Raw genomic sequence first — 67,772 nt, 5'->3', positions numbered from 1 at the left:
GACAACCAGCATGGTTTCAGGGAGGGAAAATCCTGTGTCACAAACCTATTAGAGTTTTATAACAAGGTGACAGAAGACAAGAGAGAGAGGGGTGGATCGACTGCATTTTTTTGGACTGTAAAAAGGCCTTCGACACAGTTCCTCACAAGAGGTTACTGAAAAAGCTAGAAGATCAGGCACACATAACAGGAAAGGCACTGCAATGGATCAGAGAATACCTGACAGGGAGGCAACAACGAGTCATGGTACGTGACGAGGTGTCAGAGTGGGCGCTTGTGACAAGCGGGGTTCCACAGGGGTCAGTCCTAGGACCTGTGCTGTTCTTGGTATATGTGAACGACGTAACGGAAGGGATAGACTCAGAAGTGTCCTTGTTTGCAGATGATGTGAAGTTAATGAGAAGAATCAAATCGGATGAGGATCAGGCAGGACTACAAAGAGACCTGGACAGGCTGCAAGCCTGGTCCAGCAACTGGCTCCTTGAGTTTAACCCTGCCAAATGCAAAGTCATGAAGATTGGGGAAGGGCAAAGAAGACCGCAGGCACAATATAGTTTAGATGGCCAAAGACTGCAAACCTCACTCAAGGAAAAATATCTGGGGGTGAGTATAACACCGAGCATATCTCCTGAGGCGCACATAAATCAGATAACTGCTGCAGCATACGGGCGCCTGGCAAACCTACGGATAGCGTTCCGATACCTCAGTAAGGAGTCGTTCAAGACCCTGTATACCATTTACGTCAGGCCCATACTGGAGTATGCAGCACCAGTTTGGAATCCACACCTAGTCAAGGACGTCAAGAAATTAGAGAAAGTGCAAAGGTTTGCAACAAGACTAGTCCCAGAGCTACGGGGATTGTCCTACGAAGAAAGGTTGAGGGAAATCGGCCTGACGACACTGGAGGCCAGGAGGGTCAGGGGAGACATGATAACGACATATAAAATACTGCGCGGAATAGACAAGGTGGACAAAGACAGGATGTTCCAGAGATGGGACACAGACACAAGAGGTCACAATTGGAAGTTGAAGACTCAGATGAATCGAAGGGATGTTAGGAAGTATTTCTTCAGTCATAGAGTAGTCAAGTCATGGAATAGTCTAGAAAGTGAAGTAGTGGAGGCGGGAACCATACATAGTTTTAAGGCGAGGTATGATAAAGCTCATGTAGCAGGGAGAGAGAGGACCTAGTAGCAATCAGTGAAGAGGCGGGGCCAGGAGCTATGACTCGACCCCTGCAACCACAAATAGGTGAGTACAAATAGGTGAGTACACACACACACACACCTACACACACACACACCTACACACACACACACCTACACACACACACACACACACCTACACCTACACACACACCTACACCTACACACACACCTACACCTACACACACACCTACACCTACACACACACCTACACCTACACACACACCTACACCTACACACACCTACACCTACACACACACCTACACACACACCTACACACACACACCTACACACACACACACACCTACACACACACACCTACACACACACACACACCTACACACACACACACACACACACCTACACACACACACACACACACACCTACACACACACACACACACCTACACACACACACACACACCTACACACACACACACACACACACACACACACACACACACACACACACACACACACACACACACACACACACACACACACACACACACACACACACACACACCTACACACACCTACACACACCTACACACACCTACACACACCTACACACACCTACACACACCTACACACACACACCACACTCACACACACCACACTCACACACACCACACTCACACACACCACACTCACACCACACACACACCACACTCCCACCACACTCACACACACCACACTCACACACACACCACACTCACACTCATCACACTCACACACACACACACCACACTCACACACACCACACTCACCCACCACACACACACCACACACACACACGCACCACACTCACACACACACACACACCACACTCACACACACCAGACTCACACACACCACACACACACACACACACACCAGACTCACACACAGCAGACTCACACACACCAGACTCACACACACCAGGCTCACACACCACACACACACACCACACTCACACACACCACACTCACACACACCACACTCACACACACCACACTCACACACACACCACACTCACACACACACCACACTCACACACACACCACACTCACACACACACCACACTCACACACACACCACACTCACACACACACCACACTCACACACACACCACACTCACACACACACCACACTCACACACACACCACACTCACACACACACCACACACACACTCACACACACACTCACACACACCACACTCACACACACCACACTCATGCACACCACACTCATGCACACCACACTCACACACACCACACTCACGCACACCACACTCACACACACCACACTCACACACCACACTCACACACCACACTCACACACCACTCACACACCACACTCACACACCACACACACACATACACACACACACACACACACACACACACACACACACACACACACACACACACACACACACACACACCACACTCACACACACCACACTCACACACACACACACACACACACACACACACACACACACACACACACACACACACACACACACACACACACACACACACACACACACACACTCGTGGCCAGGAGCTGTGACTCGACCCCTGCAACCACAAATAGGTGAGTACACACAGGAGCCAGGAGTTCAGATTCGACCCCCGCAACCTCAACTAGGTGAGAACATACACACACACACACACACGTTTTTTACCACGGCCGATTGCCACGGAGGCAGGGTGACCCAAAAAGAAATAGAAACCTTTTCATCATTCAACGCTTTCAGCATCACTCATACATTATCACCGTCTTTGTAGAGGCGCTCAGATACGACAGTTTGAATGTCCCTCCAAACTTCCATTATCCCAATTTCCTCCTTTAAAATGCAGGCTTTGTTTTTCCCATTTCCATGACTCAAGGATGGTTAACTGGTTCCCTGAATCCCGTCATGAACTATTACCCTGCCCACACTCCAACAGTTTGTCAGGTCCCAAGAACTATTCCTCTGCATTCACTTGTAACAGGCATGCACATGTTTGAAGTCCAAGCTCCTTGCCTGCAAAATCACTGTTTTCCTCTCCCGCTAATCTTTTAGGGGACGACCCCTTCCCCCCTTCATTCATTTACAGATTTATATGCGTTCCAATTCATTCTACTTTGTTCCATTATCTAAATGAGCAAACCAGCTCAATCCCTTTTCAGCCCTCTGACTAATGTGTTTAGTAACTTCACACCTCTTAATTTCCAAACTACGAATTCTCTGCATAATATTTACACACACAATTTGTGAATTTTATTTTGTCAATTTAAATCTAGTTATACTCTTGATCTTGTCAACAACCTATACCAGACCCTAGTGCAATTGCAAGTACCATTTCAATTTGTATTTTTATATTATAAGTTTATATTATAAGACCTACTCTAAGATTGTTTTCATATCTTAGTGACTATATTGTGTGTGCAATTAGTGTATATTTCAATTATATGATTGTTCAAGGCCCTTAACTATCTTTTGCTAACTAGTACCAACTACCTCGTATATTTTTTTTTTCTACTTTTTTTTTTATTCTTTTGCTACCTTAACTTGTATATTTTATCTTGTCAATTTAAATCTAGTTATACTCTAATTCTTGTAAACAACTTATATAACACCTTAGTGCAACTACAATTGAGAGTCTTGTGCCTTTTTTATATCATTAGATTAAACTCAGTTGTACTATAGCTCATTCTAGCTCAATACATAGTCAATACCAAATTCATTATATTAGACCATAGTGTAATTACTAGTGAGAGTCTGGTGCTATTTTTAATTTGTATTTTTATATTAGATTAAACCTAGTTGTACTATAGCTCATTCTAGCTCAATACATAGACTATACCAAAGTCATTACATTAGACCTTAGTGCAATTACAAGTGAGAGTCTTGTGCTATTTTTAATTTGTTTTTTATATTATTAGTTTATACCTAGTTGTACTTTAGCTCATTCCAGCACAATACATAGACAACACCAACTTCATTATGTGTATTAGTGACTATACTCTACATGACCAAAATGCTATAGCTATATACTTGTCCAAACTTCCCACCACTACAGATATCAGTACTAAAACTCAACACACAACTCAGGATATAAATAACCATAATTTAAACCTAGAAGATGATTGATCACGTTGACCCTGATCTAAACCTCCATAATCTGACACACAACCAAAACCTATTGGAAAGTAACTGCCTTTACTACACAGCATCACAAGCCAGCACTATCCTAAACAATGATAAAAGTCTATCAGTACTTAACTACAACATCAGGTCCTTAAGCAAACACTATGATGATCTCCTGGCACTCCTTGAATCACTAAAGACACCCTTCTCGTGCATTATTCTTACTGAGACCTTGGTTAAGCAGGACACAATAGATATCTACCCTCTACCAGGATACACAGCAATCCACAACTGCAGACCATACCAAGTTGGGGGGTGGTATTGCAATCTATTACTCTAACCAATTATCTTGTATTAGCACCACATGCTTTAGTGATGAATATGGAGAATACATTTTTGCTAATTTTACTGTAAAAAACCTTAAGACGCCTATAACAATCGGTGCCATTTACCGGATACCCCACACAAACATCCCAAATTTCAGTGAGAAATTAAAGGAACTAATAACAAACAGACAAATGAATAAGCACCACCTTCTCTTAGCTGGAGACTTCAATATCAACCTTGGCCTACTAGATGATCAGCCTGTAACTGATTTCATCAACAATATGAACAACACACTTCTCATACCAACAATAACTAAACCAACCAGGCTCACTGAAACAAGTGCAACCATAATAGACCACATATGGACCAATATATACTAGGCCCCCTTAAATCAGGGATAATCACAGATAGCACTACAGACCACTACCCTACCTTCCTCTTGACAAACATTAGTAAACCACCACTTGAATACAACAAAGTTTCATTTAGACTCCATGATGAGGCCTCAATAAGGAAGTTCACAGCTGACCTAGAGACTGTTGACTGGCCTACAGAATTCTCCAAGGCCAATATTATTGATGACTGGACAGACATTTTTCTTAACAAATTACTTAGACTATACAACAAACATTGTCCTATAAAAATGAAACGGATCACAAACAAACGGCTTGGTTGCCCATGGCTAACCAGCACCATTCTGAAATCCATTGATAAGAAACACCAATATGAAAAGCAATGTAGACAGGGCCTAATACACAAAGATATTCTTAAACACTATTCATCAGTCCTCACCAAAGTAATAAAGAAAGCCAAAGAACTATACTACTCCAGTAGATTCACTGACACAAGAGGAGATATAAAAAAGACCTGGAAAACACTCTCTCAGATTCTAGGGACCCACAAACTGAAAAAAACAAGAATATTGTAGTAACTAAACCTAATGAAACACCACTGCATCCCACTGACACAGCTAACAAAATAAACGACTTCTTCTCAACCATAGGTTCTAATCTCACCAATAAAATCCCACGTACCAATGCCCATGCCGGGGACTACCTAGATGGGAATTTCCCAAATTCCTTCTATCTTGCTCCAACTGAGCCCACGGAAGTCACCGAGATTATAAAGTCACTTAAAAATAACTCAGGGAATCTGTCTCATGTCCCACCATTATTGTACAAGAGAGCGGCCCATGTCCTCTCGCATGCTATCTCATTACTTTTTAACAAGTCACTAGAAACTAGCACCTTCCCGAAACTACTCAAGACGGCAAGGGTTACACCAATACATGAAGGTGGTGACCCTACAGATTTAAACAACTATAGGCCAATATTAAACTTACCATTGCTATCCAAAATCTTTGAGAAACTCGTGCACAGGAGACTATATTCATTTATAACGTCACAAAACATACTCAACCCCTGCCAATTTGGATTCAGGAAAAATAAAAGCACTAATGATGCAATCATAAAAATGCTAGATCTGCTTTACACAGCATTGGAAAATAAGGAATATCCACTAGGAATTTTTATTGACCTAAGAAGAGCTTTTGACACAGTAGACCACGGCATCCTACTCCACAAACTTGACCATTATGGTATAAGAGGCTATGCACTTGCATATTTCAAATTTTACCTTACTAATAGGTATCAGTATGTCACCATTAAAGACACAGCATCAACACCTGAACCCCATTTTCTTCGCTGACGACACGATTTGTGTCATCTCTCACCCTAAAATTGCCACCCTCAACACCATTGTTAATGAGGAGCTGATCAAAATATCGACTTGGATGACAGCCAATAAACTTACGCTTAACACTGACAAAACCTACTACATTATGTTTGGTAGCAGAGCAGGAGATGCGCAAATTAACATTAAGATCGACAACACTCTAATTGCCAGGCATAATGAGGGCAAATTCCTAGGCCTATACCTTGACAACAACCTGAACTTCAGCACCCATATCCAACACATAACCAAAAAAGTATCCGAAACGGTTGGGATCCTCTCCAAGATACGATACTACGTGCCGCAAACTGCCCTTCTCACACTATACCATTCACTTATATATCCATACCTCACCTATGCTATCTGTGCTTGGGGTTCAACTGCAGCAACACACCTAAAGCCAATAATAACTTAACAAAAAGCCGCAGTAAGAATAATCACTAAATCCCATCCCTGGCAACACACCCCCCCACTCTTCATAGATCTAAACTTACTCCCTGTTCAGTACATCCACACTTACTACTGTGCAATCTACATCTACAGGACCTTAAATTCCAATATTAACCTTGACCTAAAACGCTTTCTTGATAGTTGTGACAGAACCCACAGGCACAACACCAGACACAAACATCTCTGACATTCCCCGTGTCCGACTAAACCTTTACAAAAATACAATGTATATCAAAGGCCCTAAAATCTGGAACACCCTACCTGAAAATTCTAAAACTGCAGACATATTCATCACCTTCAAAACTACCATCAGAAAACATCTTATCTCCCTGATACACCCTGTCAACTAATTACACGAATACCACCTGGTGGTTAACACTTACACTCACTCACCCATTTGACCATAAACAGAAATATCAATCTCAGTCTCAAAATAATGAATCTTAACTAGTCATAAGTTGGCCTGTGATACTCCAATACTGAAACTATGTATAGTGCCAAAACAAAAGCATTCACATTGCTAAACTCACAAACTAGTATTTAGTCACTTAGCCATAATACCAACTTACCTCATAATTTTGTAATATTTTAAACTTAAGATTTAATTTAAGTCTGCCCGAAATGCCTAGCCATGCTAGGAGTTCTAGTGGTACACTCTGTAATTATTATTTTACTACATGTAAACCACACAATAACCAAATTCTGTAAACTCAGCATTGTAATCCTTATAGAGAATAAACTTTGAATTTGAATTTAGACATGACATCTCCACTGCTTCCAGCTTCCTCTGTGCTGCAGCCATAAACCCATCCGATGACAGGTCTACTTCCAAATATCTAAAGACATTCACCTCTTCCATACTCTCTCCCTCCAATGTGATATCCAGTTTTTCTTTACTTAATTTGTTTGATACCCTCATCACCTTACTCTTATCTATGTTCACTTTTAACTTTCTTCCTGTACACACCCTCCCAAAGGCATCCACTAAGTTTTGGAGCTTCTCTTTAGAATTTCGCAAAAGTACAGTATCATCAGCAAAAAGTAACTGTGTCAACTCTTATTTTGTATTTGATTCTCCATAATTTAATCCCACCTGTCTCCCCGAGACTCTAGCATTTACTTCTTTTACAGCCATAGTGGCATTACACATCCCTGTCTGAGGCCTATTTTTAGTGGAAAGTGATCACCCTCTCTCCTGCACACCCTTAACCTGAGCCTCACTATCCTCATAAAAACTCTTTACAGCATTTAGCAACTTACTACTAATTCCATACACTTGCAACGTCTGCCACATTGTTCCCCTATCCACCCTATCATGTGCTTTTTCTAAATCCATAAATGCAACAAAAACTTCCCTACCTTAATCTAAATATTGTTCACTTATATGCTTCAATATGAACACCTGATTTACACATTCCCTACCCACTCTATTGCCTCCTTGTTCATCTGTGATCCTGCTCTCTGTCTTACCTTTTAATTCTTTCAGTTGTATAACCCCACCGTACACTTTACCTGGTATACTCTGTAAACTTATTCCCCTAAAATTTTTACATTCTCTTCAGTCCCCCTTTTCTGTATAGAGGAACTATACATCCTCTCCCCCAATCCCTAGGTACCTTTCCCTCTTTAATAAATTTATTGAAGAAAAGTACCAATCACTGCAAAACTATATCCCCATCTGCTTTTAACATTTCTGTCATTATCCCATCAGTTCCAGCTGCTTTACCCCCTTTCATTCTACTCAATGTCTCATGCATGGACTGGGCCACGGGGATGTTGATCCGCGGAATACCCTCCAGGTAGACTTCAGGTAGGTAGATGCATCTCCCGCCACACTTGCATCTGGCTCCTCATCACTCCTAGAAGATGTTATAATAGAACTAGGCATTAAAAAAAAACAATAAAAATGTAAAATACACATACAGTACAGTGGTCAGAGAGCTGGTCATCAGTCCAAGCAGTTGTTAAACAGGTAGTAATGCAAATGTACCAGGTATACAGGCCTAGCTGACATCAGTGACATACTACTATATAGAAAGCCCCTTGTTATGCTGAGCATTTCGGGCAAATTAAGTTAGTTTTGTTCCTGGATGTGACCCAGACCAGTTGACTAACACCCAGGTACCCATTTTACTGATGGGTGAGCACAGACATCCGGTGTAAGGAAACATGTCCAGTGTTTCCTCCCCTTTGCTGGGAATCGAACCCGGACACTCACTATGTGAAGTGAGAGATTTTGCCACCAGGAGTACCTGTGTGTATGTGTGTGTGTGTGTGTGTTTATTTATTTAATATGTAATAATAAGAAAGACTTGGATAATAAAACTAATTACAGTACCAGGGTATTTGTGAAAATCTACAAATATTTTAGACAGTTGTATAAATACTCAGTGGTTCTGAGGGCACATAAATGACTCATTCAAGTCAGCCTAATTTATTTCCATTGGGTCCACAAGCATTCACCAGAGAAAAGCATTAGACATGACCCAAACCATTCATGAAGGGATGTTTTATTCTCCAAAATTTTTGACATGATGATGTGTTAAGAGTGGTGTCCAACATGGAATTTGTTAATAAATAGCATTAGTCTATTGAAACCATATTCTTAAACTAAAAAATCGTTCTACCTAAATTGAATATAATGTTTTCAGAAGAATGGAAGACTACTTGCGGATAGAGAAGCTTGGAGAAGGTACTTATGGAGTGGTATACAAAGCTAAGAACAAGAAGACAGGCAAGTTTGTGGCCATGAAAAAAATCAGATTAGAAAATGAGGAGGAAGGTGTTCCATCTACTGCTATTCGAGAAATATCCTTATTGAAAGAGCTTCAGCATCCCAACATTGTTTTGTAAGATATAATACAATATTAAAATTTTGCTTAAATGTACAGTATACATGTATAATGCATGTGCGTGTGTACATGCTTGAATGCAACATCTTGGCTTTCACTTATACAACCCCATCTATGAATGTTAAATAATCATCGTGACATCACACATCCCTGTCTAAAGCATACTTTTCCTGGAAAATAATCTCACTCTCTCCTACATGTTTATATTTATTTATTTATTAAAAATTTTTGTTAAAAGTTTTACTTGTCGAAAATTATTATTTTATTTTAATCTTTTCATTTATAGGTTGGAGGATGTTCTAATGCAAGAGAGTAAACTTTTCCTTGTATTTGAGTTCCTCAATATGGACCTAAAGAAGTATGTTGACTCTTTTGAGTCTGGCAAGTACCTGGACAGAAAACTTGTAAAATCTTACTGTTATCAGGTAAGGAGTAAATGCTTCATAACTTCTCAATGTCATATAACCCAAATATTTTGAAAAAAAAAAAAATGGAAAAACCTAACAATATTTTTTGGCCAATATTCGAGGCCATTTTCAGTAAAGTATGATAAGAAGGAAGTGGTTGCTTGTATTGTGGCAGTATTATTTTTGAATGTCAGAAAGGAGTCTGGTGACTGCCTCAGGGTAGGCTTGAGGTATTTAGTTACTGCAGAGCATAATCACTCAAGGTGTATGATGTTCAGTCCATCGGAAATGTTGAAGTTTGGAAATTTTTTAGATTTGATTAGTATATTGTATAACTACAGTTTTGGTTGCAAATGGGTGTAGAATTCTTTGGGTAAGTTTTGATATTCCTTTCTCCCTTCATTTGTTTAAATAGATAAGCATTCCCATCAACATCTGACTTATCTTTTTTGTTCCTTAATCCATTGTTCTCAGATTGATAGGCATTTGCTGTTATTCTTCACTTAAGTCAATTTAAAATTACCTTGGTTTTTTATCAAACAACACATCATGTCAGCAATAAATTTTCTTTGCAAAGAATTACTCAACTCCGTCTCTCGGGAATTTAACTACTAACAATACCTTCTAGCAATTTTTTTTTTTCACAGTTTACAACCAAAAGACTTACAAATCTCAAACACAGTGAACTTAATACAGATCACCACATACCAACATGGCTAACTTGGGTGATGTTCTTGAAGACCTAATCATGAAAAATACACTAAATAAGCATCAGATAATTGCTGGAGACTTAATAAAAACCTCATTCAATCAAGACCTGCTAATAGTTGGTTTCTAAAACATGTATAATTGCTTATCATTATCATGATTATTTACCAAGCTTACAAGAATTACTGAGAGCAGCATCTTCACTTGACCAAATCAAACAAATAAAATAGCTGTGCAAGAATGGTATATAATACCGACAAGATGAAATTAAGACACATGTGCAACATCTGGGTATCTTGCTTCTGATTCAGAATCTCCACAACTACGGTGCTCTTCGCACCTACTCCAAGGTTGAGGGACTGATTACCTCATCTTCTGTACATAGTCTTACTGTCTTCAAGTTATGTCCTAGAATTTGTATTGATAAAACTAATTGATGGCGAAACGTCTACAATAAAGATACCCAGATGTTGCACATGTGTCTTAATTTCATCTTGTTGGTATTATATACCATTCTTGCACAACTTGTCAGACACTGCAACATCATGGAATCTTGATTCTGAGGACATGTACATAACCTTCACGACTACGACAACTACTACTACAACTAACCCATCTCTTTGGGAAGGACCTACTTCCACTGGGGAATCCCGCCTACCAGTGACTATGCCTTCGTCTGCTACACCTGACGTTACTATATAAGCGCCAGGCTCCTTGCTTCTGATTCAGAATCTCCACGACTATGGTGCTCTTTGCACCTACTCCAAGGTTGAGGGACTGATTACCTCTTCTTCTGTACATAGTCTTACTGTCTTCAAGTTATGTCCTAGAATTTGATAAAGCCACTGGATGGCGAAACGTCTACAATAAAGACACCCAGATGTTGCACATGTGTCTTAATTTCAAATAAAATAGCTCCTCTGAAAGTAGGCATTATCATTGACAGTACTATCCTACCTTCCTGAAAGTCAGCACAAAATTACAACTTGAAGTATTAAAATCTAATTCTTGCTCTGTGCTCAGGCATACCTGGAGTGGGTTTCAGGGATCAGCTCCCCTGTGCCCCAGTACGTGACCAGGCTGTTAATGCTGGCCGCACGTAAACCAAAGTATGAACCATAGCCCAGTTGGTCAGGTAATGACTTTAGGTGCCTGTCCAGCTCCATGAAGACAGCCAGGGGTCTTTTGGTAATCCCCCTTATGTATGCTTCGAGGCAGCTGAACAGTCTTGAACCCCTGATATTTATCGTCTTGTCGCTTAGTGTACTCGTGGCTCCTGCTTTTCATTAGGGGGATGTTACACTGCCTGCCCAGTCTTTTGCTTTCGTAGGGAGTGATTTTCATGTGCAGATTTGGGGCTAGTCCATTTAGGATATTCCAAGTGTATTATTTTTATTATTTTTTTATTATCACACCGGCCGATTCCCACCAAGGCAGGGTGGCCCGAAAAAGAAAAACTTTCACCATCATTCACTCCATCACTGTCTTGCCAGAAGGGTGCTTTACACTACAGTTTTTAAACTGCAACATTAACACCCCTCCTTCAGAGTGCAGGCACTGTACTTCCCATCTCCAGGACTCAAGTCCGGCCTGCCGGTTTCCCTGAATCCCTTCATAAATGTTACTTTGCTCACACTCCAACAGCACGTCAAGTATTAAAAACCATTTGTCTCCATTCACTCCTATCAAACACGCTCAAGCATGCCTGCTGGAAGTCCAAGCCCCTCGCACACAAAACCTCCTTTACCCCCTCCCTCCAACCCTTCCTAGGCCGACCCCTACCCCGCCTTCCTTCCACTACAGACTGATACACTCTTGAAGTCATTCTGTTTCGCTCCATTCTCTCTACATGTCCGAACCACCTCAACAACCCTTCCTCAGCCCTCTGGACAACAGTTTTGGTAATCCCGCACCTCCTCCTAACTTCCAAACTACGAATTCTCTGCATTATATTCACACCACACATTGCCCTCAGACATGACATCTCCACTGCCTCCAGCCTTCTCCTCGCTGCAACATTCATCACCCACGCTTCACACCCATATAAGAGCGTTGGTAAAACTATACTCTCATACATTCCCCTCTTTGCCTCCAAGGACAAAGTTCTTTGTCTCCACAGACTCCTAAGTGCACCACTCACTCTTTTTCCCTCATCAATTCTATGATTCACCTCATCTTTCATAGACCCATCCGCTGACACGTCCACTCCCAAATATCTGAATACGTTCACCTCCTCCATACTCTCTCCCTCCAATCTGATATTCAATCTTTCATCACCTAATCTTTTTGTTATCCTCATAACCTTACTCTTTCCTGTATTCACCTTTAATTTTCTTCTTTTGCACACCCTACCAAATTCATCCACCAATCTCTGCAACTTCTCTTCAGAATCTCCCAAGAGCACAGTGTCATCAGCAAAGAGCAGCTGTGACAACTCCCACTTTGTGTGTGATTCTTTATCTTTTAACTCCACGCCTCTTGCCAAGACCCTCGCATTTACTTCTCTTACAACCCCATCTATAAATATATTAAACAACCACGGTGACATCACACATCCTTGTCTAAGGCCTACTTTTACTGGGAAAAAATTTCCCTCTTTCCTACATACTCTAACTTGAGCCTCACTATCCTCGTAAAAACTCTTCACTGCTTTCAGTAACCTACCTCCTACACCATACACTTGCAACATCTGCCACATTGCCCCCCTATCCACCCTGTCATACGCCTTTTCCAAATCCATAAATGCCACAAAGACCTCTTTAGCCTTATCTAAATACTGTTCACTTATATGTTTCACTGTAAACACCTGGTCCACACACCCCCTACCTTTCCTAAAGCCTCCTTGTTCATCTGCTATCCTATTCTCCGTCTTACTCTTAATTCTTTCAATTATAACTCTACCATACACTTTACCAGGTACACTCAACAGACTTATCCCCCTATAATTTTTGCACTCTCTTTTATCCCCTTTGCCTTTATACAAAGGAACTATGCATGCTCTCTGCCAATCCCTAGGTACCTTACCCTCTTCCATACATTTATTAAACAATTGCACCAACCACTCCAAAACTATATCCCCACCTGCTTTTAACATTTCTATCTTTATCCCATCAATCCCGGCTGCCTTACCCCCTTTCATTTTACCTACTGCCTCACGAACTTCCCCCACACTCACAACTGGCTCTTCCTCACTCCTACAAGATGTTATTCCTCCTTGCCCTATACACGAAATCACAGCTTCCCTATCTTCATCAACATTTAACAATTCCTCAAAATATTCCTTCCATCTTCCCAATACCTCTAACTCTCCATTTAATAACTCTCCTCTCATATTTTTAACTGACAAATCCATTTGTTCTCTAGGCTTTCTTAACTTGTTAATCTCACTCCAAAACTTTTTCTTATTTTCAACAAAATTTGTTGATAACATCTCACCCACTCTCTCATTTGCTCTCTTTTTACATTGCTTCACCACTCTCTTAACCTCTCTCTTTTTCTCCATATACTCTTCCCTCCTTGCATCACTTCTACTTTGTAAAAACTTCTCATATGCTAACTTTTTCTCCCTTACTACTCTCTTTACATCATCATTCCACCAATCGCTCCTCTTCCCTCCTGCACCCACTTTCCTGTAACCACAAACTTCTGCTGAACACTCTAACACTACATTTTTAAACCTACCCCATACCTCTTCGACCCCATTGCCTATGCTCTCATTAGCCCATCTATCCTCCAATAGCTGTTTATATCTTACCCTAACTGCCTCCTCTTTTAGTTTATAAACCTTCACCTCTCTCTTCCCTGATGCTTCTATTCTCCTTGTATCCCATCTACCTTTTACTCTCAGTGTAGCTACAACTAGAAAGTGATCTGATATATCTGTGGCCCCTCTATAAACATGTACATCCTGAAGTCTACTCAACAGTCTTTTATCTACCAATACATAATCCAACAAACTACTGTCATTTCGCCCTACATCATATCGTGTATACTTATTTATCCTCTTTTTCTTAAAATATGTATTACCTATAACTAAACCCCTTTCTATACAAAGTTCAATCAAAGGGCTCCCATTATCATTTACACCTGGCACCCCAAACTTACCTACCACACCCTCTCTAAAAGTTTCTCCTACTTTAGCATTCAAGTCCCCTACCACAATTACTCTCTCACTTGGTTCAAAGGCTCCTATACATTCACTTAACATCTCCCAAAATCTCTCTCTCTCCTCTGCATTCCTCTCTTCTCCAGGTGCATACACGCTTATTATGACCCACTTCTCGCATCCAACCTTTACTTTAATCCACATAATTCTTGAATTTACACATTCATATTCTCTTTTCTCCTTCCATAACTGATCATTTAACATTACTGCTACCCCTTCCTTTGCTCTAACTCTCTCAGATACTCCAGATTTAATCCCATTTATTTCCCCCCACTGAAACTCTCCTACCCCCTTCAGCTTTGTTTCGCTTAGGGCCAGGACATCCAACTTCTTTTCATTCATAACATCAGCAATCATCTGTTTCTTGTCATCCGCACTACATCCACGCACATTTAAGCAACCCAGTTTTATAAAGTTTTTCTTCTTCTCTTTTTTAGTAATTGTATACAGGAGAAGGGGTTACTAGCCCATTGCTCCCGGCATTTTAGTCGCCTCATACGACACGCATGTATTTTTCTCACCTGTATTCCAGGGAGTACAAATCAAGGGATTTCAACCGTTTCGAGTAATTTGGGTGCTTATACATGGCATGAAAGTTCTCTGTATGTTCTCAAGGTCTGCAATATTGCCTGCCTTGAAAGGGGCCATTAGTGTACAGCAGTATTCCAGCCGCCTAGAGAGAACAAGTAATTTGAAGTGAATTAGCATGGGCTTGGCATCTATAGTTTTGAGGGTTCTTGTTATCCATTCTATCATTTTCCTGGCAGATGTGGTAGAGACATTGTTGTGATCTTTGAAAGTGAGATTCTCTGACATTATCACTCCTAGGTCCTTCACATTAGTTTTTCGCTCTACTGCATAGTTAGAATTTGCTTTATATTCTGATCTAGTTTTTATTTCTTTGAGTTTTCCATAGCGGAGTACAGTGGACCCTCGACCAACGATATTAATCTGTTCCTGAGAGCTCATCATTAATCGAAATTATCGTTAGTCAAGTTAATTTTCCCCATAAGAAATAATGGAAATCAAATTAATCCGTACAAGACACCCAAAAGTATTGAAAAAAAAATTTTTACCACATGAAATATTAATTTTAATACACACAAACTGAAGAAGACATGTACAATTACATGACACTTTCCTTTATTGAAGATCTGGTGATGACTGATGGGATGGGAGGAGGGGAGACTGTGGATGGTGTTAGTGTTTAGAAGGGGAATCCCCTTCCATTAGGACTTCGAGTTGTCAAGTCCTTTCCGGGGTTACTTCCCTTCTTCTTTTAATGCCACTAGGACCAGCTTGAGTCACTGGACCTCTGTCGCACAACATATCTGTCCATAGAGGCCTGTACCTCCCGTTCCTTTATGACATTCCTAAAGTGTTTCACAACATTGTCAGTGTCACAATTAAACACTTGTTCAGGTTTCAATTCTTCACTGCCTATGTACTCCTTGAATTCCTGCACATATTTTTCAGCTGCTTTTTGGTCCAAACTGGCAGCCTCACCATGCCTTATCACACTATGTATGCCACTACGATTCTTAAATCTCTCAAACCAACCTTTGCTGGCCTTAAATTCACTCACATCACCACTAGTTGCAGGTATTTTTCTAATTAAATCCTCATGCAACTTCCTAGCCTTTTCACATATGATTGCTTGAGAGATGCTATCTTCTGCTATCTGTTTTTCGTTTATCCACACCAATAAGTCTCTCAACATCTTCTATCACTTGCGATCTCAGTTTCGAAAACATAGTTGCACCTTTGGCAAGAACAGCTTCCTTGATTGCCGTTTTCTTGGCCACAATAGTAGCGATGGTTGATTGGGGTTTTGTGTACAACCTGGCCAGCTCGGAGACACGCACTCCACTTTCATACTTAGCGATGATCTCTTTCTTCATATCCATAGTAATTCTCACCCTTTTTGCTGTAGGGTTGGCACTAGAAGCTTTCTTGGGGCCCATGGTGACTTATTTTGCAGGTGCAATCACTAAAAAGGCTGTGATAATATGAAATGTTCCGATTGTATGCTTGGAAGCTGCCGCAGTGGCTGGCTGGCTTGTAAACACTGGCCAGAAGTGGAAGCATCTCAGACGGAACGAATCGTGTTGGTCGAGTTTTTTTAGAGCTAGTCGAGGCAAAATTTTTGCGTTAAAATGTATCGCTAGTCGGATTTAACGTTAGACGATGCCATCGTTGGTTGAGGGTCCACTGTAATTGAAATATGTCTTCATTGAACTTCATATTGTTTTCTGCAGCCCATTTAAAGATTTGGTTGATGTTTGCGTGGGGATTTGTGGTGTCTTTGATGGAGTCAGTGAATAAATTTACCATAGTAGTAGTTAATACTGAGTGTCAGAGAGAACTTAATAATGATCAATATATTTTTGTGTGCATGTATTCCTGTAGAAACAGTTAACCTTTGCAATGCTTTGTCTTTTTAAAAAATAAGCGGGTTACAACAGCGAGACTTAAATGTCCATGGTCAACTAACGGTAACCTCGGATCCATTGACAAAAAATATAACTATGAAAACATACAGACTGGGCTTAATTTTCCCAAAATATGTTAAAACTCATTAAGATAATAGAGGAATGCTAACAGATGTATTATACTGACAGGCTCACTGAAAAAAAAAAACCTTAAAGACCTGGATAAACTGAGTTTAACCAAGGAAATTACACTTACCATCCGACTTACGACCTGCTCGACATATGACCACTCGACTTACGACCATGCTTTTTTTGCCAAATTTCTGGGAAATAAACAACTGTTTGTGTTGTACACAGTGTTTATACTAAACCTTACAGTATAAAATACAGTACTAACAGCATAATTTATTTATTTATTAAAAATTTCTGTCAAAAGTTTTACTTGTTGAAAATTATTGTTTTATTTTAATCTTTTCATCAATAGGTTGGAGGATGTTCTAATGCAAGAGAGTAAACTTTTCCTAGTATTTGAGTTCCTCAATATGGACCTAAAGAAGTATGTTGACTCTTTTGAGTCTGGCAAGTACCTGGACAGTTTATTCCAGAGTACACAAATGATGTCACTTGTCCGATACGCATCCAGCTTGCCAGTCTACTATGCATTTAGGAATGCAGTGACATTGCAGTGGACTCCCGACCAATGAAGGCATCGTCTAATGATAAAATCGCCTAACGAAGCGTTTTAGCATAAAAATTTTGGCCTGACCAACGATGAAAAACTTGACTGACAACATTTGTCCTGAACGCGTCCACGTGCCTGTCTGGCCTGAGCGCGCCTTAACTGCCCTGCCTTCAATTAGTGTGCCAGTGTTTACAAGCCAGTGCGGTCGCTTCCACGCATACATTCGATACATTTTGTATTATTCCAGTGTTTTTAGTGCTTGTAACTGCTAAATAAGCCATCATGGGCCCAAAGAAAGCTTCTAGTGCCAACCCTGTGGTAAAAAGGGTGAGAATTACAATAGAAATGAAGGAGATCATCACAAAGTATGAAAGTGGAGTGCATGTCTCTGAGCTGCCCAGGTTGTATAACAAACCCCAATCAACCATTGCTACTATCTTGGCCAACAGAAAGGCAATCAAGGAAGCTATTGTTGCGAAAGATGCAAGTATGTTTTTGAAACGGATCGGAAATACTCGAAGATATTGAGAAACTGTTGTTGTGGATAAACGAAAAGCAGATATCAGGAGTTAGTATTTCTCAGTCAATCATATGTGAAAATGCAAGGCAGTTGCATGACGATTTAATTAAAAACTGCCTGCAACTAGTGATGTTATTGAATTTAAAGCCAGCAAAGGTTGGTTTGAGAGATTTAAGAATCGTAGTGGCATACACAGTGTGGTGAGGCTGCCAGTTCGGACCAAAAAGTGGGTGATAAATATGTGCAGGAATTCAAGGAGTACATAGACTTGACGAAACAATTAAACAGTGAGGATTGTAAAGTGAAGCCTCTACTCGTGTATCACTCTGAAACTCCCAGAGTGTTCAAGAAAAACAATGTCGTCAGGGCTAATTTGTGTGTGATGTGGATGGCAAACAGTAAGGCATGGGTCATTAGGGACATTTTCTATGATTGGTTTCATCATGTGTTTGGCCCCACTGTGAAAAATTACCTCCTGGAAAATAAATTGGACCTCAAGTGCCTTCTGGTATTAGTGCTCCTGCTCATCCTTCAGACTTGCCAGAGTGAATTTCAGGGGAGTTGAGCTTCATAAAAGTGAAGTTCTTGCCTCCTAATACCACTCTTCTCCTCCAGCCAGGTCATTTCAAACTTCAAAAAACTGTACACCAAAGTAGTGTTTCAAAAGTGCTTTGAAGTGACCTCAGATACTCAATTGACCCTGAGAGACTTTTGGGAAGATCACTTTAGTATCCTCAATTGCATAAACCTTATAGGTAAGGCAGCAGGACCTTGAACTCTGCTTGGAGGAAATTGTGGCCAGAATGTGCACAAGAGAGGGATTTTGAAGGGTTTGGGGCTAACCCTCAGGAGCCTATGACAGTTGTAGAATCTATTGTGGCATTGGGGAAGTCCATGGGGTTTGAGGTTAGTGGGGAGGATGTGGAAGAGTTGGTGGAGGATAACGATGAAGAACTAACCACTGATGAGCTGCAAGAGCAACTGTAACAGCAAGAGGCCACAACTGAGGAAATTGCTTCAGAGGAGGGGAGAGAAATGGACAGATTTTTGGTGCAACAGAGGTCCAGTGACTCTCAAGTTGTTCCCAGTGGCATTAAAAAAAGAAGGGAAGTAACCCCGGAAAAGGAATTGGTATCTAAAGTTCTTATGGAAGGGGATTCCCTTTCCAAACAATAATACATCTCCATCTCCCCTCCTCCCATCTCATCACTCATCACTACATCTTCAATAAAGGTAAGTGTCATTTATTCTTCATTTAGTACAGTATTTATTGTGCATGTATCCTTCTTTTTCTGTGTAGGGAAATGCGTATGTCATGTAAAAAAAAAAATGATCATACTTTTGGGTGTCTGGAACAGATTAATTGTGTCTCCATTATTTCTTATGGGGAAAATTAGTTCGACTAACGATAAATTTGCCAAAAGGTAAGCTCTCTGGAATGGTTTAATATCGTTGGTCGAGGGTCCACTGCATTTATATAATTATTACAATAATGCAGTAGTCTGCATAACAGTAAATCTTTTATTTTTTGTGCTAATAAAAATTCCAAATGGAATGCAAGTGGGGCCTAGAGACCTGACTAAGGAACAGAAGGAATGTTTTTTAGTGCCAGGAATGTCTGCATTGTTTATTCTGGATGCTATTTTTAAATTGACAATTTTTTAATTTTGTCTGAAATTGGTCAAATTACTGTTTTCTAATCACTTTATTGGGTAATTGAATTTGTTAAATGGGCAGTTTCTTGTACTCAGTCGATAGAATAGAAGGAATACTAGCGAAATAGTTATGAGATTGGTCGTCTGGAATAATGGTATAGGCCAAAAATAGGGCACAGAGTGGGTGAAATTGTCGATGCGTAAATATTGCCAAGACCGCTAACTTTGTGAGAGGGTAATTCCATAAGTTTTCCATCAAATTTCGTACTTTTGGCTTCATTACCTTTGGAAAAAGATTCTCTGTCATTTCATAAGTTTTTTTTATCAACCTTGAGAGCAAGTTTGAGATCAGGTATCTCAACCCTGAAAGAGTTAACAACAAAACAGGAAACTAAGCTAATATACCACCATTCATATATGTATAATAGATCTGCTTGAGTGCTATCACCTATTGTCACAGCCATGTAGGTCAGTGGTAAAGCACTGGACCTGCCAGCACCAGGGCCATGATTTGTTCTTCCTGTCCATCTTTCTGTTTATTCATTTGCGGGTACTCATGACTTGGTTGATAGTGTCTTCAGCTCTCACGCTGAGGTCTGTGGATCGATCCCGGCACTAGTGAAATGGGCATGTTACCGTACACCTGCTGGCTCTGTTCACCTAGCAGTAAATAGGTACCTGGGTGTTCAACTAAATGTTATGATTAATGGGTCTCCCACTGCAAGATAAAACGAAGGAAAATTCCTAGGTCTGTACCTTCACAACAACTTGAAATTCAACACCCTTATTCAGCACATGACGAAAAAGGTATCAAAATCAGTTGGCATTCTCTCCAAGATACGATACGTTACTATTCAGCTCAAACACAACTACTTACGTTATACTACTCTCTAATATATCCTTACCTCACCTATGCTGTTTGTGCCTGGGAATCCATTACAGCAAATCACATAAGTCAATAATAACTACAAAAAGCAGCTGTATGAATGATCACTCGGGCAACATGCTCCCCCACTCTTCAAAAGGTTAAACCTACTTAACTCTTACACTGCCACACACATTGATCAACAGGTGTGCATATACTGCCACACGCATAGACCAGTGTTTAAATTCTAACTCCCTCAAAATGGCCAAAAGTTGGTGTGTGCACCAACAAACAATTCCTCTGCCACACTGGGCATTGTGGGAACAGTTTGCCTCAAGGTACCATACTAACATGTCTCGTCTTTGATGTCTCCTCACTTCATGGACTGTTAGCCATTTGCTATTTGCCCAGGCTGATTCTAGTACCAAAGATATTGATGAGGACCTGGAGCTGTATGTGTATGAAGATACAGTGTATGTTGCTGCCACTATATATGCTCCATCAAGCAATGAAAATCCTGATGAGCTTTGAAGCACTACATAACACAACTTCCTTCCACTGAGAAGAAATATACTCATAAGACGTGCTATGTATGTTTTAACGTCACCAGAAAAACAAGAAAATGCAAGGACACACAGTTCATGTGTAAAACTTTCAAAACTACACTGTGTATGGAACTTTGCTTTGAGGAGCTTCATGACCCCAAGCAACTGTAATTAGCATAGTGAACAGTGAGTAGATAATGTGTGTATAGTGAGTGCAGTGTGTAATGCATATAATATAGGAGAAAAAATATCTTATTTAATGTGGTCTAAGTGCATATACTAATCACATAGATATATTTTGAAAAGAAAAAAATTGAAAAACCCAAAATGGCCAAAAACTAATAGTATGCAATTGCAAGTGTGAGAGATGCAACCTTGTTACCATATGAGGGTCACTTACAAAAACTTCAGACAGTAAGTTTAACCAATTTTTTTTTTTTTAAATTGTAAAATCAACACCGATTTTTTGGTAAAAAAAAATTGCAAAATGATTTTGGCACTAAAATACAATTTCAATTTAATCCTATTGGCAATTTAAGGGTTAACTTTTTTTTTATTATTATCACACTGGCCGATTCCCACCAAGGCAGGGTGGCCCGAAAAAGAAAAACTTTCACCATCATTCACTCCATCACTGTCTTGCCAGAAGGGTGCTTTACACTACAGTTTTTAAACTGCAACATTAACACCCCTCCTTCAGAGTGCAGGCACTGTACCTCCCATCTCCAGGACTCAAGTCCGGCCTGCCGGTTTCCCTGAACCTCTTCATAAATGTTACTTTGCTCACACTCCAACAGCACGTCAAGTATTAAAAACCATTTGTCTCCATTCACTCCTATCAAACATGCTCACGCATGCCTGCTGGAAGTCCAAGCCCCTCGCACACAAAACCTCCTTTACCCCCTCCCTCCAACCTTTCCTAGGCCGACCCCTACCCCGCCTTCCTTCCACTACAGACTGATACACTCTTGAAGTCACTGTTTCGCTCCATTCTCTCTACATGTCCGAACCACCTCAACAACCCTTCCTCAGCCCTCTGGACAACAGTTTTGGTAATCCCGCACCTCCTCCTAACTTCCAAACTACGAATTCTCTGCATTATATTCACACCACACATTGCCCTCAGACATGACATCTCCACAGCCTCCAGCCTTCTCCTCGCTGCAACATTCATCACCCATGCTTCACACCCATATAAGAGCGTTGGTAAAACTATACTCTCATACATTTCCCTCTTTGCCTCCAAGGACAAAGTTCTTTGTCTCCACAGACTCCTAAGTGCACCACTCACCCTTTTCCCCTCATCAATTCTACGATTCACCTCAGCTTTCATAGACCAATCCGCTGACACGTCCACTCCCAAATATCTGAATACATTCACCTCCTCCATACTCTCTCCCTCCAATCTGATATCCAATCTTTCATCACCTAATCTTTTTGTTATCCTCATAACCTTACTCTTTCCTGTATTCACTTTTAATTTTTTTCTTTTGCACACCCTACCAAATTCATCCACCAATCTTTGCAACTTCTCTTCAGAATCTCCCAAGAGCACAGTGTCATCAGCAAAGAGCAACTGTGACAACTCCCACTTTGTGTGATTCTTTATCTTTTAACTCCACGCCTCTTGCCAAGACCCTCGCATTTACTTCTCTTACAACCCCATCTATAAATATATTAAACAACCATGGGGACATCACACATCCTTGTCTAAGGCCTACTTTTACTGGGAAATAATTTCCCTCTTTCCTACATACTCTAACTTGAGCCTCACTATCCTCGTAAAAACTCTTCACTGCTTTCAGTAACCTACCTCCTACACCATACACCTGCAACATCTGCCACATTGCCCCCCTATCCACCCTGTCATACGCCTTTTCCAAATCCATAAATGCCACAAAGACCTCTTTAGCCTTATCTAAATACTGTTCACTTATATGTTTCACTGTAAACACCTGGTTCGCACACCCCCTACCTTTCCTAAAGCCTCCTTGTTCATCTGCTATCCTATTCTCCGTCTTACTCTTAATTCTTTCAATAATAACTCTACCATACACTTTACCAGGTATACTCAACAGACTTTTTTTTTTTTTTTTTTTTTTTTTTTTTTCTTTTTTAACAAGTCGGTCGTCTCCCACCGAGGCAGGGTGACCCAAAAAAAAGAAAGAAAATCCCCAAAAAGAAAATACTTTCATCATCATTCAACACTTTCACCACACTCACACATTATCACTGCTTTTGCAGAGGTGCTCAGAATACAACAGCTTAGAAGCATATACGTATAAAGATACACAACAGACTTATCCCCCTATAATTTTTGCACTCTCTTTTGTCCCCTTTGCCTTTATACAAAGGAACTATGCATGCTCTCTGCCAATCCCTAGGTACCTTACCCTCTTCCATACATTTATTAAATAATTGCACCAACCACTCCAAAACTACATCCCCACCTGCTTTTAACATTTCTATCTTTATCCCATCAATCCCGGCTGCCTTACCCCCTTTCATTTTACCTACTGCCTCACGAACTTTCCCCACACTCACAACTGGCTCTTCCTCACTCCTACAAGATGTTATTCCTCCTTCCTCGATACACGAAATCACAGCTTCCCTATCTTCATCAACATTTAACAATTCCTCAAAATGTTCCCTCCATCTTCCCAATACCTCTAACTCTCCATTTAATAACTCTCCTCTCCTATTTTTAACTGACAAATCCATTTGTTCTCTAGGCTTCCTTAACTTGTTAATCTCACTCCAAAACTTTCTTATTTTCAACAAAATTTGTTGATAACATCTCACCCACTCTCTCATTTGCTCTCTTTTTACATTGCTTCACCACTCTTTTTCTCCATGTACTCTTCCCTTCTTGCATCACTTCTACTTTGTAAAAACTTCTCATATGCTAACTTTTTCTCCCTTACTACTCTCTTTACGTCATCATTCCACCAATTGCTCCTCTTCCCTCCCGCACCCACTTTCCTGTAACCACAAACTTCTGCTGAACACTCTAACACTACATTTTTAAACCTACCCCATACCTCTTCGACCCCATTGCCTATGCTCTCATTAGCCCATCTATCCTCCAATAGCTGTTTATATCTTACCCTAACTGCCTCCTCTTTTAGTTTATAAACCTTCACCTCTCTCTTCCCTAATGCTTCTATTCTCCTTGTATCCCATCTACCTTTTGCTCTCAGTGTAGCTACAACTAGAAAGTGATCTGATATATCTGTGGCCCCTCTATAAACATGTACATCCTGAAGTCTACTCAACAGTCTTTTATCTACCAATACATAATCCAACAAACTACTGTCATTTCGCCTTACATCATATCTTGTATACTTATGTATCCTCTTTTTCTTAAAATATGTATTACCTATAACTAAACCCCTTTCTATACAAAGTTCAATCAAAGGACCCCCATTATCATTTACACATGGCACCCCAAACTTACCTACCACACCCTCTCTAAAAGTTTCTCCTACTTTAGCATTCAGATCCCCTACCACAATTACTCTCACTTGGTTCAAAGGCTCCTATACATTCACTTAACATCTCCCAAAATCTCTCTCTCTCCTCTACATTCCTCTCTTCTCCAGGTGCATACACGCTTATTATGACCCACTTTTCGCATCCAACCTTTACTTTAATCCACATAATTCTTGAATTTACACATTCATATTCTCTTTTCTCCTTCCATAACTGATCCTTCAACATTACTGCTACCCCTTCCTTTGCTCTAACTCTCTCAGATACTCCAGATTTAATCCCATTTATTTCCCCCCACCGAAACTCCCCTACCCCCTTCAGCTTTGTTTCGCTTAGGGCCAGGACATCCAACTTCTTTAATGTGTACATAAAATTCACTCATACTTCTGTGCATACTACATGTACAGAACAGTCAGTTCTGATATTAATCCTGCCTTATAACTTTCTAGATAATTGCAGAAGAACTCTTAGGCACAATACTAGACAAAAATCTGTGATATTCCTTGTATCCAACTCAACCTGTGTAAAAACTCAATGCACATGAAAGGACCTAAAATCTGGCTTTCCTTGCCTGAAGATTCCATATGTTCCCTATCAGCCATCCACTTCAAAGCTGCTGTTAAAAAGCCCCTCCTTACCTAAATGTGATCCTGACAACAATTACCTCTTTGTACTTCGTATTGCTTCTTGTAACTAGCTTCATTCCTGTCATAATTTTTATTGTAATTTTTATTTTGAATTGCCAGATACTATAAATAATGTATAATCTAAGTATTCTTATTCTCAAGTACCTTACTAAGTCTTATTTGTCCGTATACAGTGAGTTATTCTCACTGAATCAGTTTTACTGTGAATATCATGAATGTCCTATATAATTACATGTAAAATACTATCTCATCACATTCTGTAATAATATAGGTAACTAGTTTCACTCTTGATGTAATTTTATTAGAAGTTTATTTTGAATTAACATAATAATCTTAATATAGTATAATCTAAGTGTTCTTATTCCCATGTAGCTTTTATCTGCTTCATATACATTTGTTTAACCCTTTGACTGTCACAAGCCCCTTTCTGAAACTGTCATTCTGTTGCAAAATTTTTGAAAAAAAAAAATATATATATATATATATCATGAAATGATAGAGAATCTTTTCCTGATGGTAATGAGACCAAAAGTACTAAATTTGGTCGAAAACTCACAGAATTATGCTCCTGCGAAGTTAGTGGTCTCGGCGACATATACGCATCAGCGATTTTGCCAATTTGAGCCCTGTTTTTGGCCAATTCCGTTGTTTCAGTTGACCAAACTCATAGCGATTTCTTTAAAACTCCATTTTTTCTATCAATTGAGTACAAGAAACTGCCCATTTACCAATTTGAACTACCCAATAAAGTAGTCAGAAATTGGCAATTTGGCCAATTTCACGCAAGTTAAAAAAGATGCCAATTTCAAAATAGGGTCCAGAATAAACAATGTAGAAATTCTAGGCACTAAAATAACATATCCTCTGTTCATCAGTCACGTCTCTAGGTCACTCGTATATTACTATTGTAGACAGCCTGTACTGTCTGCACAGACAGCCTATGCTGTCTGCCAGCTTAGTTCATATTTTGCGGCACTCAGGTGCTGCCCTCTAGGCCTGCCCAGGTCAGTGGGACGCTGGTCCTACTCGCTCTCACTCACTCAGCGGCCTAGAATCAGTCAACAGGGTGACTCCTATCTTCTCGCGGCCATAGCCCTCCCGGGCCATGGGGACTTAACACACGGCATGGGCACCCCAGATACCACAGTTAAAAGAAGTGTCCCGGAACCACTTATAATTGAACCCTGCTTTCAGCATCACCAAATAATCTCTCATTCACATTGGTGGGAAGTGGTGGTCGCAGCAGTTGTGTTTGCCCGGAGAGAGGAAGGGATGAAGTTGTTCACTTCATCACCCTACACAACAAGCATCCGTCTCTCAACGAGTTATCCTGGTATCGTGTCTGCACGTTTCAGCATCCAGACACAGATACAAGCAGGATTTGGCCGAAATTTCCCAAATTTCTTCGAGAAATATAAGTGGTGTCCCAGTGACCCCATGCCACAGCATCCCACGCTGTTTCTCAAGTCACGTGTTCAGTGTCACTTGTATGTTCTGCTGTTGTTGTTCAGCTCAGCACAGCTATTTCAGCAAGCCAGAGGTGAGTTTTGTGGTGATTTCTGCGTCCAGTGTGCGTGTCTCCGTGTTTGTGGGAGAGGAGGAAGTGGCCAGATCCTCCCTCGCCATACACTCACCCACACTACCATACACCACCATGCCATCACTCCCTCTGCTGTGTTTTCTGCTGTTTTCCATGTGAATTCATTGCCAGAGCTGTGTATCCGAGTGCCCAAGGCCACTCGAAGCTATGTGGATCAGCATGCCACGTAGATCACAACGCCACGTGGATCCTGATGCCACGTGAGGTGTGGACGAAGCCACGTGGATCTATGAGCCATGTGAATTACCGAGCCAGATGTCCCAGGCCACATGCTGTGGTCTGCTGCTGCTCGACTTCATGACGTCACGATGCCTGCCTGACGTCACCTCGAGATGTCTGCTGACATCACAGTGTTGCTGATGTCACCTTGCTACGTCACGCCTGACATCACATGATTTCACATAAAGTGTTTCAATAATTATGTCAGTATTGTTGAGAAGATTGAGAGAAGTATGTTGTGTTAATTAATTCCTCTCAGTCAGTGTTCTCACATGTTAGTGTATGGCTTAGTGTCAATTTTGTGCACAGAAAGCATCATTTGCTAGTTTAAGCCATGTTGTACCGCATGTATTGCGGGTGTGTGTAAAGTTTCCGTGCGTGTCCAATGTGGTCTTGAGCCCAGACCAGTGTGTAGCACCACTGTGTTATTGTCACCCAGTGTAACCAGCGTGTTTGACAGCTGATATTAGTCAGCCCTGAGTGTATGAGCCCCTTGTACAGAAAGATCTTATGCTCGTCGCTCATAGATGTTCTGCAGAATCGTACCTGCTACAATTCCCATCGAGATTTATTTCACTTCACCTCCAGACCTTCAGAGTGCAGTTATATGTGGAGAAACAAGTCTGGGGACGCTTAGACTAACCTCTGCTATAACTCCAACTGCCAAGAGAATGACACTCGTCAAGCCGCAGTTAGCCCTGTTGGCAGGCACTGTGTCAGCCTCGTGTCATAGCTTCAGTGAGCTCCTGCACAATGATGATGTCACTTTGACTGCTAGTTTGCTTACTGCAGTCTGGTGTATGATGTTATGACTCCCAGATGTTTCGCCCAGTCGTCTCTACCACGACTCGCTCCACGCTCGCTGGCAGTGACAGCCCAGCGACAGTACCAGTCGAGAAGTGTCCTCCTGAGTCGCTTGCCAGAAGTCCTGCCCAGTTGCTGAGTATTGACGACTCCTCACTCGAGGGCACCAGCAGGTTGTGCCCCAGGTTGAGTGAAAACCTGCAGTGACTCCTATGATGACTGCTTCACCGTTCTAGAGGAGACCGTAACCTGTTACGTCACAGCTTAGCCGCAGCGATGTCTCCTGTGTTGCAGTATCTGTCCAGACGCAGGAAGGCATGCAGTAATGCCCATTGACACTCGCTGCCTACGACCACGATGTTTAGCACACCCCACATGGTTTTTTCTTCCTTCCCTGTAGGAAGTTTTTTTTTCCATGTCCATATGTATATACATGTTTTTCATTTTGTGTTCTGTGCCCTGTTCCTACGAGAGAGAGACCGAGTTTTTTTTACTACCAGTATTGTCGAGTCGGGACGACGCAAGGTAGGTGGCCGAGCAAATGTAGACAGCCTGTACTGTCAGCACAGACAGCCTATGCTGTCTGCCAGCTTAGTTCATATTTCGCAGCACTCAGGTGCTACCCACTAGGCCTGCCCAGGTCAGTGGGACGCTGGTCCCACTCGCTCGCTCACTCAGCGGCCTAGAAGCAGTCAACAAGTCTACTCCCTCTCTCTCTTGTGGGCATGGCCCTCCTGGGCCATGGGCACAACACACAAGCCTGTGTACCCACCATGACTTTACAAATAAAGTAAAGAAGCCTCCGAAGATGTATCATTCACTCTCCCACTACCAGAAACTCCAAACAAACTGGTTATACTATTGCATCCTATTTTAATTTTTTATTCATACAAAAAATACAAAATTTACTGTTATGCAGACTACTGCATTATTGTAAAAATGGTATAAATAATATCAGTGCACTAGTGAAAGAATATCAGACTCCCCAGTTGACGTGTATTGGACGTGTGGTGTGATTTGCTTATTTTCGAACATTGGTAAAAATCGAACATTTCCGCTACTTTGAGCTCAATTTCAAGGTCGTTTTCATCATGAAACTAATCAAAATCATCTCTGTTTCTGTAATAAGTTTTCCATTTTATCATGTGAGACCATGAAAACGAGAATACAGGGATAAATACTGTATGAATATAAGCCTCAAAGTCGGCATTTTAATCCAAAAAAACGGTCTTTTTTTTTCTCTCATACACTGCTTGCTGCAGGATTTTTTTTATGCGGTGCACACTGACCACACAGACCCATTCTCTCACATGTGAACCTACCAGCTTTCTCCTGCTTGATTTGAAGCCGCTAGAATTATTGAGTATATATATGTCTGAAACACTGGCTCGTAAGACGTGGATGTAGTGCGGATGATAAGAAACAGATGATTGCTGATGTTATGAATGAAAAGAAGTTGGATGTCCTGGCCCTAAGCAAAACAAAGCTGAAGGGGGTAGGGGAGTTTTGGTGGGGGGAAATAAATGGGATTAAATCTGGAGTATCTGAGAGAGTTACAGCAAAGGAAGGGGTAGCAGTAATGTTGAAGGATCAGTTATGGAAGGAGAAAAGAGAATATGAATGTGTAAATTCAAGAATTATGTGGATTAAAGTAAAGGTTGGATGCGAAAAGTGGGTCATAATAAGGGTGTATGCACCTGGAGAAGAGAGGAATGTAGAGGAGAGACAGAGATTTTGGGAGATGTTAAGTGAATGTATAGGAGCCTTTGAACCAAGTGAGAGAGTAATTGTGGTAGGGGACTTGAATGCTAAAGTAGGAGAAACTTTTTGAGAGGGTGTGGTAGGTAAGTTTGGGGTGCCAGGTGTAAATGATAATGGGAACCCTTTGATTGAACTTTGTATAGAAAGGGGTTTAGTTATAGGTAATACATATTTTAAGAAAAAGAGGATAAATAAGTATACAAGATATGATGTAGGGCGAAATGACAGTAGTTTTTTTGATTATGTATTGGTAGATAAAAGACTGTTGAGTAGACTTCAGGATGTACATGTTTATAGAGGGGCCACAGATATATCAGATCACTTTCTAGTTGTAGCTACACTGAGAGTAAAAGGTAGATGGGATACAAGGAGAATAGAAGCATCAGGGAAGAGAGAGGTGAAGGTTTGTAAACTAAAAGAGGAGGCAGTTAGGGTAAGATATAAACAGCTATTGGAGGATAGATGGGCTAATGAGAGCATAGGCAATGGGGTCGAAGAGGTATGGGGTAGGTTTAAAAATGTAGTGTTAGAGTGTTCAGCAGAAGTTTGTGGTTACAGTTAAGTGGGTGCGGGAGGGAAGAGTAGCGATTGGTGGAATGATGATGTAAAGAGAGTAGTAAGGGAGAAAAAGTTAGCATATGAGAAGTTTTTACAAAGTAGAAGTGATGCAAGGAGGGAAGAGTATATGGAGAAAAAGTGAGTGGTGAAGCAATGTAAAAAGAGAGCAAATGAGAGAGTGGGTGAGATGTTATCAACAAATTTTGTTGAAAATAAGAAAAAGTTTTGGAGTGAGATTAACAAGTTAACCCTTTGAGGGTTTTCGTCGTACTAGTACGTCTTACGCGTAGGGGTTTTTGACGTACTAGTACTCATAAATTCTAGCGGCCTCAAATCTAGTGGGAGAAAGCTGGTAGGCCTTCATATGAAAGAATGGGTCTATGTGGTCAGTGTGCACAGTCTAAAAAAAATCCTGCAGCAAACAATGCATAATGAGAAAAAAAAAACTTTGACCATTTTTTTGGAATAACTCAGCGACTTTGCAGTGTATTTTCGTATGGTATTTATTGTTGTATTCTAGTTTTCTTGGTCTCATTTTATAGAATGGAAGACATATTACAGAAATTGAGATGATTTTGACTGGTTTTACAATGAAAGGTGCCTTGAAATTGAGCTCAAAGTAGCAGAAATGTTCGATTTTTACCAAACTTCAAAAGTAAACAAATCGTGCCAAGCGTGCAATACACGTCAACTGGTGAGTCTAATATTCTTTCAGAAGTGCACCAATAATATTTATACCATTTTTTACACTAATGCAGTAGTCTGCCTAACAGTAAATCTTATATTTTTTGTGAGAATAAAAATTCAAAGTGGAAAGCAAGAGAATATAAGAAGGGCCTTGAGACGTGACTAATGACTAGAGGAAATGTCATTTTAGTGCCAGGAATGTCTTTCTTGTTTATTCTGGACCCTATTCGGAAATTGGCATCTTTTGAAATTTGTGTGAAATTGGCAAAATTGCTAAATTCTGACCACTGTAGTGGATAGTTGAATTTCATAAATGGGTGGTTTCTTGCACTCATTCGAAAGAAAAAATGGAGTTCTAGCGAAATATTTATGTTTTTTGTCGACTAGTACAGTGAAATTGGCCGAAAATGGGGCTCAAAGTGGGCAAAATCGCCGATGCGTAAACATCGCTGAGACCGCTAACTTTGCGAGAGCATAATTCCGTAAGTTTTCTATCAAATTTCAAACTTTTGGTGTCTTTATGATCGGGAAAAGATTCTCTATCTTTTTATAAGAGAAAATAATTTTTTTTTTTTTTAAATTTGGCCGACCCTGAGAACGAGTTTCGGAGAGGGCCTGTCGACCCTCAAAGGGTTAAGGAAGCCTAGAGAACAAATGGATATGTCAGTTAAAAATAGGAGAGGAGAGTTATTAAATGGAGAGTTAGAGGTATTGGGAAGATGGAGGGAACATTTTGAGGAATTGTTAAATGTTGATGAAGGTAGGGAAGCTGTGATTTCGTGTTTAGGGCAAGGAGGAATAACATCTTGTAGGAGTGAGGAAGAGCCAGTTGTGAGTGTGGGGAAAGTTCATGAGGCAGTAGGTAAAATGAAAGTGGGTAAGGCAGCCGGGATTGATGGGATAAAGATAGAAATGTTAAAAGCAGGTGGGGATATAGTTTTGGAGTGGTTGGTGCAATTATTTAATAAATGCATGGAAGAGGGTAAGGTACCTAGGGATTGGCAGAGAGCATGCATAGTTCCATTGTATAAAGGCAAAGGGGACAAAAGAGAGTGCAAAAATTATAGGGGAATAAGTCTGTTGAGTATACCTGGTAAAGTGTATGGTAGAGTTATTATTGAAAGAATTAAGAGTAAGACGGAGAATAGGATAGCAGATGAACAAGGAGGCTTTAGGAAAGGTAGGGGGTGTGTGGACCAGGTGTTTACAGTGAAACATATAAGTGAACAGTATTTAGATAAGGCTAAAGAGGTCTTTGTGGCATTTATGGATTTGGAAAAGGCGTATGACAGGGTGGATAGGGGGGGCAATGTGGCAGATGTTGCAGGTGTATGGTGTAGGAGGTAGGTTACTGAAAGCAGTGAAGAGTTTTTACGAGGATAGTGAGGCTCAAGTTAGAGTATGTAGGAAAGAGGGAAATTATTTCCCAGTAAAAGTAGGCCTTAGACAAGGATGTGTGATGTCACCGTGGTTGTTTAATATATTTATAGATGGAGTTGTAAGAGAAGTAAATGTGAGGGTCTTGGCAAGAGGCGTGGAGTTAAAAGATAAAGAATCACACATAAAGTGGGAGTTGTCACAGTTGCTCTTTGCTGATGACACTGTGCCCTTGGGAGATTCTGAAGAGAAGTTGCAGAGATTGGTGGATGAATTTGGTAGGGTGTGCAAAAGAAGAAAATTAACCCTTTGACTGTCGCAACCCCCAATCCTGAGGTGTCTCCTGGTGTCGCAAAATTTAAAAAAAAAGAAATTATTTTTTCTTATGAAATGATAGAGAATCTTTTCCCGATTTGATGGAAAACTGACAGAATTATGCTCTCGCGAAGTTAGCGACCTCGGCGCTGTTTACAAATCGGCGATTTCGCCCTCTTTGAGCCCTATTTTCGGCTAATTCCATTGTTCCAGTCGCCCAAACTCATAGCTATTTCTTTAGAACTTCATTTTTTCTATCGATTGAATACAAGAAACTGCCCATTTACTGATTTCAACTACCTAATAATGTGGTCAGAAATTTGCAATTTGGCCAATTTCACGAAAACTAAAAAATATGACAATTTCAAAATAAGGTCCAGAATGAACAATGCAGACATTCCTGGCTCTAAAATAACGTTTTCTTTGTTCATCAGTCACGTCTCCAGGCCCTTCTGATATTACTCTTGCTTTCTATTTTGAATTTTTTTTCAAACAAAAAATATTAGACTTACTATTATGCAGACTACTGCAATGCTGTAATAACTGTATAAATAACATCAACCCATTCATGACTGCATATTAGAATGGCTAGTTGGACATTTATTGGACAATGGCATCATTTGTTTACTTTTGAACATTGGCAAAAATCAAACATTTCCCCTACTTTGAGCTCCATTTCTAGGTTCTTTTTATAGTAAAATCAATCAAAATCACCTCTATTTCTGTAATATGTTTTCCATTCTATCAAATGAGACCAAGAAAACGAGAATACAACCATAAATACTATACGAAAATAGACCACAAAGTCGGCATTTTAATTAAAAAAAACGGTCGGAGTTTTTTTTTTCTCATTATGCACTGCGTGCTCCAGGATTTTTTTTATATGGTGCACACTGACCACACAGACCCATTCTCTCACATGTGGGCCTACCAGCTTTCTCCTGCTTGATTTGAAGCCACTAGAATTTGAGTATATATACGTCAAACATGGCACCTCGTAAAACGTATATATACGGCCGCGACAGTCAAAGGGTTAAAAGTGAATACAGGAAAGATTAGGTGATGAAAGATTGGATATCAGATTGGAGGGAGAGAGTATGGAGGAGGTGAACGTATTCAGATATTTGGGAGTGGATGTGTCAGCGGATGGGTCTGTGAAAGGTGAAGTGAATCATAGAATTGATGAGGGGAAAAGAGTGAGTGGTGCACTTAGGAGTCTGTGGAGACAAAGAACTTTGTCCTTGGAGGCAAAGAGGGTAATGTATGAGAGTATAGTTTTACCAACGCTCTTATATGGGTGTGAAGCATGGGTGATGAATGTTGCAGCGAGGAGAAGGCTGGAGGCAGTGGAGATGTCATGTCTGAGGGCAAGGTTGGTGTGAATATAATGCAGAGAGTTCGTAGTTTGGAAGTTAGGAGGAGGTGCGGGATTACCAAAACTGTTGTCCAGAGGGCTGAGGAAGGGTTGTTGAGGTGGTTCGGACATGTAGAGAGAATGGAGCGAAACAGAGTGACTTCAAGAGTGTATCAGTCTGTAGTGGAAGGAAGGCGGAGTAGGGGTCGGCCTAGGAAAGGTTGGAGGGAGGGGGTAAAGGAGGTTTTGATCAGGGTCTGATCAACCAGGCTGTTACTGCTGGCCGCACAAAGCTGACATACGAACCACAGCCTGGTTGGTCAGGTACTGACTTTAGGTGCCTAGCCAGTGCCTTCTTGAAGACAGCCAGGGGTCTATTGGTAATCCCCCGTATGTATGCTGGGCGGCAATTGAACAGTCTTGGGCCCAGGACACTTATTGTGTTCTCTCTCATTGTACTCGTGGCACCCCTGCTTTTCATCAGGGAAATATTGCATCTCCTGCTGAGTCTTTTGCTTTCATATGGAGTGATTTTCGTGTGCAGGTTTGGTATCAATCCCTCCAGGACCGTCCAAGCGTATATTATCATGTATCTCTCTCGCCTGCGTTTGAGGGAATACAGATCAAGGACCTTCAACCGTTCCCAGTAGTTTAGGTGCTTTATCGCACTTGTGTGTGCCGTGAAATTTCTTTGTACACTCTCCAGGTCTGCAATGTCGCCAGCCTTGAAGGGGGCTGTCAGTGTACAGCAGTATTCCAGCCAAGAGAGCACAAGCGATTTGAAGAGAATCATCATGGGCTTGGCATCCCTAGTTTTGAAGGTTCTCATTATCCATCCTTTCATTTTCCTAGGAGATGAGTTAGATACATTGTTGTGGTCTTTGAAGGCTTGATCCTCTGACATTATCATTCCCAGGTCCTTCACATTACTTTTCTGCTCTGTTGTATGGTTAGAATTTGTGGTATACCCTTACGCATTTTTAATTTCTTCAAGTTTTCCATATCTGAGTAGTTGAAATTTCTCCTCGTTGAACTTCAAATTGTTTTGAGTGGCCCATTTGAAGATTTGGTTGGTGTCCGCTTGGAGTCTCTCAGTGTCTTCGATGGAGGTCACTGCCATGGTGATCCGGGTGTCATCTGCAAAGGAAGACACGGAGCTATAGCTTACCTCTCTGTCTATGTCAGAAAAGAGGATGAGGAATAGAATGGGAGCGAGTACTGTGCCTTGTGGAACAGCTTTTTACCATGGTTGCCTGGGACTTTACTCTGTTTACTATTACTCTGTGTGTTCTGCGTTTATCAGGAAGTTGTAGATCCATCTACCAACTTTTCCCATTATTCCTTTATTCCGCATTTTGTGTGCTATTACACCATGGTCACACTTGTCGAAAGCTTTTGCAAAGTCTGTGTATACTACATCTGTATTTTGTTTATCCTCTACAGCATCCAGGACCTTGTCATTGTGGTCCAGTAGCTGGGACAGGCAGGAGCGACCTGCTCTAAACCCGTGTTGTCCTGGGTTGTGTAACTGATGGGTATCTAGGTGGTTAGCTATTTTGCTTCTTAGAACCCTCTCAAAGATTTTTTATATGGGCTGTTAGTGCTATCGGTTCATAGTTCTTTGCAATTGCTTTACTGCCACCTTTGTGGAGTTGGGCTTTGTCTGTTATTTTTAGTGTGTGTGGGATGACCCCTGTGTCCATGCTCCCTCTCCATAAAATGCTGAAGGCACGCAATAGGGACTCCTTGCAGTTCTTGATGAACATGGAGTTCCACGAGTCTGGGACTGGGATAAAGTGCATTGGCATGTCATTAATTGCCTCTTCAAAAATCTTGTGGAGTTATAATAATATCTGAGAGTTTTGGGATGACCAAATTTTGGGTTTCGTTCATAAAGAATTCATTTCAGTGGATCACTGAACACCGAGTCATATTGGGACTTTAGTATCTCACTCATTTCTTGGCTGTCATCTGTGTATGTCCCATCCAGCCTAAGCAGGGGCACAATGCTAGATGTTGTTTTTTCCTTAGATTTGGCATAAGAGAAGAAGTATTTTTTTTTTTTTCAATTTCCTTTATGGCTTTTAGTTCTTCCTGTGATTCTTGTCTCCTATAAGATTCCTTCAGCTTAAGTTTGATATTTGCAATTTCATTGACTAGTGCTTCCCTTTGTATTTCAGATATATTGACCCCACTCAGCAGCTCTGTGACTCTTCGCCTTCGTCTGTATAGGGAATGTCTCTCTCTAGTTCACATCTTCTCTTTCTTTTTCTTAATGGAATGTGTCTTGAGCAGATCTCAAAAACCACAGAATTAATTTTTTCAAGGCAGATGTTCGGGTCCATGTTGTTTAGGATATCTTCCCAGCTTGTTTCATTTAGGACATGGTTTACTTGGTCCCATTGTATGTTTTTGTTATTGAAATTGAATTTCGTGAAGAGACCTTCATGACTGCTCACATTTTGCTGGTCTTTGATACAGTTATGTTACGTATCAGATCATCATTGTTAGTGAAGATGAGGTCCAGCGTATTTTCTAGTCTTGTAGGCTCTACTATTTGCTGGTTTGAGGTGAATTTGTTGCAGAGATTTAGTAGTTCGTGTGTGTGTGAATTTTCATCTGAGCTGCCTCCCGGGGTGATCTCTGCTAAAGCATTGTTTGTTATACTTCTCCATTTTAGGTGTCTCAGGTTGAAATCTTCTGGTAGAAAGATGCTTGGGGCAGGAGTAGGGAGATTTTCCAGACAGTGGTCAATTTTCTCAAGCTGCTCCTGGAATTGCTGGGAAGTTGCATCTGGAGGCTTGTATACTACCACAATGACGAGGTTTTGGTTTTCGATCTTTACCGCCAAAACTTCAACTACGCCATTTGAGGTGTCATTTCCTCATACAGGTGTATCTCGTTTGGGCAGACCCAAAAACATCTCTCTGAGTTTGTCAAGTGTGGTCACTAGTTCAAAATCCCTGCATATACTATGGGACCACTGACCACACAGATGGCAAGCAATCCAGGCCTGTCTTCGTTCCTTACCCTTTCTGTAGACTACACAGACTACATTCAACCAAATACTTAGCTATTTTGCTAGTATGTCTTTCTTTCAACTGAGTTGAAAAAACTGCCCACTCAACTATTTCAGCTATCCTGTAAAGTCTACAGAAGTCAGTAATTTAGCCAATGTTACACTTAGATTAAAAAAAATACCAGTTTAAAAATAGTTCAGAGTAAACAATGTAGATATTCTTGGCACTAAAACAACATTTCCTTTGTTCATTAATCATGTCCCCAAGCCTCTCCTATATTACACTTGCCTTCCATTTTGCATTCCTAATCACACAAAAATAGAAGATTCACTCTGTTTTCTTGGATAATAAAATACTATAACCAGGAATGATTGGTCATGGTTAATGGTGTCCCAATAATTAAATCAGGCTTAAGAAAATCTCATAAAATAGATTGGGGGTGTAAGGGGGCCTTACTCATCTTGAGGAAAATAGAGAGAAAATGAAATATTTCCGCTACTTTGAGCAGAGTTTCACGCTATTTCTGCTACTATAACCAACCAAAATCATCTCTGTTTAGGTATTGTGTGTCAAGTTGTATCAAATGATACCAAGAAACTACCAATAAAATCATAGGAACCATCTGAGAAAATATCTCAATTTGCTGTTTTAAACCATTCACACAGAGTTTTGCTTTTCCCATCATGCACTGCAGGAGGCAGAATTACTTTTATACTGTGTACACTCACCACACAGACCTATTCTCTCATATCTAGGCCAAAATTTACCATTCACAGCTTATCTGAAATGAACTCATGATGTCAAGCAATATGAGGGGACCCTGGCTTCATTGACATACTTTGCAAAGGCTGAGGATGCTGCAGTGCAACTTCCTCAGCCTTCTGTTATTTCATATCTACATCAGTGACTTACATAATGCCTCCCAGGAACTTGAGTCAGTTTTGTTTGCAGACGACACCATGTATGTCATCTCAAATCCAGATCAGGCTGTCTTCAACAGCACTATTAATGATTAGATTATATGAGGTGGTAATACTGTAGACAGAAGTGGAGAGGCATCTTTAAATCATCAGTTATGCCTTCTTGGATGAGATTGACCATCTCTCAAGGCTGGGGTACTGACTACCTATAACCTATCTCTACTTCTAATGCCTCCAATACCCCCTCTATTTGACTGATGAGGTCTGCTGTGCAGACAAAATGTATTAGCAATAAGGATAGCTAGTATTACACATGTCTTACTCATCAACTTGTCAGTATTGTATTCCATTTATAATATAATTAATGTTTCCTGTCTAATATTTAGCATGGTACAGTGGGACCTTGGTACTCGAACAGTTTGGTATTCGAATGCTTTGTTTGGTAAACAAATTGCTCAGTAGGCGACCGTTTGCTCGGCACTCAACCAAACAAACACAACTTGCCAGAACTTTGCTGTAAACTATTACGTGTTTCTTCACATTTTTTGGTGTTTTTTATATTATTTGTATAAATAGGTCACCATGGGGCCTAAAAGGGTTAGTGGTAACAGCCAACCAAAAAGAATATTGGTTTGGAAAAATTTGTTCTGTACTCGAACAGATCGGCACTTGAACAACCTTCAGGAACCAATTAAGTTTACAGTGCCAAGGTTCCACTGTATTAAATTTATGTTTATTAAGATTTTAGCATCTTATGTTCATAAAACACTGCTATTGTTCATTCTTTACTATTAGCATATAGGCTATTTATATGTAATTCTATATCTCATGAGTGTCTTGCTAAGATTTAACCCTTTGACGGTCGCAGGCCCCTTTCTGAAACTGTCATTCTATGTTGCAAAATTTTTGAAAAAAAAAAAAATTATTTTTCTTATGAAATGATAGAGAATCTTTTCCCGATGGTAATGACACCAAAAGTTCAAAATTTGGTCAAAAACTCATGGAATTACACTACCGCGAAGTTAGCGGTCTCGGTGACATATACGTATCAGCGATTTTGCCGACTTTGAGCCCTGTTTTTAGCCAATTCCGTTGTTCCAGTTGACCAAACTCATAGCTATTTCTTTAGAACTCCATTTTATCTATCAGTTGAGTACAAGAAACCGCCCATTTACCAATTTGAACTATCCAATAAAGTGGTCAGAAATTGGCAATTTGGCCAATTTCATGCAAATCAAAAAAGATGCCACTTTCAAAATAGGGTCCAGAATAAACAAGGTAGACATTCTTGGCACCAAAATAACATATCCTGTGTTCATTAGTCACATCTCTAGGCCCCTTGTATATTACTATTGCTTTCTATTTTGATTTTTTATTCGTACAGAAAATACAAAATTTACTGGTATGCAGACTGCTGCATTATTTTAAAAATGATATAAATAATATCAGTGCACTAGTGAAAGAATATTAGACTCCCCAGTTGACGTGTATTGGATGTGTGGTGTGATTTGCTTACTCCTGAACATTGGTAAAAATCGAACATTTCTGCTATTTTGAGCTCAGTTTCAAGGTCGTTTTCATCGTGAAAGTAATGAAAACCATCTCCATTTCTTTAATGTGCTTTTCATTTTATCACCTAAGACCACGAAAACGAGAATACAACAATAAATACCATACGAAAATACACCTCAAAGTCGGCGTTTTAATCCAAAAAAACGTTTTTTTTTTTTTTCTCATTACGCACCGTGTGCTGCAGGATTTTTTTTTATGTGGTGCACATAAACACGGTCGTAAGTCGAGTGGTCGTAAGTCGAGCAGGTCGTAAGTTGGATGGTAGGTGTATATACGTCAGAAACAGTGGCACGTAAGGCGTATTTATATGGCGTAAACAGTCAAAAGGTTTTAAAGGCAAAATATGACCAGCTTAGATTACAGCCAAAATAATTTTTGACTTTCTTCATTCTAGCTGTTTCAGGGTATCCTCTATTGTCATCAGCGGCGAGTTTTACATAGAGATCTCAAGCCTCAGAACCTTCTTATCAATGAGCAAGGAGTCATCAAAATTGCTGACTTTGGATTGGCTAGAGCTTTTGGCATCCCTATTAGGGTTTACACTCATGAGGTAACTACATGAAACCTGTGGGTTAATGTACTGTACTGTATTTTAATATGATTAATAAATAGATTTTGTTGAAATCACATGTATATTTTATTGACTAGCACTAAGTTTATATAGCTTAATGTGAAAACTAAAGCATTTGAGAAATTTTGCCTACAAAACTACTCAGTGCATACTGATGTGAATCACTCTACTGAATTTTGCATTGTTCATTAGGTTGTTACTTTATGGTACCGAGCACCAGAGGTCCTCCTGGGCTCTTCTCGTTACTCCTGCCCAGTGGATGTCTGGTCTTTGGGTTGCATATTTGCTGAGATGGTGACAAAACGCCCTCTTTTCCATGGAGATTCTGAAATCGACCAGCTTTTCAGAATATTCCGGTATTAACAATTTACAATAATTTGTATTACAGTACTGTATGACAGCTCTGAATATATAACACTGTTAGATAACATGATAGTTCTCTTATGTATTGGTACTATAATTTATTGTCATTTAATGATAGTTATTGTATTTTGATGTCTGTAAGACTTTGGCAGATAAATTCACAGGCCAGTACAGTATTTGTAAGTATAATATGATTACCATTGTTTTCATATTTTTATTGACTTTGAAAGGTCTGGATCTGGATCTGGATCAGGTACTGGTAACAGTTGAATAAAAACTTGCATTTATTTCAGTGGTAAAATTCCTTCTGTATTTCAGGACTCTAACAACTCCTACAGAAGATAACTGGCCAGGTGTGACTCAGCTGCAGGATTACAAGGCCAATTTTCCCAAGTGGACAGATTATAATCTAGCAAATTCAGTTAAACAGATGGATGCTAGTGGCTTAGATTTGTTGTCTGTGAGTATACATTGTGGAATATTTTTGTGATTACGTATTCTTAATCATTTTACCATTTTAGCAAAGAATAGGAGATAAAATAAAATGTATATCTTGAAGATCAAATTTGTGTAAAATGGCAGATTCCATATTAACCCGTAAACGGTCCAAACGTATATACACTGGACCCTCAACCAGCGATATTAATCCGTTCCTGAGAGCTCATCGTTAGTCAAAATAATCGTTAGTCAAGTTAATTTTCCCCATAAGAAATAATGGAAATCAAATTAATCCGTGCAAGACACCCAAAAGTATTGAAAAAAAAATATTTTTACCACATGAAATATTAATTTTAATACACACAAACTGAAGATTACATGCACAGTTACATGACACTTACCTTTATTGAAGATCTGGTGATGATTGATGGGATGGGAGGAGGGGAGAGCGTTATCTTCTTACTGTTTAGAAGGGGAATCCCCTTCCATTAGCACTTGAGGCAGCAAGTCTTTTTCTGGGGTTACTTCCCTTGTTCTTTTAATGCCACTAGGACCAGCTTGAGAGTCACTGGACTTCTGTCGCACAACATATCTGTCCATAGAGGCCTGTACCTCTCGTTCCTTTATGACTTTCCTAAAGTGGTTCACAACATTGTCAGTGTACAGGTTGCCAACACGGCTTGCAGTAGCTGTGTCAGGGTGATTATCATCCATAAAGCTTTGCACTTTAAGCCACATTGCACAGATTTCCTTAATCTAAGAAGTAGGCAACTTCTTCAATTTCTCTCTCCCCTCCTCCGAAGCAGTTTCCTCAGGTCTGCCCTCTTGCTGTTCAAGATGATCTAGCAGTTCATCAGTGGTTAGTTCTTCACTGTCCTCCACCACCAACTCTTCCACATCCTCCCCACTAACCTCCAACCCCAAGGACTTCCCCAATGCCACAATGGATTCCTCAACTGGCATAGGATTCTCAGGGTTAGCCTCAAACCCTTCAAAATCCCTTTTGTCTACACATTCTGGCCACAGTTTTTTCCAAGCAGAGTTCAATGTCCTCTTAGTCACTTCCTCCCAAGCCTTACCTATAATGTTTACACAATTGAGGATGGTAAAATGATCTTTCCAAAACTCTCTTAGAGTCAGTTGAGTTTCTGAGGTCACTACAAAGCACCTTTCAAACATAGCTTTTGTGTACAGTTTCTTGAAGTTGGAAATAACCTGCTGGTCCATGGGCTGCAGGAGAGGAGTGGTATTAGGAGGCAAAAACTTCACCTTAATGAAGCTCATGTCCTTGAAAGTCGCTCTGCCACATCTGTAGGATGACCAGGGGCATTGTCTAATACCAGGAGGCACTTAAGGTCTAATTTCTTTTCAATTAGGTAATTTTTCACATCGGGGGCAAATGCATGGTGTAACCAGTCATAGAAAAAGTCCCTAGTGACCCATGCCTTACTGTTTGCCCTCCACAGCACACACAAATTAGCCTTGAGGACATTGTTTTTCCTGAACACTCTGGGGGTTTCAGAGTGATACACCAATAAAGGCTTCACTTTGCAAACACCACTAGCATTGGCACACATCAACAAAGTAAGCCTGTCTTTCATAGGCTTATGTCCTGGGAGTGCCTTTTCCTCCTGAGTAATGTACATCCTGCTTAGCATTTTCTTCCAAAACAGGCCTGTTTCGTCACAATTAAACACTTGTTCAGGTTTCAGTCCTTCACTGTCTATGTACTCCTTGAAGTCCTGCACATATTTTTCAGCCGCTTTGTGGTCCGAACTGGCAGCCTCACCATGCCTTATCACACTATGAATGCCACTACGCTTCTTAAATCTCTCAAACCAACCTTTGCTGGCCTTAGATTCACTCACATCACTAGTTGCTGGCATTTTTTAATTAAATCATCATGCAACTTCCTAGCCTTTTCACATATGATCGCTTGAGAGATGCTGTCTCCTGCTATCTGTTTCTCGTTTATCCACACCAATAACAGTCTCTCAACATCTTCGAGTACTTGCAATCTCAGTTTCGAAAACATAGTTGCACCTTTGGCAAGAACAGCTTCCTTGATTGCCGTTTTCTTGCCCACAGTAGTAGCGATGGTTGATTGGGGTTTATTATACAACCTGACCAGCTCAGAGATACGCACTCCACTTTCATATTTATCAATGATCTCTTTCTTCATCTCCATAGTAATTCTCACCCTTTTTGCTGTAGGGTTGGCACTAGAAGCTTTCTTGGGGCCCATGGTGACTTATTTTGCAGGTGCAATCACTAAAAAGGCTGTGATAATATGAAATGTTCCAGTTGTATGTTTGGAAGCGACCGCGGTGGCTTGCTGGCTTGTAAACACTGGCACCAAAGGGACAAGTGAGGCGCGCTCAGGCCAAAGTGGACGCGTATGGTACGGAACGAAAAGCGCTGGTCGGGTTTTTAAGCGCTAGTCGAGGCAAAATTTTTGCGTTTAAATGAATCGCTAGTCAGATTTATCGTTAATCGATGCAATCGCTGGTTGAGGGTCCACTGTATATATGTTCACTACCCCAGTGCCCTAAATATTTTGAAAAAAAAAAAAAAAAAAAAATAATGAAAATAAAGAGCACATTTTTCTAAGTGTTATAGGATGAAAATAAAAAAAATAGGTTCAGTACTTACTGAGATATGAGGCTGCAAAGTTGGCACTTAAAGCTCACCTGACGGCAACATAGAGTCCTGCCGCTTGCAGTAGTGTTGCCGATATACCATTTGTTCTCGTTTTTATATTATTTTATATAATTTTTGTTCTGATAATTACAATTTATTGTAGTTCTTGTCATTTCATAACCAATCTTTATTCTGGCACTAATATTAGGTACTGAAATTGTACACAAATTGTCACAAACACATTTACAGGTAGACATTTACACCTACCTTGGTCATTTACCATTGTCTAGGAATATATACTAAGTATTTATTGGTCCCAGCAATGTTTTGGATACATGGGAGTATAGAAGAAGAAGGAGGAAGGAGAAGGAGGAGGAAGAAGGAAGAAATTCCCTTGAAGCAATGTGTAAGAAAAGTTTTCAGTGACAGGCATCCATGAGGACAGTGATAAGATCAGATATGAGATGACATTTGATGGACTCCAGCGAGGGTGCAGAGTTAAGGGATGACATTTGATGAGCTCATATCTCTGATTGTCTGTCTCTGTCTTATTTCTCTGTCTGCTTGTCTCTTTCCGTGTCTCTGCTTGTCTGTCTGTCTCAGAGAGAGCCACTGTGAACCAACAGGTATTCTTATGCATTATATCTACAAGCACAGTTTAGCACTTCGGATTTTTTAGGTTATCCTAGGTAATTTACACTATGTATAATTGTATTTTTGTGTACCTGTGAGACAAATAGAGACAGACACAGAGATAGACAGAGACACAGAGATAGACAGATAGACAGACCCTAAACTTGGGGTTAATATCACTTCCCTCTTAAAAGGGGAATGTTAATATGACATTGCATCAGTGAATCCTTGGTGTTTGCCCCACTGTTTGCTCCAGTTGGCGCTCAATATAACTGGCGCTCCCACAAGGTACTAGGTGGTCCCAGATTTTTTTAATATGGTGCACACTGAGTATTAAGACCCATTCTATGCTGACCAGGCATCTCAGGAAAATTGTGCCAAATTTGGAGGCAGGAAAAATAAAACTTATATTTACGTTCGGGGCACTAGCGGTAAGAATGTATATGTACGTTTGGACCATTTACAGGTTAACCCCTTACCAGGAAACAGTGCAAACATAATGACTAGTACTGTAACTATTGCAGTATTATTATAGTCATATGAACTTATCTATGTGAGCCATTTGGTGCTACATTAGCTATTTGTTAGCACATTAAATGCTCTGTTAAGAATTTTTAGAGAAATTTCATCTAGTTAAGATCTTTTTATAAATAATTATTCAAGAGGGAAGGCTTGTTGTCTATTCTAAAACATTATTAACAATACATTATGAAGAGCAGATACATTTCTACTTAAAGGGTGATACATTACATAAGCTTACTAATAACCAAAACATTTGGCAAATTCAAAGTCTTTGCTGTAATGTGAAGGTGGTTATCAACATACAAACACCAAGTTAAACACATCTTTACTTAACAAATAACGTAGAATAATCTACTGTGAGAAGCTTTTTTTTTTTTTTTCACACTTGCCCCATCAATCTGCATAATTTTTGCAGCCTGTTATATTTCTGTAAGTGACTACAAGTTTTGTCCCTCAAAAATCAAAATTTTAACTCAATTTGACTTTCCCAAGGTTTAACTAATCAGTGATAATCATATCCAGCATTTTAAGAACTACATTTATTGGGAAGCAGAGCTATAATTTAAATTGTTATCCTTATAAACTAGCACAATATTGACTATATTTCATTTCCAATTGTACTTTCTTGGAGTGATATTTCACATGTAATCTTAAATAAGTAGCTAAAATTTTCTTCACTTTCAAAATAATTTCTTCTACATATTGTACAATACAAAGTTAAGAGTTGTCACAGTTGCTCTTTAAAGATAACAGTACTTTTGGGAGACTAAAGAGAAGTTGCAAAGGTTGATGGAGGAATTTGGCAGGTGTGTAAAAGAAGAAAATTAAAACTGAACATAGAGAAGATGAAGGTGATGAGTAACAAAAAAGCCTAGGAAAAGAAAGATTGGATATCAGATTGGAGGAAGTGAGTATTGTTCAGGTTCAGTGGAACCTCGGTTTTTGTGATTAATCCGTTTGAAAAAGTCTGACGATAGACTGAATCGTACTAAAATCGAAGCAATATTTCCCATAAGAAATAATGTATATGCAATTAATTCGTTCCAGACACCCAAAAATATTAACGAAAAATATATTTTATAGAGAATAACTGTACTTTTACATACAAACTAGGGCATATGAAAACCGAGGTTCCACTATTTGGGAGTTGGTGTATTGGCAGATGAGTCTGAGAAAAAGGTAAACCATAAAATAAATGAGGGAAAAAAGAGGTAGTGTTTAGGCTTCTTTGGAAAGGAGTATATCTGTGGAGGCAAAAAGGGTGGTACCAGCACTGTAGGTGTGAGACAATCTGGTAGCAAGGATGATGCAGGAGGCACTGGATTTTTATTTTAAGCAATGTGTAGTATGAATGTGCAGCAGAAGATTAAAAGTATAGAAGTTAGAAGGACTGTGGGAGGGATTTTGAGAGGTGTAATTCAGAAGGTGGCAGAAGAGGATGCTGAGGTTATTTGCTCAGTTAGAAAGGATTGAACTGAATAGGATGACAAAATGTTAAATAAATTTGTGGTTGGAAGGAGGTGGGGGCATAGTAGTAGTCCAGGAAGGGTTGGAGGAAGGAGGCGAATGGGTAATTAAGTTTTGGCACTGTGCTTATGCTTGCTAAAGGCAGGGCAGTCTGTATTTCTTTTCACACGTTTTTATTTTATAATACACGTGTGTGATAACTGTTTTCCAAACTTCAGTAGCATGTAGAATTCTTTGACATACTTCAAGTGTTTCTTTTTCTTTTTAAAATGGGAAATGCCTGTGTAAGATACTTGTGGCCATCCACAGCAGGGCAGTTCCAAGAGGTAGTAAATCATCAAGGATTTAGAAGGATTATTGGTTTTGAGGAAAAGATTTTCACTTGTTACATTTTTTGTGTACATTACAGAAAACCTTGATATATGACCCAACACAAAGGATCTCTGCAAAAGAAGCCTTGAAGCACCCATACTTTGACGACCTTGACAAGTCTGCTCTTCCTGCTAAAAACTGAGTCAATGGGTGACTGGTGACTGCTCAGTAAATCAACAGCTTTCGAGTTGGTACTTCTTGGTCTTTACATATGCTTATTTCTTATGTGAATATATATTTCTAATAGGTGCAGTGTGTCTTTAGTTTATTTCCGTTAGATAAATTTAAAGATTAAAGGACTTGTATATATGTCTGTGTGTAATGAAGATGGGAAGTTCACAACTATCCCACAAGTTGGAGAGGACACTTTAGAAGTTGTTTGTCTGTTATGGACCATTATCATGTAGCAAGTGATAGTGGCCAAGGGTGGACTGAAACAACGCACAACGTGGAGTTTTCTCTCAGTTGTGTGTTAGTTATGAACTGTTGGAACCGTGGTATTGTGACACTCTTCTAAGTTTGGATCTGCTTATTTTTTAATAAAAACTTTAATGTATGACTGTAGCTAGGACTTGATAAACTTCTTTGGTTATTAAACCTTCCGGTCTAGCAAATTTTGGGATGTTGCTCCTTGCAGGTCAATTTTAATGTTAATTACAATGTCATATTGTAATATGTTTTCACCTTAATTGCAGCGTAACTTTTTCAATTTCAAAGTTAACATTACTGTGTTTACATGCTGTAATTTCTTCCTTTTAATTGATACATTTAAAGCAGGATTCAGGAATGAATATTTCTTTGGGTAGTACCAACTTTAAGTAAAAGTTGCAGCTATTGTAAAACCATAATCTTCATTGCATATCTATCTTTCTTAATAGTAACTTTTGTAACCAATTATAAATTATAAATTTGTGAAAGTGAATTGAATTTCTTTCAGTATTATATATCCTTTTGAAGAAGTTAACCCTTAATGTAGGAAATAATAGATAATGTTATAGAAATATTACATTTCTGAACATTTAATTTACACCCTTATCATGGTGTATATAATAAGGCTCAATGACTTTAATCTTCAATCATTTACAAATTATTCATTGTATGACAATCCCATGATCACTTTAGGGTCATTTATTTACTTTTAAACATTTTATGCCCTAATATTGCTTGAGGATTACTGCATATTCCTGAATGAATGAATAAATAAAATTAACCAATTTTGTTAATTGATCTTTTTTTTTTTTTTTCAACAAGTCGGCCGTCACCCACCGAGGCAGGGTGACCCAAAAAAGAAAGAAAATCCCCAAAAAGAAAATACTTTCATCATCATTCAACACTTTCACCACACTCACACATTATCACTGTTTTTGCAGAGGTGCTCAGAATACAACAGTTTAGAAATATATAAGTATAAAGATACACAACATATCCCTCCAAACTGCCAATATCCCAAACCCCTCCTTTAAAGTGCAGGCATTGTACTTCCCATTTCCAGGACTCAAGTGTTAGCAAAAGTGTTTTTTTTTTTTTATACACCAGCCATTCTTTTGGGTCACCAGGTAGGGTGACCCAGAAGAAGAAACTCATCATTGGCTCCATCACTGTCTTGCCAGAGGCGTGCGAATACTACAGTTCAAAACTGCATATATCCCCACCCCTCCTTCAGAGTGCAGGCACTGTACTTCCCACCTCTAGGATTCAGGCCCAGCTAATAGGTTTCCCTGGATCCCTTCATAAATGTTATCTTGTTTTCACTCCAACAGCACATCAAGTCATGAAAACCACTTGCCTCCACTCCTGTCTAACATAATCATACACACTTCTTGTATATCTAACCCCCTTGCACACAAAACTTCTTTTATCCCCTTCCTCCAACTTTTTGTAGGATGACCCCCTACCCAGCCTTCCTTCCACTTCAGATTTATACACTCTCCAAGTTGTCATCTTTTGTTCCATCTTCTCTCAAATACCTGAACCACCTCAACAACCCCTCTTCCAGTCTACGAATTCTCTGCATAATATTCACACCACACTTTGCCCTCAGAGACACCTACATTGCCTCCAGTCTCCTCCTTGCTGCAACATTCACAACCCATGCATCATACCCATAAAAAAGTGCTGGTACTACTATACTCTCATACATTCCCCGTTTTGTCTCTATGGTTAACGTTCTTTGTCTCTACTGATGCATCAGTGCATCACTCGCCTATTTCCTCCTCTTCAAGTTTATGGTTCACCTCTTTCATAAACCCATCTGCTGAGAAGTCCACTCCCAAATATCTGGACTCATTCACTCCCTTCCGATCTGATATCCAATCTTTCCTTACCTAAATTTTTTGTTTCCTACATTATCTTGCTCTTTCTTATCTTCATTTTTATTTTCCTTCTTTTACATACCCTTCCAAATTCATCCACCAACCTTTGCAACTTTTCTTCAGAATCTCCCAAAAGCACAGTGCCATAAGCACTGTGCTTTTGGGAGGAAGAATTCTTTTCCACTTCCCCATGGAGATAAGAAATAAAGAAGAAAAAGAACTATTAAGAAACTAGACGAAAACCCAGGTGGGTGTGTAAATATATGTGCTTGTACGTGCACGTGTAGTGTGACCTATGTGTAAGTAGAAGTAGCAGGAAATACCTGTTATCCCGCTTGTTTATGAGACAGAAAAAAAGACACCAGGAATCTTACCATCATGTAAAACAATTACAGGTTTTCGTTTTACACTCACTTGCTAGGATGGTAGTGCCTCCCTGGGTGGTTACTGTCTGCCAACCTACTACCTAAGGGAAAACTTATTTACCCTTCTGTTAATGTTCATTTATATGCTTCAATGTAAACACTTGGTCTACACATCCCCTACCCTACTTAAAGCCTCCTTGATCATCTGAAAACCTGCTCTCCATCTTAACCTTAATTCTTTCAATAATAACTCTACCATACACTTAGCAGGTATACTCAACAAGCTTATTCCCTTATGATTCTTACTCTCTTTTGTCCCCTTTGCCTAAAGATGTTATACCTCCCTGGCCAATGCTTGAAATCACAGCTTCCCCTCTTTTCATCAACATTTAACCATTCCTCAAAATATTCCCTCCACCTTCTCATCTAATAACGCTCCTCTTGTGTTTTTAACTATCATATCCATTTGTTCTCTAGGCTTTCTCAACTTATTAATCTCACTCCAAAGCTTTCTCTTATTCTCAGCAAAATTTGTTGACAGCACCTCACCCACTCATTTGCCCTTTTTTTTTTTACCTTCCCTTACCACTCTCTTTCTCTCCATAACTCCCTCCTTACATCACTTGCTTTGTAAAAACCTTTCATACGCAAATTTTTTTCTCTTACACTCTCTTTACCTCATCATTCCACTAACTCTCCCACACCCACCATCCTATATCTACAAACTTCTGCTGAACATTAACACTGCATTCTTAAATCTGTCCCATACCACTTCAACCTCATTAACTGTACTCTCACTAGCTCATCTTTCTCCCAGTAGCTGCTGATATCTTATACAAGCATACTTCCCTAATACTGCAGGTTAGGTTCCAGACCATTGCTATAAAGCAAATATCACCTCTAAGTGAAAATCACAGCCTTTTTTTCACTTGCCAGTGAATATAAAAGTATAAAAACATGTTTACACTTTCATTTATTAAGTGCACAATAGTGGTAGTCCTTAAAAAAAAGATGTAAAAGTGATAGTTTTTTAAATTGCTGAAAACTGTTTTAAGAGCAAGGCAAGTGCTGAAAACACGAAGACATTTCAAAAGCACCGTATTAGCAAAGCACTTAAAGCAAGTGCCGTATTAATTGGGCATGTCTGTATTAACATTAAGGCCTGAGTGTCTTTAAGTGCCGGAGTTTCAAGCCATAATAAATGGCTTGCTTTTAAGCATTACTTTCAATATAACTGTTTTATGAAAACCAGACATAGGCATCCTGATAGAAATGTACAGTGGAACCTCAAATATCGAACTTTCTTTGGTCCATGAGGAATAATGTAAATTAGGTTAGTCCATTTCAGACCCTCAAAAATACACTTATAAAAGCACTTACAAAAATACACTTACATAATTGGTTGTGTTGGGAGCAGTTCGATTTTTGAGGTTCCACTGTACTTAGAAAATTTAGGCAAAGGCCAAATCTATATGGCCATGACTGAAACATAAGACTAGTAATCTGGTTTGTAACAAAAGATTATTTTGCTGATAATTTGTTTAACCAGTAAACTGGCAGTCACATAGATCTGCATCAGTGGGATTAGTGTCGTTGCTGTAGATTTATTCATAAATTGTGAGAGAATGGGGTCTGAGCATTTGGTGTGCCCAGTATAAAAACCTGCCCCACAATGCATAATGGGAACAGCAAACTTCTGACCCTGTTAAATTAGAGCCTTTGGGTTATTTTCTAGGGTGATTTTCATGAGTTTATTGGATTCTTTTTAGTGTTAGTAGAGAGACTGTCTAGGTAGTAGGTTGGTAGACAGCAACCGCCCAGGGAGGTACTACCGTCCTGCCAAGTGAGTGTAAAACGAGAGCCTGTAATTGTTTTACACGATCGTAGGATTGCTGGTGTCTTTTGTCTGTCTCATAAATATGCAAGATTACAGGTAAGTCTTGCTACTTCTACTTACACTTAGGTCACACTACACATACATGTACAAGCATATATATACACACCCCTCTGGGTTTTCTAATATTTTCTTTCTAATTCTTGTTCTTGTTTATTTCCTCTTATCTCCATGGGGAAGTGGAACAGAATTCTTCCTCTGTAAGCCATGCGTGTCGTAAGAGGCGACTTAAATGCCGGGAGCAAGGGGCTAGTAACCCCTTCTCCTGTATATATTACTAAATTTAAAAGGAGAAACTTCAGTTTTTTCTTTTGGGCCACCCCACCTCAGTGGGATACGGCTGGTACGTTGAAAGAAAGAAGAAGAAGGATTGCTGGTGTCCTTTTTTCTGTTTCATAAACATGCAAGATTTCAGGTACGTCTTGCTACTTCTACTTACACTTAGGTCACACTGCATATACATGTACAAGCATATATATATATATATACCCCTCTGGGTTTTCTTCTATTTTCTTTCTAGTTCTTGTTCTTGTCTATTTCCTCTTATCTCCATGGAGAAGTGGAACAGAATTCTTCCTCCGTAAGCCATGCGTGTCGTAAGAGGCGACTAAAATGCCGGGAGCAAGGGGCTAGTAACCCCTTCTCCTGTATATATTACTAAATTTAAAAGGCAAAACTTTTATTTTTCCTTTTAGGCCACCCCACCTCAGTGGGATATGGCTGGTGCATTGAAAGAAGAAGAGGTAGACTGTATGACATACTAATGAAATGAACAAGATTGTGTTGGTTTAAGACAGGAAATGGTCTGAAATGGGTGTACGTATAGTGGTTTGTTTTTGGATTATTTTCCTTGGGAAGGATAGGACCCCTCCCTCCCCTATCCCATCCCAGTCTGTTTTATCAGTTTTTACTGTATGTCATTTATTGGGATGGCCTAAACCAGGACCAAGCATTCTTGGTGATAGCTTATTAATTAATGCAAAGAAATAGTTGGATTTTTTTTTTTTTAAGGATTTAAAATTGAAGTCAAATGTTATATGGGAGAGGCCTTAGAAATTGATTAATGATCAATTAGTGGTTGGAATGACTATTATTTTTGACTTGGACTATTGAAATTTGTTGACAATAGTGTGTTTCAAGGCATTTAATAGGGTAGTTCTGATGGTTTAATGGATAGTTCCTTGTGATCACTGTATAGTACAGAATCTTTACTAGCAAAATTGAATGAAATTGGGTTGGTTTAAGCACTAGTATTAAACTAAAATAGGCCTCAAAATGGGCAAAATTGCTGTTCGACCTCCAGCTTCACACTCCGTAATTTCCCAAGTTTATCAGATTTTGCATTTTGGTATCAGTACCTTTAGAAAAAGATTCTCTGCCGTATTAGAAGATAAATTTGGGGGCTGCCAACAGTTTAAAGGTTAACTTGTTTAAATTTGCTGTTTAGGATATTGGCAGTTTGGAGGGATATGTTGTGTATCTTTATATGTGTATGCTTCTAAACTGTTGTATTCTGAGCACCTCTGCAAAAACAGTGATAATGTGTGAGTGTGGTGAAAGTGTTGAATGATGATGAAAGTATTTTCTTTTTGGGGATTTTCTTTCTTTTTTGGGTCACCCTGCCTCGGTGGGAGACGGCCGACTTGTTGAAAAAAAAAAAAAATAAAAAATTAAAATTGTTTTTCAGTGGACTTTCCAATGGACTTTGTCCAGTGTTTCTGAATCAGTCATTATTATTATTATAATATTTATAGGAAAGCCCTAAACCCATAGAGGTCATATGGTGCTTGGGGTAATGGAAGAGAAGGGCAGGTCTAGTTGCTTGGATTTAGAGCCCCTCACTAGCATCAAGGAGCCTCCCTTGAGGGTTTTCTGAATCAGTTGAACCAGCAAATTATGTCCTGTGTTTCTGAAGGTTTGGACTGGAAATTGAAGGTTTACTGTACTGTGCTGGATGATGGTGTCCCTGTCAGCAGTCAACATTTCTCTAGACAACCTAGAAATTTACTGCTGAGGTTGGGTATGGCTTCCTCATCCTTGTGTCCTGGATTGTCTGGTGGCTGATGGCTTCTTCTACTTCAGAGTTAAAGGTTCAATGGTAAATAATACTCAGCTGATGGCACCCACCTGTGCACATGTGCAGCCCTAGTCATTTAAATACATTCATGTTAGTATCAAGGTTAAATTAAGATTTATATATTGTATGTTAGCCAGTAGAGTATCTTTTAAATACACTAAGTAAGAAAAATATGAAATATGATGTTTATTCATGATGAAGTGGGATAATATGTTTTTCCCCTGACTATATCCAGGTTGAAGGTATCCCTCAGGATTGTGTCCTTAGCTATTAATGATCTGGCCTCTGTTCTCCCATCTAATATTTGGTCATCACTTTATGTTGATGACTACTATATCTTGTGCAGGCACTAACTCCCACCTAAAAGCAACCTATCTCTCCAGAATGCTATCAACAGTGTTTCCCATTGGGCCACTACTCATGAGTTAAAATTTTCTGGTACTAAAATGCACCAGATTACTTTTACTAAACATTCTATTCCCTCTGAATACTCCATTATACCTGTATGGTTCCCATATCCCCGAATGTAATATGGTCAGATTTCTTGGACTTCTGTTTGATCAGTGGCTATCTTGGAAGCCCTACATGACCTCCCTGAAAGTAACTTGCCATAGCCAGCTGAACCCCCTTAAAACCCTCGCTTATCTTAATTGGAGGGGTAGATCAACGAACTCTCCTTTGACTTCATTCTTCCCTAATCTTAATGAAACTAGATTATGGTGATCAGACATACTCTGTGGCCTCTCCTGTGACTCTTTATAAACTTGATTCCATTCATCATCAGGGATTACATTTGTGTCTAGGTGATTTATGTTCCTCTCCTGTCAAGAACCTGTATGCAGAGGCAAATGTTCCATCTTTTCTTGATCTGTGTGATGCCCATTGTCTCCAATATTTTGCCCACTCTTATGACCTTCATGATCCTCCAACGCATAGAATGGTAACAGACGCTAGAAAGGGTCCATTGTTTGATCGCCACCCCCTCTTCAAGGGGGGCTCCTTGGCGCGGTGAAGAGGCTCTTAGTCTGAGGAATTAGACCTGTTGGTCTCCTTCCTCAGACCGAACCTAATTGCCCCCCAATCCCCCTTTCCCTATTCCATCCTCCCATTTCCCTTTCCTCCTCCTCCTCCTCCCCGTCCCTCCCTTATTCCCTTCCTCTTTTTGGCCTGTGGGATTCTTCCCATAGGCACGCTGGTTCCTAGAATAGAGATTTACTGCCCTTTCATTCATCCTAGGAGCTAATCCTCCCCGTTCCCCCATTTTTTTATTTTTATTTTCTTTTCTTTGTTTTTTTTTTCTTAAAAACAAAAAGAAAGAAGTAACTTAACCATGGAAGATCCACTCCATGACCCCCTACCCCCTGGGCCCCTTACTGTTACTGCATCCTGTTCTGACCCCGCCTCGTTTTTTTTTACCCCTCTTCGGACACTCCTAATGCCCCTGTACCTCTTGCTGGTGCTGTTTCGTCACCTGCTTCAGGTACTGGGGTTTTGACTAACTCTGACATCCGCTCTCCTTTGACTATGCTTCTGGCCTCTCCCTCTACAGTGCGGCAATTTTCGAATCGCCAGCCCATCCCATGTCAGACAGACTCCGGTCCCACTCCTAAATGCCTATAACAATTACCTGATGATCCTTCTTCGCTTCCTTCTCGCTCTCCTTAGAAAAGACCGACACGTCACGCACTCCCTTTCCACGCTCAGTTTTGAAATGCACAGTGGATTAAATTCTTTACTTTACAACCAACTAACTCTACTCTCTTTCCGGCCATACTATTGGCAAGGCGCTCCTACGCCATGTTGGTAGAGATATATCCTTTCATGCTCTCAAGAGTGGTACATGCATCCAGAATGCTAACCAGGCTCGTGACCTTTCACCTGCGAGTCCCTACTACCCTCCCTTCTACCCCCGCAACTGGCAGCCAGCCCTCCCACCACTCAGTGTGGTGAGTGTTTTGTTTGTTCATTATTTGCTATTAAACTGCAGTATAAATAATGTAAACCCATTCTATTAGACGGTGACATGTGTTTACTCTTGAACACAGCAAAGAATCAAACATTTCTGCTACTGCTAATAATAACAATAGTAATAATAATAATAATAATAATAATAATAATAATAATAATAATAATAATAATTACGATATAATTGAAAAAGGAAGTTGTACAAAAATACGAGGGAGTGGTTGACACATCGTCAGTGTGTGGCTTTGTTTATGCTGGAGTGAGCATTAGTCTCCCTGCTCTTCCAAACATTTCACAATAATTCATTGTGTTTGGTACTTGTAGATTGAGTGCAACTGGAGTGGTTGAGGCAGCGATTGTGGCAGTGGGTGAGGCAGCGATTGAGGCAGTGGGTGAGGCAGCGATTGAGGCAGCTATTGAGGCAGCTATTGAGGCAGTGGGTGAGGCAGCTGTTGAGGCAGTGCATGAGGCAGCTGTTGAGGCAGCAATTGAGGCAGCTGTTGAGGCAGCGATTGAGGCAGCTGTTGAGGCAGCGATTGAGGCAGCTGTTGAGGCAGCAATTGAGGCAGCTGTTGAGGCAGCGATTGAGGCAGTGGTCACTGAGGCAGCTGTTGAGGCAGCGATTGAGGCAGCTGTTGAGGCAGCTGTTGAGGCAGCGATTGAGGCAACTGTTGAAGCAGCGACTGAGGCAGTGGGTGAGGCAGCTGGTGAGGAAGCGATTGAGGGAGTGGTATTTAATAGCATACATGTTATTAATAATAATAATACATGTTATTAATATGTACTATTATTATTTATAACATATATGTTATTAAATACCACTGCCTCAACCGCTGAATTATTATGAAATGTTTGGAAGAGCAGGTAGTTTAATAGCAAATAATGAACAAACAAAACACTCGCCACACTGAGTGGTGGGAGGGCTGGCTGCCAGTTGCGGGGGTCGGAGGGAGGGTAGTAGGGACTCGCAGTGGTTGGGGAAGTGGTGGAGGCATTGGTGGAGTCTGTGGTATTTAACCCTTTGACTGTTTTCGACGTATAAATACGTCTTACGAGCCAATGTTTCTGACGTATATATACTCAATAATTCTAGCGGCTTCAAATCAAGCGGGAGAAAGCTGGTAGGCCCACATGTGAGAGAATGGGTCTGTGTGGTCAGTGTGCACCACATAAAAAAAATCCTGCAGCACACATTGCGTAATGAGAAAAAAAAAACTCTGATCGTTTTTTTGGAATAAAACGCCGACTTTGAGGTGTATTTTCATATAGTATTTATCGTTGTATTCGCGTTTTCATGGTCTTAGGTGATAAAATGGAAAACATATTACAGAAATAGAGATGATTTTCATTACTTTTACGATGAAAACGACCTTGAAACTGAGCTCAAAGTAGCGGAAATGTTCGATTTTTACCAATGTTCAAGAGTAAATAAATCACACCACACGTCCAATACACGTCAACTGGGGAGTCTAATATTCTTTCACTAGTGCACTGATATTATTTATACCATTTTTACAATAATGCAGTCGTCTGCATAACAGTAAATTTTGTATTTTTTTGTATGAATAAAAAATCAAAATAGAAAGCAATAATAATATAAGAGGGGCCTAGAGATGTGACTAATGAACAGAGCATATGTTATTTTAGTGCTACGAATGTCTATCTTGTTTATTCTGGACCCTATTTTGAAATTGGCATCTTTTTTAGTTTGCGTGAAATTGGCCAAATTGCCAATTTCTGACCACCATATTGGGTAGTCCAAATTAGTAAATGGGAGGTTTCTTGTACTCAGCTGATAGATAAAATGGAGTTCTAAAGAAATAGCTATGAGTTTGGTCAACTGGAACAATGGAATTGGCTGAAAATAGGGCTCAAAGTCGGCGAAATCGCCGATACGCATAAGTCGCAGAAACCACTAACTTCGCGGGAGCATAATTCCACGAGTTTTCGACCAAATTTCGAACTTTTGGTGTCATTACCATCGGGAAAAGATTCTCTATCATTTCATAAGAAAAAATAATTTTTTTTTTTTTCAAAAATTGAGCGACATAGAATGACAGTTTCAGAGAGGGGCCTGAAACAGTCAAAGGGTTAATAACATACATGTTATTAAAGCATAACATGTATATATTTAGTACAATTTACGACGTTTTCATGTATTTTATGATTGTTCATGGTTCAACAAGTTAAGGAAGCAGTATTGTATTATATTTCCCTACAATATATTGGGGCACCAAAGATTCACGGTTTTTCAACATTTTCGAGGCTCTTGATACCCTAACCCTCGTGAATGTTGAGGGAGACCTGTATACATTTTTTCAACATTTGAAAGTATGTAAATAAAGTAGATCATCTTTTTTTTTTTTTCCATTTGAAAACGTGTAAAAAAAACTTTGATTACTTTTTTTTTTTTTTTTTTATATTTGAAAATATGTAAAAAAAATGTAGATCTACTTTTGGAGCACTACGCATGTGAACGTAAATCTGCTTGGACCGTTTACGGGTTAAATACCGGTACTCCCACCCATTTTGATCCTCGTACTTTTATGTACTCTCCAATGCATCGATCTCTCGGTCTGCTCTTCCTCCACTGCACTAGACTTTACCTGGTCTGTTCTCCCGGACTTACATGATAGTGATCATTTTCCAATCATTCTTACATCTTCATATTCACCACCTTTTCGTAGCCCACGTTGGCAATTTGATTGAGCAAATTGGGACCTTTACTCTCAACTAATGGCTTTTAGTGAGGTTCCTTCTTTGTCTTCCATTGATGAGCTTTTACACCTCTTCTCGTCCTTAGTTTTAACCACAGCTTCTCATTCTATACCCCAAACCTTGGGCAGGCATTCTCAGAAGTGCGTGCCGCCTTGGTGGTCTCCTGCTTGTGCTCGTGCAGTATGTTTGAAACGCACTGCGTGGGGCAGGTACCGGTACAATAGAACCACTGAGAGACTTCTTGATTTTAAGCAGAACCATGCGGTCGCTCGCCGTGTCATCTGTGACACTAAATGCATTTGCTGGCGAGATTATGTTTCCACCATCACCTCTGCTTCCTCTATGAGTGCAGTCTGGAAAAAAGTATGGAAACTGAGTGGTAAATACGCTCCTGTTCTGTGGGTTGCCAGTGTTGATATAGCAAACCCTCTTGATGTTGCCATTCAAATTGGTAATCATCTGGTCCGTATTTCTCAGGGGCTCCATCTATGCCCCTCGTTTCTCTCCTCAAAGTCTGCCAGAGAGTTAGTGCCCTTAGACTTTTCTTCCCTCAAAGAAGAATCTTATAATGTGCCTTTCACACTTCAGGAACTGGAGGCGACACTCTCAGCTTGCCGATCATCTGCAGCTGGGCCAGACGACATTCATATTCGGATGTTACAACATTTACATCAGTCAGCCCTTGCAGTCCTCTTACACCTCTTCAATCTTATTTGGTCACAAGGAGTTCTTCCCCAGCTGTGGAAATCTGCCATTGTTCTCCCTTTCCACAAACCGGGTACTATGGGACATGATGCCTCCCACTATCGTCCCATTGCTCTTACCAGCACAGTTTGCAATGTGATGGGACGTCTGGTAAATCGACGTTTAATGTGGTATTTAGAGAGATGCAACAGTCTCTCCACTCGTCAGTATGGCTTTCGTAAGGGTTGTTCTACCATAGACCCCTTAATATGCTTGGATACGTATGTTCGTAATGTCTTCGCAAATAACCACTCGGCTATTGCCATATTTTTTGACCTTGAGAAGGCATATAACATAACTTGGAGGTATAATATTTTGGCCCAAGCCCACTCCTTAGGCCTCCGAGGCAATCTACCATCCTTCCTTAAGAACTTAACTGACAGACTTTTCCGTGTTTGAGTTAATAATACATCCTCTCCCCGGACTTCGTCCAAGCTGAAGGTGTCCCCCAGGGCTGTCTTCTGAGTACAACAATTTTTCTCCTTGCTATAAATGATTTGGCCTCTCTTCTTCCATCCAAAATTTGGTCATCACTCTATGTTGATGACTTCGCTATTGCTTGTGCAGGCGCTGACTGTGACCTCATTACAGTTTCTCTCCAGCATGCAGTTGACCGTGTTTCCAATTGGGCCACCACGCATGGGTTTAAATTTTCCAGTACTAAAACCCACCAAATTACTTTCACTCGATGCTCTGTCCTCTCCGATCATCCTTTGTACCTCTATGGCTCACGTATCCCTGAACGTGATTCAGTCAGGTTTCTAGGCCTTCTCTTTGACCGTAGGTTATCCTCGAAACCTCACATTACCTCTCTGAAGGCAACTTGTCACAGCTGGCTGAGCCTTTTTAAAACCCTTGCTCATCTTTCATGGGGAGCTGATAGTTGAACTCTCCTCCGCCCACATTCAGCCCTCATTTTTACAAAACTCGATTATGGTGACCAGATCTATTCAGTGGCCTCTCCTGCTACTCTCTCTAGCCTTAATCCCATCCATCACCAGGGATTGCGTTTGTGCCTTGGTGCATTTCGCTCTTCCCTTGTTGAGAGCTTCTATGCAGAAGTGAATATTCCATCCTTGTCCGATCGCTGTGTTGCCCATTGCCTTCGCTACTATGTTCGCTCTCATGATCTCCAGAATCCTTCCATATATAGAATAATCAATATTAGTAGACATTCTTTATTTGTTTGTCGCCCCTGTTTGCTCCGTCCCTTTTCTCTTCGCCTACATTCACTCTTGTCTTCCCTTCAGTTACCACCTTTCTATGTTTATGTAGCATCTCACTTTTCCCTGCTTCCCTGGGAAGTTCCAGCTGCAGGAGTCTGTTCTTTCTCACTTCCTTGCGCGAAAGCCCAACTGCCTATGGTAGCTTCCCGCTCTCTCTTTCTTGACCACTTCCCCTCTCATTCTCATGCCATTGCAGTGTACACAGATGGCTCTAAGTCTTCTGACAGCGTCGGATTCACAGAAGTGTTTCCAGGCAGTGTCGTGCGAGGGCATTTACTATCCTTGGCTAGCATTTTTACTGCTGAATTGTATGCCATTCTTGCAGCACTTATCCGTATTGCATCTATGTCTGTGTCATCATTTGTGGTTGTTTCAGACTCCCTTAGTGCTTTACAGGCTATACGAAAATTTGATACATCTCACCCCCTAGTTCTTCATATCCAACTTTGGTTACGCCGTATCTCTACCAAGCGTAAAGATATAGTTTTTTGTTGGGTCCCTGGTCATGTTGATGTACAGGGCAATGAACAGGCAGACACTGCTGTGCAGTCAGCAGTACATGACCTTCCAGTTTCATATCAAGGTGTTCCATTCACAGACTATTTTGCTGTAATAGCTACCCACCTTCACACCCGTTGGCAACAACGTTGATCTGATCTGCTCAATAACAAACTTCATTCTATTAAACCGAGTATAGGTTACTAGCCGTCTTCTTGTCATCAGTGTCGAAGTTGGGAGACTACTCTCCCATCTTCGCATTGGCCACACTTGTCTTACTCATGGGTATCTCATGGAGAAGTGCCCTGTTCCTCTCTGTGAGAATTATCAGGTTCCAGTATCGGTTAGCCACATTTTGTTAGACTGCCCACTCTATCAACGAGCACACAGAATTTACCTTGAACGTTGTCTCCGCTCTGCTGCTCTCTCTTTACCTTCCCTTCTTGCTGATGGACCCTCCTTTAATCTGGACTCTCTCATTGACTTCTTAACCCTTAAACTGTCCAAACGTAGATCTACGTCTACATGGGGGGGGGGGGCTCTGAACGTAGATCTGTTTTTTTTACATGCTTTCAAATGGGGAAAATCAAGGTCGGAACGCTACGCATGTGAACGTAGATCTACGTTTGGACAGTTTAAGGGTTAACAACGACTGATTTACTCCACAAACTGATGGCGATACCTTTCGCACTCCCCTCAGCCTTTTCTACTTCAATCTCTTGCTACCCTCTACCTCCCGCACTATCCACTGTCCCGCTGTTCTCTGTGACCTACTAATCATCCCTTTCCCTTTTGCCACCCGATACCCTCGCTTCCTTCCCGGCCCTGCAGCACTGTATAGCCCTTGTGGTTTAGTGCTTCTTTTTTATTATAATAATAATGATCGCCACCCCTTTACTACGTCCCTTTTCTCTCCGTATTCACACACACTCGGCTTCTTTTCAGTTGCCCCCTTTATATGCTCATCAGGCATATAACCTTTCTTTTTCCCCTTAAGAGGGTTCTGACAATTCAAATCTTGTTCTTCCCCACTGCCATACACGAAAGCTTGAATACCTTGTTCTCTTTTTTTTTAATCACTTTTGATCTCATTTTCATGCCGTCCCAGTTTACACTGATGGTTCAAAATTCTCAGACTGTCAGGTTTAGAGCTGAACTGTATGCAATTCTCATTGCGATTATGTATCTGTATTGCAACCCTGCCTACCTCAACATTTCTAGTACATAGTTTCAGACTCCTTTAGTGCTTTGCGGGCTATCAAAAAATTTAATTCGCCTCATCCCCTAGTTCTTCATATCTAACTTTGGTTGCACTGCATTTCTAGCAGAAACAAAGAAATAGCTTTCTGCCGAGTCCCTGGTCACGTAGATGTTCAGGGTAATGAGCAGGCAGACTTGGCTACATGGTCAGTTGTACTTGATCTTTGCATTTCATATAGGGGTATTCCATTCTCAGACTATTTTGCTGTAATATCTAGCCACCTTTGCAGTTTTTGGCAACAACGTCAGTCTGATTTGATTCATTACAGATTGTATTCTATCAAGCCGAGTTAAGGTGTCTGGCCTTCTTATCATCGATGCTGGGGTTGGGAGACTACACTTTTCCATCTGCGCATCGGGCACACGTATCACTCATGGGTATCTCACAGAGAGGTGCCCAGTTCTACTCTGAGAATTGTTGGGTTCCAATTTCAATATGTCATATTCTATTGGACTGTCCTGTCTACCAGCATGCACGCAGAATTTGCTTCCGACGTTGTCACTCTAATACCCTTTCTTTATCTTCCCTTCTAGCTGACAGCCCCACCTTTGACACAGACTCCTCTTTGACAGCAACAGATTTATTACACAACCTTTGATGGTACTTCCTGTAGCACTCTTCACCACCCTTCCTAACTTTACCACTGTTATACTCTTCACCCTCATTGATCTCTGATTAGGCATATTACATCTTTTAGCGCACTTTACCCTATGGTGCTGTTATGATCCTTACGAGTTTAGCGCTTGGTTGTGATTCTAATTACGTATAATTATGGCGAAGTGAGTTGAGAACATAAGGTAAACATCCTCAGTGCCCAGCTCCCTCTAGATCTTCTTGATGCCATTAAAGGGCTCTTGGTTCAAGGAATTGGACCTGCTATTCCCTTGGATTACATCCAAGTACTTTCCATTTTCCTTGGTGCTTATGACCCTTATGGGTTTAGTGCTTCCCCCCCCTCCCCTAAAATAAATAATTAGTTCTTGGCAATGTATGATCTATTTGAGTTCAGCACTTTCTTGTTAACCCTTTGAGGGTTTCGGCCGTACTAGTACGGCTTACGACCCAGGGTTTTTGACGTACTAGTACGCCTAAATTCTAGCGCCTTCAAATCTAGTGGGAGAAAGCTGGTAGGCCTACATATGAAAGAATGGGTCTATGTGGTCAGTGTGCACAGTATAAAAAAAAATCCTGCAGCACACAGTGCATAATGAGAAAAAAAAACTGACCATTTTTTTGGAATAAAACAGCGACTTTGCACTGTATTTTTGTATGGTATTTATTGTTGTATTCTAGTTTTCTTGGTCTCAATTTATAGAATGGAAGACATATTACAGAAATTGAGATGATTTTGACTGGTTTTACAATGAAAAGTACCATGAAATTGAGCTCAAAGTAGCAGAAATGTTCGATTTTTACCAAAGTTCAAAAGTAAACAAATCATGCCAAGCATCCAATACATGTCAACTAGTGAGTCTAATATTCTTTCGCAAGTGCGCCAATATTATTTATACCATTTTTTACACTAATGCAGTAGTCTGCATAACAGTAAATCTTCTATTTTTTGTGAGAATAAAAAATTCAAAGTGGAAAGCAAAAGAATGTAAGAGGGGCCTTGAGACGTGACTAATGAACAGAGGAAATGTCATTTTAGTGCCAGGAATGACTTTCTTGTTTATTCTGGCCTCTTCAAGGGGGGCTCCTTGGCGTGGTGAAGAGGCTCTTGGTCTGAGGAATTAGACCTATCGGTCTTCTTCCTCAGACCGAACCTAATTACCCCCCAATCTCCCCTCCCCTATCCCATCCTCCCCATCCTCCCCTTTTTCCTTTCCTCCTCCTCCTCCCCACTCCTCCCTTTTGCCCTTCCTCTTTTTGTCCTTTGGGATTTCTCCCACAGGCGCGCTAGTTCCTGGGTAGGAGAAAGGATACCGGGGTCCATCCCATTCCGTTGAGGTTCTTAGCGGTGGCGTAGTTTGCCGTGGAATCTGGATCGCCTGGGGATGTCCCGATCCCTCTCCGGTATCCCGGAGTAGCTTTGGGTGTCTTTCGGGCGACGAGTGTATCTCTGGAAGCCACCTTTCGGATTCCGGGGGTGGTGGCCGAAGGAGGTATGCTTTGTGGCGGATATCCGGCCGCCCTCTCTTTTGTCCACCGAGGTAGCTCGGCAGATGTGAGGTTGCTATCCCGGATTATTAGTTTACTAGCATGATGGGTAGGGTATGGCACGGGTTCCATGCTGCATCTGCGCTACTTGCGGTGCTGAGGTCCTCTTGGGCGTGGAGGGAGATTTCTGGCCCTTTCATTCCTCCTAGGACCTATCCCTCCCCGGTCCCCCCTTTTTTTTTCTTTTTTTTATTTTTATTTTCTTTTCTTCTTTCTTTTTTTTTCTTAAAAACAAAAAGAAAGAAGTAACCTAACCATGGCAGCCCTAGTCCATGAACCTGGTACCCCCGGGCCCCTTCTTGATACCGCACCCCGTTCTGACCCCGCCTCGTCTTTGGACCACTCTTCAGACATTCCTCATGCCTCTGTACCTATTGCCGGTGCTGTTTCCTCACCCGCTTCAGGTACTGAGGCCTCGACTGACTCCTTCGATTTATCAGACCTTCGCTCTCCTCTGACTATGCTTCCGGCCTCTCCCTCTACGGTGCGGCAATTTTCAAATCGCCAACCCGTTCCACGTCGGACCAACTCTGGTCCCACGCCTAAACGTCAACGACAATTACCTGCTGATGATACTTCTCCACCTTCACCTTCTCGTTCTTCTCAGAAACGATCGACACGTCCTTCACTACCTTTCCACGCTCAGTTTCAGACTGAACAGTGGACTAAATTCTTCACTTTACGACCAACTTCCTCTACTGCCTATCTTTCTGACCATAGTATTGGCAAGGCACTCCTATGCCATGTTGGTAAAGATATTTCTTTTCATGCTCTTAAGAGCGGTACGCGCATCATTACCGTACAGAATGCTACCCAGGCTCATGAGCTCTCTCGTCTTTCCCATATAGATACTGTTCCTGTCACCCTTGAAAAACATCATTCCCTCAATTCTTGTAGTGGTACCGTCATTCTGCCCCATACCATAGTTCAACAAAATTTCCAGACATGTGGCACCGACATTCTAGAACAGCTGGAACTCCAAGATCTCCCAATCCTCAAGGTAGACACTTACGTTCTTCCTGCCCGTGGGCGGAGACGATACCCTAGCAATGTGGCTCGTTTAACTTTTGACAGCCGAGAACTCCCATCCTCAGTTTATATAGCAGGACATCGGTTACAAGTTCGAAAGGTGATCCCTACACCACAACAGTGTAGAAATTGCTGGCGATTTGGCCATCCAGCGAAATATTGCAGATCTATCGCCGAATGCCCAGTCTGTGGTGCCGATGACCATTCTAATACGTCTTGCAATCGATCTCCCTCTTGCCTTAACTGTCATGAGGCTCACCCTTCGTACTCTCGCCGTTGTCAGGTCTATTTAAACGAGCGGGAAATCCGTTACCTCAAAGAGACAGAAGGTCTCCCTTATGCCATGGCAGTTTCTCATCTCCGCCTCCAAGGGAGACTCCCACGTGTTTCTTATTCCCGTGTTTCAAAACGTCCCCCCACTTCTGGTATCCCATCTTCTACACCCACCTCTGTGGTTATCTCTCCCATAATCACTCCTGTATCTAATCCTTTTGCTGTCCTCGGCTCAGACGTCCCTACTTCAACGCCTCAGTCTAATCTCGCTTCTTCGAGTTCTCTCTTACAAGCCTCAGTATCGACGAGACCTCGTACGACACCTCCTCCCAATCGTCCCTCTACTTCTCAAAAGTCAAAAAAAGGTCCGGTAACACCTCCTACCCATCTTCCACCTCCTCATTTTACCCTCCCTGTCTCTGTCCCTAGTTCTTCCCCTCTCACTGGCTCAGTTACAAGTGCAGAGGTTCACCCTCCTCCTCGTAATGTACCTTCCTCCCCTGTTCCCTCCCAAGTTTCTTCCTCTTCTGCCACCTCCCAGGTTCCTGTCTCTTCTGTCCCCTGCCACGCTTCTCCAGTTCCCTCCACCCTTTCGCCCCCCCCTACCTTGGTACAGTCCAATACAGTTCCAATCTTTACTCATCCTCCCCCTACCATTCCCAATATTGTCTCCCATACGACATCTCTGAATTCCGAAACACTTGAAGCAATCTCTGAATATATTGCAGAGACCAAACCATCAATGGACACTGATCCACCTTCCGCTCTTTCTCTCTCCTCTGCTCCATCTGCGCAACTCCTTTCTTCACAGCGCACCGTTCCTTCGCTGCTTGAACATTTTCCACTGCCTCCGCATGTGGACTTTTCTAACCCTTCTAGTCCGTAGGAACCCTTACCTGCGGATTTCAAGTATCTTTATCATTGCCAATCATGGCCTTTTTACAGTGGAATATACGCGGCCTCAGGGGTAATCGGGGTGAGCTTCAGATGTTACTCTCCCAGTTTGCCCCTGTTGGTGTTTGCTTACAGGAACCAAAATTACACTCTGCTGTTATTTCTCACATCTCAGGCTATAATTTATTGTATTCTTCAGATCCTTTTCCTGATGGGACCTTTAATGAAAGTGCCCTTCTTCTCCGCACTGTTATTCCATACCATCAGCTATTTGTTCATACTTCGCTGCATTACACAGCAGCCCGTATCCACTTACATAGGTGGTATACGCTCTGTTCTTTATATCTCTCTCCTTCTCGGGCATTATCTATTCCGGATTTTGCCTTCCTTGTTTCGTCATTACCGCCACCGATTCTGTTACTTGGTGATTTTAATGCCCACCATTTCCTCTGGGGGGGGTCTCACTGTGATTCCCGTGGAATTCAGTTAGAGGCTTTTCTTGCCACCCACCCCCTCCATGTTTTAAATACAGGTACTCACACCCATTTTGATCCTCGGACTCATACTCTCTCTTGCATCGATCTCTCAGTTTGCTCTTCCTCCGCCGCATTAGACTTCACTTGGTCTGTTCTCCCGGACTTACATGACAGTGATCATTTCCCAATCATTCTTACTTCCCCTTCATATTCGCCACCTCTTCGCACCCCACGCTGGCAATTTAATCGGGCAAATTGGAACCTTTACTCACACCTGACTGTTTTTAAAGAGGTTCCTTCTTCGTCCTCCATCGATGAGCTTTTACACCTCTTCTCGTCCTCCGTTTTCACCGCAGCTTCTCATTCTATACCCCAAACTTCGGGCAGGCATTCTCAGAAATGCGTGCCTTGGTGGTCTCCTGCTTGTGCTCGTGCAGTACGTTTGAAACGCGCTGCATGGGGCAGGTACCGGTACAATAGAACCACAGAGCGACTCCTTGATTTTAAACAGAAGCGTGCGATCGCTCGCCGTGTCATCCGTGACGCTAAACGCACTTGCTGGCGAGATTATGTCTCCACCATCACCTCTGCTTCCTCTATGAGTGCAGTCTGGAAAAAAGTACGAAAACTGAGTGGTAAATATTCTCCTGACCCGGCTCCTGTTCTGCGGGTTGCCGGTGTTGATATAGCAAACCCACTAGATGTTGCCAATGAAATTGGCAATCATCTGGTCCGTATTTCTCAGGGACTCCATCTATGCCCCTCATTTCTTTCCTCAAAGTCTGCCAGAGAGTTAGCACCCTTGGACTTTTCTTCTCTCAGAGAAGAACAGTATAATGTGCCTTTTACACTTCAAGAACTGGAGGCAACACTCTCAGCTTGT

At 40.8% G+C, this 67,772-nt stretch overlaps 1 protein-coding gene across 1 annotated transcript; it reads left to right on the top strand.

The window, feature by feature from the left end:
- The first annotated feature begins 9,455 nt into the window (after positions 1–9,455).
- Positions 9,456–47,919, top strand: Cdk1 (Cyclin-dependent kinase 1). Its single transcript, XM_070087987.1, has 6 exons — positions 9,456–9,683; positions 9,973–10,111; positions 40,386–40,541; positions 40,755–40,918; positions 41,244–41,385; positions 47,035–47,919. The coding sequence occupies exons 1-6, from the start codon at positions 9,490–9,492 to the stop codon at positions 47,137–47,139; spliced, it is 900 nt and encodes a 299-aa protein (XP_069944088.1). The 5' UTR covers positions 9,456–9,489; the 3' UTR covers positions 47,140–47,919.
- Positions 47,920–67,772: the final 19,853 nt, after the last annotated feature.

The sequence above is a fragment of the Cherax quadricarinatus genome, chromosome 23 (assembly GCF_038502225.1).
Source record: "Cherax quadricarinatus isolate ZL_2023a chromosome 23, ASM3850222v1, whole genome shotgun sequence".
NCBI classification, from domain to species: domain Eukaryota; kingdom Metazoa; phylum Arthropoda; class Malacostraca; order Decapoda; family Parastacidae; genus Cherax; species Cherax quadricarinatus.
The sequence above is the reverse complement of the archived record's forward strand: the minus strand, read 5'-3'. Positions and strand labels throughout refer to the sequence as shown.

Excerpts from the sequence above, each read along its gene's own strand:
- Cdk1 (XM_070087987.1), top strand. The coding sequence starts at position 9,490 with ATGGAAGACTACTTGCGGATAGAGAAGCTTGGAGAAGGTACTTATGGA. Across the intron at positions 9,684-9,972 it reads CAGCATCCCAACATTGTTTT|GTTGGAGGATGTTCTAATGC; the intron begins GTAAGATATAAT and ends TTTCATTTATAG. Across the intron at positions 10,112-40,385 it reads TAAAATCTTACTGTTATCAG|CTGTTTCAGGGTATCCTCTA; the intron begins GTAAGGAGTAAA and ends TCTTCATTCTAG.